This window comes from Salvelinus namaycush, chromosome 3 (assembly GCF_016432855.1).
Source record: "Salvelinus namaycush isolate Seneca chromosome 3, SaNama_1.0, whole genome shotgun sequence".
Taxonomy (NCBI): domain Eukaryota; kingdom Metazoa; phylum Chordata; class Actinopteri; order Salmoniformes; family Salmonidae; genus Salvelinus; species Salvelinus namaycush.
The window spans coordinates 6,762,431-6,834,519 of NC_052309.1; the positions used below are offsets into that span (position 1 = coordinate 6,762,431).

Below are 72,089 nucleotides of genomic sequence, written 5' to 3' on the forward strand. Positions count from 1 at the left end.
TTCCACAGATGTTGGCTACAGCTTACTACTTACTTACTTACAGTCATAGCTAACTATGCTTTCTAGAAACGTTGTTAGCCTATGCTAAAGGAAGAGCAACAAAATGCCACACACAATTCAGTTACTTTCTTTGGCAGTACCATAAATAATTTAGTTCCACAGTTGGTAACTACTTGTTCTTAATGTAAATCAATTCATTACTGATACAACATAACATTTAACCAGAATATTTTCTTGCTTACAGTATATTCTAGTAAAGTTATAGAAAACACAGAACCTGACTTGTTCCATTGGGAAGCCAAAACTAAAAATATTAAAGGCACGCTCTTAAAGGGAAAAGGACAACAACAACAACAAAGACAATCTGAACCGCTGGACTTTAATGGCTAAGGAGAGATACAGTGAAGTAGGCATGGGGAGGCAGGGGGAAGCAGGGAGGAAGCATGGGGAGGCATGGGGAAGCAGGGAGGAAGCATGGGGAGGCAGGGGGAAGCAGGGAGGAAGCAGAGAGAAGCAGGGGGAAGCATGGGGAGGCAGGGGGAAGCAGGGAGGAAGCATGGGGAGGCAGGGGGAAGCAGGGAGGAAGCATGGGGAGGCAGGGGGAAGCAGGGAGGAAGCAGAGAGAAGCAGGGGGAAGCATGGGGAGGCAGGGGGAAGCAGGGAGGAAGCATGGGGAGGCAGGGGGAAGCAGGGAGGAAGCATGGGGAGGCAGGGGGAAGCAGGGAGGAAGCAGAGAGAAGCAGGGGGAAGCATGGGGAGGCAGGGAGGAAGCAGGAGATAGCAGGGGAAAGCAGTCGGAAGCAGAGGAAAGCAGGGAGAAGCATGGGGAGGCAGGGGGAAGCAGGGAGGAAGCAGGGAGGAAGCAGGAAAAAGCAGGGGAAAGCAGTCGGAAGCAGAGGAAAGCAGGGGGAAGCATGGGGAGGCAGGGGGAAGCAGGGAGGAAGCAGGAGAAGGCAGGGGAAAGCAGTCGGAAGCAGAGAAAAGCAGGGGGAAGCATGGGGAGGCAGGGGAAAGCAGGGGAAAGCAGTCAGAAGCAGAGGGAAGCAGGGGGAAGCATGGGGAGGCAGGAGGAAGCAGGGAGGAAGCAGGAGATAGCAGGGGAAAGGATAGGAAAGCAGTCGAAAACAAAGGAAAGCAGGGGGAAGCATGGGGAGGCAAGGGAAAGCAGGGGAAAGCAGTCGGAAGCAGAGGGAAGCAGGGGGAAGCATGGGGAGGCAGGGGGAAGCAGGGAGGAAGCAGGAGATAGCAGGGGAAAGGATAGGAAAGCAGTCGAAAACAAAGGAAAGCAGGGGGAAGCATGGGGAGGCAGGGGGAAGCATGGGGAGGCAGGGGGAAGCAGGGGGAGCAGGGGGAAGCAGGGGGAGCAGGGGAATGCAGGGGGGAGCAGGGGGAAGCAGGGGGAGCAGGTGAAAGCAGGGGGAGCAGGGGGGAGAGGCTACGTGTGTCTGACCACGCTGAAAATAGCCACTTTGACATTTGAATTAGCTTGAAACGAGACAGTTGAAGTCGAAGTTTGGTGCTGCCGATATTTTCCTCAGTGAGAAAACAGCCAGAGGACCGGGGAACTGGACTCAAGGATTTGATTTCAACAGTGGTGAAAAAAGTACCCAATTGTCATACTTGAGTAAAAGTAAAGATACCTTAATAGAAAATTACTCAAGTAAAAGTCAAAGTCAAAATATTACTTGAGAAAAGTCTAAAAGTATTGGTTTGAAATATACTTAAGTATCAACAGTAAAAGTACAAATATTTTCTAATTCCTTATATTAAGCAAACCAGACGGCACCATTTTAGGTTTTTATTTATTTATCGATAGACGGGGACACTCCAACACTCAGACATAATTTACAAACCAAGCATTTGGGTTTAGTGAGTCTGCCAGATCAGAGGCAGTAAGGATGAGTGTGTGAATTTGACCATTTTCCTGTCCTGCTAAGCATTCAAAATCTAACGAGTACTTTTGGGTTTTGAGGTAAAATGTATGGAGTAAAAAGTGAAGTAACAGTAAACGTTGTCAAAAATATAAATAGTATATTAAAGTACAGTTACCACAAAAAAATACTTAAGCTGTATTTTTATTGAAGTACTTTACACCACTGAATTTCAACAATGATTAACATATAGGTGGTCAATCTAGCCTTAAATCAACATAAAACTCTAATCCACATTTTTATATATATTTTTAAAATATCTCAATTGAAATGGCTTGCTTTGGAAAACAAGTTGGAGCTTTCTAAAGTAAAAGTGGGAGAAAGATACAACCCCATGGTCAGGACTCAGGAGTGGACCCCCTGCACCAGCATCGCAAACACTTGTAGAAACAAACCTCAATCGACTGACACAATAAAACGCCAATTAGCATTTATGAAAATAAAAATATAGTCTAGACGGGCTATATTAAATTAAAGGGGTATTTTATGTGTGTATAATTTTCCGTGAAAGCAAAACAATGTCTGCCAGAGAGCGACGGCTTAAAGTATCTTGTTTTCTAAAAGACGTAATAACCCTCTACAGTTAATTGCTGATGCGAGGGGAAAGAACGCTTCTGTTTGATGAAGTCTGGATCAAACTGCCATGTTGGAAAAAGCTCATGGGTTTCATTGTTGAGCTTACTTACATTTTTATATTGTCATTGAAGTGGCTGTTAACATAAGTGAGCCATAATGTAGCTCTACATCTATGGTGTTGAAGATCACAGCCCATTCTCTCTGAGCAATGTTGTTGGGTTTTTCAACACAGTGACTGACTGGCATCATCACTGTCTCTTACTACAAGGCATTAACCCTTGAAGTGTTAGAAATAGGTCAAAGGTCAGCAATTGCAGGATGTCAATGAATGTATTGCCTGAAATTCAATTGTTCATTTGTGAATAATGTACAACTCAGAGTTACTACTACTGAGGCACCACATAGTTCTAGAAACCTGTAAGAATTCTGTGTGGGAATTAAGTTATGTCTCTTTTATAGACTATAGCAGTATATTCTGTCTGTGTAAAGAAACCTTTAGATTGCTGAGTGAACAAAGTCACAAAGTAGCTCGGCTAGCCAGAGTTAATTAGTGGAAACTCCTATAAAGGAAGCAGCAGCCATTATTTCTGTGATAGCAGTGGAAAAGATGTGTACCCATAGCGTGTTCTACAACACAGCGGGTAATATATCACACGTTTATGGGCTCATGATAAACAGAATTAGAGCAAGCAACATTCTCAGATGTGAGTGAGTGATTTATAGAGAAGTTCTTTTAAGTTTCTAACTTTACTTTATGAGCCAATAATTTGTCTGATTTAAAACATAGGCAACTTTACCACAGACTTTAAATTTATATTTTTTGTTTGTTTTTACTTTCAAATAATCTTTTGCTTATTCCTGGTACTTTTGAACCTTCATAGCATAAATACCTGCCATAGTCACGTTGATTTCTTTCTCTCCAGACCAGCTTTCTTCTAATGCGCAATGAAAGGTTTGTTTGATAGAGAGGATAGTCAATATTACAAACAGGATATAGTCCAAAAATAGGACTTGTTTTTTATTTACCGGTGGGTCTTAATAACTCAGTGTCAGTGTCAAACTTACACAAGGTGATGGTAAGCATGAATCTTTAGAGAGACTGGGGTCTACTTTGATAATATGTTACATGCTTTGACACATCTTTGTATGAGTTTATCAACAAATTACATTATTTTAACATAATAATCAATTGACAACATTACTTAATGTTACTCATGACTGTTCAAAAGTATCTTTAAAGAATACCTAACAACTGTTAGGCCTATATCTGAGGTAGTGTCCTCATAGTGTCCTCACGGGGCCTAACTACACGTGGGACAGGGCAGAAATACTATAGACAACCAAGGTCCAAAATAGCTGGTTATAATTTCAACCGAACAAGCAGTTCATTATAGCACACAGAGAAGACGCTGACTGCTGATATTTCTGTTTGTTTAAACTTTTCCTCACAGTGAAATGACATTAATTATGGTTTGTGGGATGTTGGTGGTTTGGGGATTATGGAGTCCGTGTTAAAGGGCCAGTACAGTCAAAAACATGATTTTCCTGGATTTAATATACACTGAGTATACAAAGCATGCTCTTTTCATGACATAGATGGACCAGGTGAATCCAGTGGAAAGCTTTGATCCCTTATTGATGTCCTTTGTGTTAAATCCACTTCAATCAGTGTAGATGAATGGGAGGGGACAGGTTATAGAAGGATTTTTAAGCCTTGAAACAACTGAGAAATTGAGTGTGTATGTGTGCCATTCAGAGGCTGAATGGGCAAGGCAAAAGATTTAAGTGCCTTTGAACAGGTTACGGTAGTAGGTGTTTGTGTCAAGAACTGCAACGCTGCTGGGTTTATCATGCTCAGCAGTTTCCCATGTGTATCAAGAATAGTCCACCACTCAAAGGACATCCAGCCAACTTGACACAACTGTGGGAAGCATTGGAGTCAACATGGGCCAGCATCCATGTGGAACACTTTTGACACCTTGTAGAGTCAGTCAGTATTAGAAAGGTGTACTTCATGTTTTGTACAGTCAGTGTACAATGGTTAGATGTACATATTCAGTGCATTCGTAAAGTATTCACACCCCATGACTGTTTCCACATTTTGTTACGCTACAGCCTGATTCAATTGTTTATTTATCCTCATCAATCTACACACAGTACCCCAAAATGACAAAGCGAATACAGGTTTTCAGACATTTGAGTAAATATATAAAAAAATAAAACAACTGAAATATTACATTTACATAAGTATTCAGACCCTTTACTCAGAACTTTGTTGGAACACCTTTTGCAGTGATTACAGCCTCGAGTCTTTTTGGGTGTGATGCTACAAGCTTGGCACACCTGTATTTGGGGAGTTTCTCCCATTCTTCTCTGCAGATCCTCTCAAGCGCTGTCAGGTTGGATGGGGACCGTTGCTGCACAGCTATTTCCAGGTCTCTCCAGAGATCAGGTTTAAGTCCGGGCTCTGGCTGTTCCACTCAAGGAGATTCAGAGACTTGTCCCGAAGCCACTCCTGCATTGTCTTGGCTGTGTGCTTATGGTCGTTATGGTCTCCCAGTCCTTACCGCTGAAAAACATCCCCACAACATGATGCTGCCACCACCATACTTCACCGTTGGGATGGTGCCAGATTTCCTCCAGATGTGACGCTTGGCACTCAGGCCAAAGATTTCAATCTTGGTTTCATCAGACCAGAGAATCTTTTTTCTCATGGTATGAGAGTACTTTAGGTGCCTTTTGGCAAACTCCAAGCGGGCTGTCATGTGCCTTGTAGTGGTTTCCGCCTGCCTCTCTACCATAAAGGACTGATTGGTGGAGTGCTGCAGAGATGGTTGTCCTTCTGGAAGGTTCTCCCATCTCTACAGAGGAACTCTGGAGCTCTGTCAGAGTGACCATCGGGTTCTTGGTCTCCTCCCTGACCAAGGCCCTTCTCCCCTGATTAGTCAGTTAGGCCGGGCAGCCAGCTTTAGGAAGAGTCTTGGTGGTTCCTAACTTCTTCCATTTAAGAATGGAGTGTTTCTGGGGACCTTCAATGCTGCAGAAATGTTTTGGTATCCTTCTCCAGATCTGTGCCTCGACACAATCCTGCCTCGGAGCTCTGCAAACAATTCCTTCGTCCTCATGGCGGTTTTTGCTATTGCATGCCCTTATGACCTTATATAGACAGGTGTGTGTCTTTCCAAGTCATGTCCAATCAATTGAATTTACCATAGGTGGACTCCAATCAAGTTGTAGAAACATTTCAAGAATGATCAATGGAAACAGGATGCACCTGAGCTCAATTTCGAGTCTCATAGCAAAGGGTCTGAAAACTTATATAAATAAGATATTTCATTTTTTTTATACATTTGCATGTATTTCTAAAAACCTATTTTTTCACTTTGTTATTATGGAGTATTGTGTGTAGATTGATGAGGTTTTATTTAATCCATTTTAGCCTTTTCTAAAATGTTTTATGAGATTGGAGAACACATTTGGAGGGATCTTAGACCATTCCTCCATACAGAATCTTTCCAGATCCATGATATCCTTCATCTGCGCTTATGGAGTGCCCTCTTCAATTAAAACCACAGGTTTTCGATGGAGTTCATGTCCGTAGTATCAGATATGAAGGTAAGAACCAGATGCAGACAACGTTGAATGAACAATGGTTTAATAATCCAACAGGGGCAGGCAATAGACAGGTCAAGGCAGGCAGGGGTCAGTAAACCAGATGTGGGGCAACGGTACCAGACGGCAGGCAGGCTCAGGGTCAGGGTAGGCAGAGTGGTCAGGCAGGCGGGCTCAGAGTCAGGACAAGCAAGAGGTCAAAACCAGGAGGGCGAGAAAAAGAGAGACTGGGAAAAGCAGGAGCTGAGACACAAAAACGCTAGTTCAAATCAAATCAAATGTATTTATATAGCCCTTCTTACATCAGCTGATATCTCAAAGTGCTGTACAGAAACGTAGCCTAAAACCCCAAACAGCAAGCAATGCAGGTGTAGAAGCACGGTGGCTAGGAAAAACTCCCTAGAAAGGCCAAAACATAGGAAGAAACCTAGAGGAACCAGGCTATGAGGGGTGTCCAGTCCTCTTCTGGCTGTGCCGGGTGGAGATTATAACAGAACATGGCCAAGATGTTCAAATGTTCATAAATGACCAGCATGGTCAAACAATAATAATCACAGTAGTTGTCGAGGGTGCAACAAGTCAGCACCTCAGGAGTAAATGTCAGTTGGCTTTTCATAGCCGATCATTAAGAGTATCTCTAACGCTCCTGCTGTCTCTAGAGAGTTGAAAACAGCAGGTCTGGGACAGGTAGCACGTCCGGTGAACAGGTCAGGGTTCCATAGCCGCAGGCAGAACAGTTGAAACTGGAGCAGCAGCACGGCCAGGTGGACTGGGGACAGCAAGGAGTCATCATGCCAGGTCGTCCTGAGGCATGGCCCTAGGGCTCAGGTCCTCCAAGAGAGAGAAAGAAAGAAAGAAAGAGAGAATTAGAGAGAGCATACTTAAATTCACACAGGACACCGGATAAGACAGGAGAAGTACTCCAGATATAACAAACTGACCCTAGCCCCCCGACACATAAACTACTGCAGCATAAATACTGGAGGCTGAGACAGGATGGGTCAGGAGACACTGTGGCCCCATCCAATGATAACCCCGGACAGGGCCAAACAGGAAGGATATAACCCCACCCACTTTGCCAAAGCACAGCCCCCACACCACTAGAGGGATACCTTCAACCACCAACTTACCATCCTGAGACAAGGCCGAGGATAGCCCACAAAGATCTCCGCCACGGCACAACCCAAGGGGGGGCGCCAACCTAGTTGACTTGACAAGCAAGACGAACTGGAACCAGACCAATAGAGAACACATGTATAAATACACAGGGGATAATGGGAAGATGGGCACCACCTGGAGGGGGGGTGGAGACAATCACAAAAACAGGTGAAACAGATCAGGGTGTGACACGGAGACTGAGACGGCCTTTGCAAAATGTTAATTTTGTGGACAATTAACCATTTCTTTGTGGATTTTCATGTGTGCTTGGGGTTATTGTCTTGCTGGAAGATCTACAAAAGCAATTGTATTAGTACAAAATAATAAAATGTAAAAAAAATAAAATAATTAAAAGTACGTACAATATGTTTTGCATTCACTGTTACATACAGTCTTTATTGCTCATCTTCATCAAGGGTGCCAAAAATTTAGGTCGTGACGGTATATAATGGTATGTTGATTTTCAACTTTAAAATGGTAAAATTATAAATTTAGCAAGACAACACAACATCATGTTCCTCGGTAGTCCTTATAAATGAGAATCCTCAAAACATTTATACAAAAGATTCAAAGACTGTTCAGGCTCCTGGTTGAAGAATCATTGAATAGAAGAGCGAATGTGAGAGTCCCATTCTCAGCTAGTATCATGAGGTTTCGTTCCCACTAGTCCCAAAATAGTCCCTGAGGACTTTTCAATTATATGGACCATTCCGTACTATGGAAGGGGGCAATCATAAAACCAGTGTTTACTTACCCTGAATCTTATGTTCCTTTGATGGAGTCGAGGAGAAGAAGAAGAAAGCTTGGATCTGATGCGAGTAGGAAACACTGTACAATGACATCTGTAATTGTCAACCATCTTTGACATGAAGCATAAGAAACAAAGCTTTAGTGCACTACTACTTTAGTTCAAACTATAAACCAGAATTATAGAGTACTCCAAGTTCAGCCGTGATGAAACAGTAGAGATGTGGCTCAGTTGGTAAGACCATGGACCTCTCATCTCCATGGTTGTCGGTACGCTTCCCATGGGGGACCAGTACGAAACAGTAGAGATGTGGCTCAGTTGGTAGACCATGGACCTCTCATCTCCATGGTTGTCGGTACGCTTCCCATGGGGGACCAGTACGAAACAGTAAAGATGTGGCTCAGTTGGTAAGACCATGGACCTCTCATCTCCATGGTTGTCGGTACGCTTCCCATGGGGGACCAGTACGAAACAGTATGAGAATGTATGCATTCACTACAGTAAGTCGCTATGGATAAGAACGTCTACTAAATTACAAAAATGTCAAACGAAAACATACCGAAAAACTTCAATTAATAGCCTGGCTGTTTTTTTGCTTAAATCACAACACAACAGGCGCTTATTAGAGACAGGCTTCTATTTCCTTCATGTACACAGCTTTTGCTATTTTGCATAGTTAATTGCTTAATTCCAGCATTCACTCTCAGTATTTTAATCAATTTCTTCATTTCCTGCACTAATGTGTTATCATGTCACGTTTCCTTTCTCTTAGGATGCCTCTATAAAAATTTTAAAAATCCTTCACAGAATAATTATTCTCCTTTTTTGACTGTGCATTTGTCAGTTCTTACTTTCGTCACTAGAAGGCGATCAGACAACTCCCGAACCTGTTGATTGTTTTTGTGCTTGCCAGTTAGCTAGCAGTTCTAAGCTGTTATTAGCCAATGGCTAGCAGTATCTTACTGCCGATAAAAACGGACAATTGCCATCATTTTTTCAAGTCATTAATGAATTGTTTAATGTAACAAATCAAACACTAAACCTCGTAAACAATGCATGGTAATTCATGGTAATTCATGGTAATTCATGGTAATTCATGGTAAATCATGGTAATTCATGGTAATTCATGGTAACCTCGTAAGCACTTCATTTAAACCTACCGTTTATTTGAAACAGGTGTTTCTTTGCTGAAATGTGTGCCGTTGCACGGCTATTAAAAGGGATTGGCGGCTATTTGAGACTGCGTTTATCATGAGTTTTACAGTAGATAGGTCAAACTAAAGAGGCCTTGCCTTAAGTCTAAAGCATTGTATCTTCAGAAATATGATTAATTTAGCATCATGCTAGCACAAAGATGGTTAAATATGATGATTCAAACATTACTTTAATGTACAACGCTGTAAAATAGTCTTTTGTGATTTGAAGACAAAGCTTCGTCTTAAAGGGTGGTGTCAGAGTATTCCCTCGCTGTCATCATGGAAAATGAAACAGGGCCGCTCTGACTGACACCCAGGTAACACCTGACTGCAAAATTATCACGCAAGGAGTTACGCCGTGTGTGTGTGTGTGTGTGTGTGTGTGTGTGTGTGTGTGTGTGTGTGTGTGTGTGTGTGTGTGTGTGTGTGTGTGTGTGTGTGTGTGTGTGTGTGTGTGTAATGAGTGTGTGTGTATAATGAGTGTGTGTGTGTGTATAATGAGTGTGTGTGTGTATAATGAGTGTGTAATTACACCTTTGACTGTAGTGTAGCGGGGTGGGGCTTTAGAGGTGGAAGGAATTTTGTATACAGTACTAATTTTCCCATGATTCATAGTCATGTTGTGCTGCTAGATACCTGTAGGACCAGATAAGTAAAAGCTCTCTCATTGTCTTAAATCAGGCGGAATCACTCCCATGAGACGCTCGTATCTGTACTAACATAATGCTCTCAACGGCCCACACGGTACGGTAATGGTGATGTGTTGTCGAACTCAGGGTTTCCCAAACTCGGTCCTGGGGCCCCCTCTGGGTACATGTTTAGTTTTTAGCCCTACAGATCTGATTTAAATAATCAAAGCTTGATGATGAGTTGATTATCTGAGCTGTGTAGGGCAAACGTGCACCCAGCGGAGCCCCCAGGACAGAGTTTGAGAAACCCTGGTTTAACTAATTGAATAGTAGTGTGAGCCTTAATATTAGAAGGCAATACCATTTACTATCCATATACTATAACCAAGGGTACTCCAAGTTAAAGTACAACTGACTCTTACGTCCACCGATATTGACAGGTGATGCCAAACTGTAGCCAAGTAGTAAAGAATAAATTAAAATCTTCTAAAAGAAAAGGCTTTGATACGGCATAAATGATTAATGCGCTATTTTAAGGGTAACTTTGATTTGTTGATCTTTTATTCAGCAGGTCAGTGGCAGGATTAACAGCCCTGCAGGTCTATGTCTCATGGCTGAGTGCTATGAGGATTGTATACGTCCCAAATGGCACCCTATTCCCTGTATAGTGCACAACGTTTGACCAAGGCCTATAGGGTTATAGTGTGCTATGTAGGGAATAGGGTGCCATTTGGGATGCAACCTATGTATTTTAACGAGCTCATGGGAGTAATCAAGATAGGTGGTAAATTAATCCTAATGAATATTTTAAAGCCAGGCATATATCAACATTATCAAAGTGGACTAATTGCTGTGTATCCACAACAACAACAAAAAATCAAAATGTGCTTGAACTATGGATCAGAACAGAGCAAATCAGAGACTTAAAGTTGATCTGATTCATAAAAAAACGAATGGTTTCTTTCAATGCATTAGGCCAGTGAACTAGAGTCATACAGTATCTTGATGCTGTTTCTACATTACACTATCAGGTCATCAATGGCAGGCAGTGTTCTTTTTCTTTACTTTGTATGCCGGGTCTTTGGTGTTGTGATTTTTGATGTGTTGCACCGACGGGCCAAATCAGGAAAACAAATCATATTTCTTTCACAACGACGACCATCAAACACTTTTCCCATTTTCCTCAGTCGCTATTGAAACATAAACATTGCAACCAGTGCCCTCTATAAAACAGAATGTGACATCAGGCTTTTGAATTCATTAGTCTGATCAAGCTGATCGTTTCTGTTTGATATTGTGCAGAAAATGCTGACGACCATGAGAAATACTTAGCCGTCAATACCGACTGTGCAGAGGTTTCTGCCGAGTTCAAAATCTAACGTCCTAGGTAAGCAGGACAGATGTCAAATAACGACTATTCATGTTGATCATGACATGACATGATGAAAGCAGCCCTTTATACTGCTGGAATAAGGTATAGGGTTTCACTGTCTTTTTACTGTTGTTTTATTTCTTTACTTACCTATTGTTCACCTAATACCTTTTTTGCACTGTTGGTTAGAGCCTGTAAGTAGGCATTTCACTGTACAACTCACTGTTGTATTCGGTGCACGTGACAAATAAACTTTGATTTGATTTGACATGGGGTTAGTGGGAGAGCTGGGAAGCAGGTATCAAAGGAGGGAGAGGGAGAGTGAGTGTCACATCTACTCCTGCTCCCCCTGTCCGGCGCTCGGCGTCGCCGGTATACTAACCACCGGTCCTGGCAACCCATCATTATGCACACCTGGCAACCCTTCATTAAGCATTATCACTTCCATGATTACTCCCCCAATATATAGCACTCAGCTGTCATTTCCCATCAGGCGTTATTGTCTCTGTTTATGTTCTCATGTCCAGACGCTTCTCTTGTTTTTGTATCATTATGTGTTCATTTATATTAAACTCTCCAACTACACCTGCTTCCTAACGCCCTGCGCCTCCATTACAGTGAGACTCAATCAAGCCGACTACTGTACCGATGCTGATAGAATAGAGTGTGGCATGTGTGAGTCAAATCCCTGAGGCAGCTCGTTAAACACATTAACCTTATCAGTCCCAAGATTACAGCAAAAAAAATGGACTTTTAATAGATCTGACTTTCATTTACAGTAGCTGCATGTGCAGCCCTTACATTAAAGCCTCACAATGAAGTGTTTTACCATTTTCTTTTCAGAACAACCAGGGCGACAAAAAGAACACAAAACAATTTGCCATAAACAGTTTCATTCATGAGTTTTATTAACAAATGTCAATGAAAAATAAGGTCAGCCAAAGCAAAAACCTGATAAAAATTGATTTATATGAATGCTGTAAGTATAGAAATTGTTTACTCGCTGGAAAATTAATATACAAGTAATCAGTGACAACTGTGTGGAGTTTGGAGTTTGTGACAGCAACCGTGTGAGCTTATAACAGTATTATAGACACTATGTCCTGGAATTTACTAGGATCTTCTATGTAGAAGAACCCCTTACTGCCTAACGACTCTTGTATAGCTTGTGAGTCTCAGCTTTTCATAGATAGCTTTTAATAGTTTGTAGCTCAAACTATTCGGACTCTTCAGACGTTTTTGTATAACAGACCCTTAGGTCCCTATAAATTTTTTTTTTTTTTTTGAGCATCCAACTAAATTGGATGCTCTAAGTCCACAACAATGCTTAAACCACATCAGGAGACCACTATTTTTTTAATTTTGGGGTGTAGTTACCCTAGCAAGAGGCTGTTGTTTAGCTGTGTTTTTGTAGCGCACGTGATGGTACAGTTATCAAAACTAATACCCACTGGATTGATGCTAATAATCATGATATCATTATGCCAGGTAAGCATATGCTACTTTGTAGTTAACATTTAATTGAGAAGGTGTTTGGGAAAGCCTTTCCATCTAACAGAAGATGTATTTATTTAGCATCATTGCTAACGGCTACACACGGCGGTAGCTGCACGCACCGCACAGACATAGACGGGGGGGATTCTTGTTGCCTCTTCAGAAAGTTGCTGGAAATACGAATCACTGATGCATTCTGTTCATGTCTTATGATCAACTTGGGCAAATTGGTTACTTTTCAATACATTTAGTTTATTCCCTACAGTTGAATATTGTTGAATTCCGTTTTATCATCTGGATTCCGTGATTCTGTCTGCGTTCTCTGTATCACAGATTTGATAGGGCCTTAGGCCCCTTTGGGATCCGCCCGTCTCACAAACACCGCTCTAGCTCAGCCCCCGTTAATCACATAGATTGACACCAACAGAGACATAAGAAATACACTCTTAGAAAAAAAAGAACCTGTCTCTTTCTCGCTCATAGTAATGTCTGAGATAGTTCAGTGTTACTGCATGGATCAACTCCAGCTTTAAGGGACTGGCTAAAGCTAAGTGAAGATGAGTGACATGAAAATGACACAGGAATCACTCTCATACCAGAAACATGCCAGCGAGAGAGAAGGAGAGAGAATAGGAGAATAAGAAGAAGAAAGAGAGAGAAGGAGAGCGAGAGAAGGAGAGAGAGAGAAGGAGAGAGAGAAGGAGAGAGAGAAGGAGAGGGAGAGAAGGAGAGAGAATAGGAGAATGAGAAGAAGAAAGAGAGAGAAGGAGAGAGAGAGAAGGAGAGAGAGAGAATAGGAGAATGAGAAGAAGAAAGAGAGAGAAGGAGAGAGAGAAGGAGAGAGAGCAGGAGAGAGAGGAGAGGGAGAGAAGAAGAGGGAGAGAAGGAGAGAGAGAGAAGAAGAGAGAGCAGGAGAGAGAGGAGAGAGAGAAGGAGGGAGAGAGAGAAGGAGAGAGAGAGAAGGAGAGGGAGAGAAGGAGAGAGAGAGGAGAGAGAGGAGAGAGAGAGGAGAGAGAGGAGGGAGAGAGAGCAGGAGAGAGAGAAGAGAGAGAGAAGGAGAGAGAGCAGGAGAGAGAGAAGGAGAGAGAGAGAGAGCAAGAGAGAGACTCACTCATCAGAGACAGAGGACTGGCACCCAGTCAGGTATACTGTGAGACGAGCCACATTAGCAGATCCTCATGACAGATTTAACACTCCAAAACATCACAGGGGAAGACTGGAGGTGCGTACCAAATGGCAGCCTCTTGCCTACATAATGCAGTGCTTTTCACCAGAGCCATATGGGTCCCGGTCAAAAGTAGTTCACTATATTGGGAATAGGGTGCCATTTGGGACACAGACTAGTATCCAGAAGACAGCTTCATATTGCTGTAACCAAAGCAAAGAGAGAAACAATGTGTTGATGGGTGTAAAGACTATAATCTACTATATAAAAAAATCGAACTATAATTTGGCAATGACTTTGTATGGAAAGAGAAGAGCAATAATGGTCATAAAAGAATGACATGCGAAGCCACACTGTGAACTATCCTCCAGTTGGACAGGGATATAGACTGTCACTGTAAAACCATCATAGACACAGCACGTCATGATAAAACAACAAGCTGATGATAAACATCAAACTAATCAAAAGCATCATGCTTGTTACCAGGATCAAGTAGTTTGACAAAGATCAATGTCACTGACATGGTCAGCATGTAGTCTACATAGATCACACTGTTGATTAAACGATTTCAGTGATCAGGGGCCTCCCGAGTGGCGCGCCTGCGTTACTACAGTCTGCATTACTACAGATCCTGGTTCGATCCCAGGCTGTGTCGCAGCCGGCCGCGACCGGGAGACCCATGAGGCGGCCCAGCGTAGTCCGGGTTAGGGGAGGGTTTGGCCGGCTGGGTTATCCTTGTCCCATCGTGCTCTAGCGACTCCTGTGGAGGGCCGGGTGCAATGCACGCTGACACGGTCGCCAGTGTTTCCTCTGACACATTGGTACGGCTGGTTTACGGGTTAAGCGAGCATTGTGTCAAGAAACAGCGCGGCTTGGCGGGGGTCGTGTTTCGGAGGACGCATGGCTCTCGACCTTCGCCTCTTCCGAGTCCGTACGGGAGTTGCAGCGATGGGACAAGACTGTAACTACCAATTGGATATCACCGAATTAGGGAGAAAAAGGGAAATGTTTTTTTTTACAAAAATACCATTTCTCAAACTCAAATGTTTTGATAAATAATAAAAACGCAGCATCAGCGATCAACTGTTTGTAGACCGACGGCCCGGGGCCACTTGTACATAAACCTTACTGTCATCACATACTGCCGGTTGGTCTATGATAGGTCAGTGCTATCTGAACACTAACTCTAAACTACCCTAACCTTCACCTTAACTTCAATGGGGTAGGGATGTCCCAGGGATCCCGGATAGCAAGGACCAAATTTCTTTGGACTATAACATCAAATATACTAGGCCTACTTGCCAATTTCTGATCAAAAAGTTTCCCTCATAGAGTACAGTGGTAGGCTACTACATTTTGATCTAACAGGATTGGCTGAGGATGATCAAAGAGTAGGCTGTTTTGACATGTCTTCAGACAGTGACGTGAGAGGAGCAGTTATTCACCTGGCCTCTGTAGTTCTGTCCTCTCCTCCCCTCCCACTGGGTTTGTGAAAACGTTTCTGGGAGCCAGGGAGGATTGGAGGCGGTGAGGATGGGAGGGGAGGTTGGGTGTCTTACTGGAGCTAAGCTGGCTTTGGTCTGTCTGACAGGTAGTTCTTCTGACTACCACAGGTGATGCAGTACAAACTGCTCGTCTGTCATCGTCGATGTGATTAAAACTGTAAATTCAGGCTGAAGGCTTTAGGGCCCTTTAAGCCCTTATTGTATCTGGAGCCTGGGACGATTTTACATCTGTTGCACAAGGTACTGTCAGCTGATACAGTTGAAGTCGGAAGTTTACATACATCTTAGCCAAATACATTTAATCTCCGTTTTTTCACAATTCCTGACATTTAAAAAATGTACTGTTTAAGGTCTGTTAGGATCACCACTTTATTTTAAGAATGTGAAATGTCAGAAAAATTGTGGAGAGAATGATTTATTTCAGCTTCTATTTCTTTCATCACATTTCCAGTGGGTCAACAGTTTACATACACTCAATTAGTATTGGGTAGAATTGCCTTTAAATTGTTTAACTTGGGTCAAATGTTTCGGGAAGCATTGAGTCAGGTTGGTAGGCCTCCTTGCTCGCACATGCTTTTTCTGTTCTTTCCACAAATTTTCTATAGGATTGAGGTCAAGGCTTTGTGATGGCCACTCCAATACCTTGACTTTGTCCTTAAGCAATTTTGCCACAACTTTGGAAGTATGCTTGGGGTCATTGTCCATTTGGAAGACCAATTTGCAAAAAAGCTTTAACTTCCTGACTGATGTCTTGAGATGTTGTTCAATATATCCACATAATTTTCCTGCCTCCTGCCTCTATGTTGTGAAATGCACCAGTCCCTCCTGCAGCAAAGCACCCCCACAACATAATGCTGCCACCCCCGTGCTTCATGGTTGGGATGGTGTTCTTCGGTTTGCAAGCCTCCCCCTTTTCCCTCCAAACATAACGATGGTCATTATGGCCAAACAGTTCTATTTTTGATTCATCAGATCTGGGGACATTTCTCCAAAAGTACAATCTTTGTCCCCATGTGCAGTTGCAAACCGTAGTCTGGCTTTTTTATGGCGGTTTTGGAACAGTGGCTTCTTCCTTGCTGAGCGGCCTTTCAGGTTATGTCGATATAGAGCTTGTTTTACAGTGAATATAGATACTTTTGTACCCGTTTCCTCCAGCATCTTCACAAGGTCCTTTGATGTTGTTCTGGGATTGATTTCCACTTGGAAATTGCTCCCAAGGATGAACCAGACTTGGCAGATTTCTTTGGATTTTTCCATGATGTCAAGCAAACAGGCACTGAGTTTGAAGGTAGGCCTTGAAATACATCCACCTGTACACCTCCAATTGACTCAAATGATGTCAATTAGCCTGTCAGAATTTTCTGGAATTTTTCAAGCTGTTTAAAGGCACAGTCAACTTAGTGTATGTAAACTTCTGACCCACTGGAGTTGTTATACATGGAATTATAAGTGAAATAATCTGTCTGTGAACAATTGTTGGGAAAATTACTTGTGTCATTGTCACGTTCCTGACCTGTTTTTCCTTTCTCTTGTATTATTTTAGTTGGTCAGGGCGTGAGTTGGGGTGGGTTGTCGATGTGTTTGTTCTATGTTGGGATGTTTGTGTTCGGCCGGGTATGATTCTCAATCAGAGACAGCTGTCAATCGTTGTCCCTGATTGAGAATCATACTTAGGCAGCCGGTGATTCACGTGGTTTTGGTGGGTGGTTGTATCGCGTGTCTGTGTTAGTACCACACGGGACTGTTTGCGGTTTGTCACGTTTGTTGTTTTGTATTTTGAAGTGTTCAGTCTATTTTCATTAAATATGAACACTAACCACTCTGCATATTGGTCTGATCCTTCTCGCCTCTCCTCCTCGTCCGAGGAGGAGGATTACGACGATCGTTACAGTCATGCACAAAGTAGATGTCCTAACCGACATGCCAAAACTCTAGTTTGTTAACTTCTACTTGCACACAATCCCGGATCCGGGAGCACCCTCATCAGTAAAAAAGCTGACTAGCATAGCCTAGCATAGCGCCACAAGTAAATACTAGCATCTAAATATCATGAAATCACAAGTCCAAGACACCAGATGAAAGATACACATCTTGTGAATCCAGCCATCATTTCTGATTTTTAAAATGTTGTACAGGGAAAACACAATATGTATTTCTATTAGCTAACCACGATAGCAAAAGACACAACTTTTTTTTTTCACAATTTTTTTTACTGCATAGGTAGCTATCACAAATTCGACCAAATAAAGATATAAATAGTCACTAACCAAGAAACAACTTCATCAGATGACAGTCCTATAACAGATTTATTGTATAGCATATGTTTTGTTAGAAAAATTTGCATATTTCAGGTATAAATCATAGTTTTACATTGCAGCCACCATCACAACTCTCACCAAAGCAGCTAGAATAACTACAGAAACCAACATGAAATACCTAAATACTCATCATAAAACATTTATGAAAAATACACGGTGTACAGCAAATTCAAGACAAACATCTTGTGAATCCAGCCAATATTTCAGATTTTTTTAAGTGTTTTACCACACAACAGCATTGATTCAAGCCAACAGTAGCGATAACGAATAAACCAGCAAAAGATATTAATTTTTTCACTAACCTTCTCAAACTTCTTCAGATGACAGTCCTATAACATCAAATTACACAATACATATATGGTTTGTTCGAAAATGTGCATATTTAGCGGCACAAATCGTGGTTATACAATATGAATAGTAGCCAAAATGCAAACAAAATGTCGGGAGAAATCTTGGGAGAAGCACCTAATCTAATCAATAACTAATCATAAACTTGACTAAAGAATACAGGTTGGACAGCAAATGAAAGATACATTAGTTCTTAATGCAACCGCTGTGTTAGATTTTTTAAATTAACGTTACTACGACATACAGCGTGCGTTAAAGCGAGACCGCACCGAAATTAATGGCGGAATAATAGTTGAACATTTTTCAACAGAAATATGAATTAACATCATAAATAGTTCTTACTATTTGATGAGCTTCCATCAGAATCTTGTGCAAGTTGTCCTTTGTCCAGAATAATCGTTGCTCGGTTGTAGATTGTCGTCTTCAACTTTGGAATTAGCAGCAAACATTAGCCATGTGGCGAAGACGTGTCCAACTCACCATAACGCAGAACAAATAAAATACCGAAAATCGCAATATACTGATATAAACTGATATAACTCGGTTTAAAATAACTACATTATGATGTTTTTAACACCTATATCGAATAAAATCAGAGCCGGATATATCTAACGCCTATAACGAGAGCTTTTCCGAATGCAATCCTGAGGTCTGTCTTGCGCCATGACGAACGTTGAAAAGACTGCACACCCGGTTCCAAGAGCTTTTATACGGCCCCAGATCTACCTAGACACCCCATTCCAATTCTCACTGCTTACTGACATCTAGGGGAAGGCGTATGCAGTGCATGTCGACCCATACATTACGTGCAAATGAATAAACTGACCCTGGAACAGAGTGCCCAATTTCAGATTTCTCACTTCCTAACATGAAGTTTGCTGCAAAATGAGTTCTGTTTTACTCACAGATATAATTCAAACGGTTTTAGAAACTAGAGAGTGTTTTCTATCCAATAGTAATAATAATATGCATATTGTACGAGCAAGAATTGAGTACGAGGCAGTTTAACTTGGGAATGTTTTTTTACAAAGTCGAAATGGCGCCCCCCTATTGAGAAATTAACAAGACATTTGTGGAGTGGTTGAAAAATGAGTTTTAATGACTCCAACCTAAGTGTATGTAAACCTCCGACTTCAACTGTAGATACTGGGGTTTTGACGTGGAGAAAGCCAATGTGAGAGATTTGTCAAAAATGTTGCCACTTCAGGTGATTGTGCAATACATATCATGGTTGCACAATCAGATGCATTTAGCATACAGTAATGCTCGTTTGTTACACCTTCAAATGGGAAAAACCTTTATCATGTAAATAGAGATAGTGTTACATGACGCATGGCTGCACACACACACACACACAGAGAAAAGCTATCTGTGCATCCACCAACACAAGGTGCGGCTTCCGGCTTGTTGGCAGGTTGGTTCTACCTCCATGGCCTTTGTACCGTGACAATCCAAGCGGCAGCGTCAGCAAGACACGGGTCTTCCCTCAGACGGCCTGCCGTCGTCAAGACAACCTCATTCCAGACTCTACAAACATCAGGGCAGACTGGAGCTTAGCATTCCAGAGGAACACCCGGGAGGCAGGGTTCTCTCTCTTGTTGTTGTTATTGTTTGTTGTTGCTAAGGAAGTGCAAAGCTGGCAGGTCTACTACCTCTACCTACTGTACAGAGGCTAGCCCTCCTTTATTAAAGCTGGTATTGCTGCCGTTGACAGTGACGTACATGTACATGCAGAGCTAACCACTATGGGAAAGATGTGTGTTCTTTCTCAGGGTAATCCTTCAGGGAGTATTGCAGAGCGAGGCGTTGTGTGACTTAACAGTTAGTCTTAACAGTTAGTCTTAACAGTTAGTCTTAACAGTTAGTCTTAACAGTGCCATTTAATAAAAGCACAACCCAGAACTCTCTGTGGAGTTAGCTGACTCGACCCAGGGCCAGCTGGAGTAGAATAGTCTGGTGTGTGTGTGTTTCGTCATGATCACTCGGGAGGCGTGAGCATCATAGCCGTTTTGCACAAACACAAACCAGGACCATCTGCAGCTCTGGCTCTGGTCCAAGAGCAATACTAAGACCTGTATACTTTTCCTTCATCTGCTCTCAATAACACACACACACACTGCATGCCTGTGATGTCATGGTTCTGGGTGTACATGTAAATGGCTGCCTGCCTCTCTGTGTTTAAACGTCCATCTAGCTACAATGTCTAAGGTTCAGGAACCAGAACCTTGTAATTATGTAGTCATTTACACTCTGGTGTGAGTTTTATGACTATAGTGACTTATTCAGCTGGTAGAGAGGCCATTTGTAACCATTACGATTATAGTTCTGGTATAGACAAGAAACAACATTCACACAGAGAAGTAAAGTATTAATGATACCTCTCCTCACCAGCTACAGTTGAAGCATTTACCTCCCCAATAGCTTCATTCAGCAAGTCCACCTTGTTGATTATGTAGTGTTAAGGTAATGTTGTTGAGAGGAGCAATGGGAGCATTAAGCACTATCCAGAGAGTTATAACAGTATTTAGCAGCAGCATGCCTGAGTGAAGAATACCACAGTCCCAGCCAGAGTTCCCATCCGGTTCGCATGCTGCAATGTTCTTCACAGAACATTTGAAACTCATACAAACCACAGAGCCAGGGCACAGTTTCTGTCACATACCTCTGGCACTCCACGGTCTGATCTGTACAATGTAGAGCAGGAAACTTTCTGTGTGTGTGTGCCTATCAACACACACTCAAGGGTCTCCAAAAGGGTCATTTGGTTTCAATTGTATCTGGCGTGTTGTGTCGACTTCATAGCTGTTAATGAACATAAGATAAATGACCTACACCAGGTTACCATGACACCTAATGGACTTCTGATGTTCCCACTGTGTCATGTTAAAATTTGGGAGCGGGCCTCGTGGTTGGCAGTTTAACTGGTATGCTGGGATCCAGAGAGGGCTATTGGGCTCAGATTTTAAGAAAAAATTGGCAGGGTTTTTTGTTTTTTCACAATAGAACCTACACATAAAGTCAAATGGAATTTTCATAAGCAAGCTGCTTAAGGGATTTGATAGAGTAAGAAAAATATTTCAGGGATACGTTGTATCTAGGCTGTATTCCCCGATCTCAACTAAAAACTGCCGTTCACAGTCCTTTGCGGACCATAGCCTTCCTTCAGACCGCCTCACCATCCAGCAGTAAGTCTGGGAAAGAGGGGTCCTCCCTGGCTTTGACCTTAGACAATAGAGGTCAAAGGAACTCGACCAAAACAATGGAAATGCCATGGGGAAGGTGCAGTGAGATCCCTAATCTCCTCATTGTCCCCCAGCAGAATTAGGCTATATTTAGGCTATTACTTGTGTGTATTTCACTCTGTGTTGTGGTAAAAATGTGAGCATAATGCTTGTGTGGATGTCAGGCCCTAAACGACTTTGACTACACCAGCGATTTCTGTATGCTAGCTATGCTAACCAGGTTATACCAACAGCAGTCACTTCTTCTAAACCTGAAAAGGAACAACTTCTAAATGTCATGCAGCAACAACAGCCAAATATATCCAAATCAGTCTTCAGTAACCACATTGTGGGCCTGTTACAATACATCAATCATGACGGATCTTTACTAATATCCACGTTGTTAGATCAGACTGGTTGATTGTGCACCAATCCAGCATCCTCCTTCTATCCCCCCACGGTCTCCTTTCCATTGACCTCTTTACCACATCTCTCTCCCTCCTTCTATCCCCCCACGGTCTCCTTTCCATTGACCTCTTTACCACATCTCTCTCCCTCCTTCTATCCCCCCACGGTCTCCTTTCCATTGACCTCTTTACCACATCTCTCTCCCTCCTTCTATCCCCCCACGGTCTCCTTTCCATTGACCTCTTTACCACATCTCTCTCCCTCCTTCTATCCCCCCACGGTCTCCTTTCCATTGACCTCTTTACCACATCTCTCTCCCTCCTTCTATCCCCCCACGGTCTCCTTTCCATTGACCTCTTTACCACATCTCTCTCCCTCCTTCTATCCCCCACGGTCTCCTTTCCATTGACCTCTTTACCACATCTCTCTCCCTCCTTCCCTCTACAGCTGCTTTGAACCCATCAACTTTATAGTCTCTCTTCGACACCAAAACGTCTTTCTGCTCAGGGATAGAGGAAGGAAAACATTTTTTATGGTAATGGTATTTTCCAGTAGTTGCATTCTCTATTCCAGACTTGGCATACTAGAGTGTAACTGGCATCCAGAAGTTAAGATCTGTGGATTATTTGCTATGGTCAATGAGTCAGGCAGACAAGCAGCAGCTTCCTATGGTCAACAGGTTGTTACACTCTCTTGATCTAATGAACAGTGCACTGTTGGGAGACATTTGGGCAAATGGTCTGTTGATGTGGGACCTGACGGTGTAGTACTGTATTTACATCATCATCAGGGGGTGTACTCAGTGGCCAGTTTATTAGGGACATGCATCTATTACCGGGTCAGACCCCCCCCCTCCTTTTGCCTCCAGAACAGCCGGAATTCTTCAGGGTATCACGCAGTTGCTGCAGAGTGGACGGTGGTACATGCCAACAGCATGAATGCATCTCATCCCAAAGACTCTATTGGGTTTGGTGAGCAACAATGCTCAAATACGCTGTGGCGTTCAATCGTTGCTCAAATTGGTATCAAGGGTCCTACCGTGTGCCAGGAAAACATTCCCCACACCAGTACACCACCAGCCTGTACCGTTGACACCATGCAGGATGGGGCCATGGACTCAAGCTTCCTATGTGAAATCCTGACTCTGCCATCAGCATGACGCAACAGGAACCGGGATGCATCGGACCAGGCAATGTTTTTCCACTCCTCATTTGTCCAATGTTGGTGATCGCGTGCCCACCGGAGCCGCTTATTGTTTTTAGCTGATAGGATAGAACCCGGTGTGGTCGTCTGCTGCAATAGCCCATCTGTGACAAGGAGTACCCTGGGTATATAGGTGGGTAAACCCATAATGCAAAAAAAATAATAATAACACAATTATCTTGCTGAACAGACCTAAACCTGTTTTGGGTCAAAATAAACATACCTTTTTGTATACAGATTGCCGTTGTTATTCAGAACCCACTGCCTGCAAGTCGTTAAATTTAACGTGAATGTGTCATTTAATTAGCCATTAATATTTGGCCATCTATTGTTTTTTTGTCAAAATAAATAAAGCCATAATTGCCCAACGAGTCTGTGACTGAAGGCTTCGGGGGATTTTTTTTTTTTGGGGGGGGGGGGGTTGCCTTTTTTTAGTTTGAGCACCTGCTACCAAAAGGTCTGCGCACGGGCCTGTCTAAATCCATTATATTTGGACATTATCATGAATGGGAAATATGTCATGCTTGAGCACTAGAGACAGATGAGTCACCCAGGCAGGTTGATGTACGGGAAGTCGATGTTTAGGTAACAATCATACAGAAACCTGCTGGTACCTGCGCAGAACCGAGGGTATTATTTATTGGTACTACGGAGGGCTAGACATACGCAGGGTTAAGGTGACGTTATCCTTAGACACTAATCCTGGGTCAGTTTTGCATTGCTCCGACTTACAATGCGTGGAGGGCAAGCTGATCCTAGATCTGTATAGGGGCAACTTCCGCAGAACACTTGCGTGTCATGTGTTTTTATAACTATCCTAATGCAATCTCCCTTCTCTGAGTGAAGTCATACACTTGACTTGAATGTTTGCCATTTGACTGACTGATCTTGAAGACGAAGACTTACATTCAAATTATATTTAACCAGGCAAGTCAGTTAATGGCTTAGTACAACGTTTTCTTTTCCTATGTTAGATGATCACACGCTGTTCCGTCAAAACTGGCCTTGTATAAATCAAAATGTCTCCCCAGCTTCATATCATAGTTTGAATTAAAGTAAATCAGAGCCAGCTTGCATTATAGTGGTGAATTTTGATGTCAGACAGTTACAACAAATGTTGACTTGAAAATAACATTTACATTCTGTTTGAGTGGAAACAGAGAAGGCTCATTTAAGGGTCATAAATCACAAAATATCAAACCCGTGAAACAAAACACTAGATATTTAATTGCCAAAGTTCGTTACAGAAATGTCAATAAGCAACACAAATGCACGATGCCGAACTTCACGTTCAAACGGAACACATCTCTAAACTTTACAATAATGTACCAAGCGTAGTTAAGTCAGTCAAAAATGTATTTCATTGAGTGTCAGTGACATATAACATGTGGAACGCCGGTTCTCTCACACACACACCTAGTGGTCTGGATCGAGCATTTCAATGTATGTTGGTCAATACCGCCCCCTTCTGGTCTATGTAGAACAGTCTGCTCGGGGAGGTTTGTTTACATGTGATCGAGTATGGTCGCGTCTCAATACTCTAATGTGGCTTCCTCTCATGTAGGCATTTGCCACTTTACCGATTATCATGGGTTTTCAGATGACAGCATACCAATTAGAGAAGGAATAATACATTTTAAAAAATCATACTTTTCCGAAAGACTGTCGTGTAGAAGACTATGGTGGTACAGACCACGACCAAAATGCATTTTTAAAATAAGAACAATAACCTATTCCTAGTCTTGAGTATTATTCATGGAGTTAACAGTTAAGTCAATAAGAGCCTTTTACCCCCACCAACACAAATTGCGCATTATTCATGTTGAAAAGTTTTATTTTTATGTAAAAATTACAGTAAATCAAGTTGATAGTAACTGTAAATACTAGGCTACTATAAGCAAGGGAAACCATATACATGCCTCAGATGACAAAGAACTAGGTTCAATTTCTATTTTCAAGTTGCATGAAAATACATCAGTACTTCCCATATTTGTACAGTTGCCGTGGCAACTCACTTTAGACGCTGTATTACACTTCTCTAGAAGTTCATGTCGGAAGTTTAATAAAAAATAAAAAAGTAAACAATGTTGCTCGTTTAAAATCCTTCACTGTCATTTCAAACTGCAATTTTGGATTATGTACTAGGAGCCCTATACTGGTAAATTGAGACACAGAAAAAGCAAGAACAATTATGTATAGGAATGAATATACCATAAACTTCCCAATCACATACAATCTCCTCTTTTATAACAACATTGGGAAACACATTCTGCGATCAACCCTTTAAACCAGTATGAGAATCTATCATGTTGGTCTTTGGCTGAATAAAATAACGGTAGTACACCGGTGATCTGATGAACCAACTAGCTGTTACTCAATTCAACCATTAAGGTGATTAGAAAAAGCTTTTATTTCTCACAAAAACTATGATCCACTGTTACCAAGAAGATGTATCATGTATTTGTAGGAAAATTCAGGAAACCGTGAAGACCCATGTTTTTATGCTTTTATCAGATATTGATCAATCACAAAAGTAGAAGGGGGGGGAGGGGAAGGATCAAAATTACTATCATGGCTCCCTTTTTAGTCGTCGTCAAAGTTCTGTTGTAAAAGGAAGTTAGCGGCCAAGTTCTCGTTCTTCTCACAGGCAAAGTAGGCCTGTATAACAAGTCCTTCTGGGAATCCTAGGGCTTTTAGCTGAAGAGGAAACAGACAAAGTCAACATGGAAATTAAATTAACAAAGATCTTGAATACAGAAATGACAGGATTTGCATGACATGTTCAGATAGATATCTATGTAATAGAGTCATTCATATTCAGTTGAAAACAACGCAGTCTGAAATCAACACTTGGCTTTTTGTTATTAGGTTTATTTGACATGGACAATGCAGATTAACTGACATTTCTGTAAATGTTCCAGATTTAGCTAACTAGCTCATTTTCAACTGTAGCCACTTATTAACAGCCATCATGACCTGTGAGATTCCTTCCTTACCCGCTCAATGGCCTCCTTCTCTTGAGGTGTGACCTGGATGTAGTTCATGCCACTTCCAGCCTCCCCACCAACCCCCACTCCACCACCACCCCCGCCACCACCCTGTCCCCCCTCCTGGGCTGGCTCATTCAGCATCTGAATAAACTGCTCTTGGTGGCTGCTGATTTGCTGGGAGGGAAACAAACAAGACATGGTCGTGTTCATTAGGGCACACTGTAGCAAAACATTTCCAACGGAAAAGAACAGCCATTTCTTACAGGGATACTTCGGGATTTTTACAATGAGGCCCTTATGTACTTTTTATTTTAATTTTTTTAAATGTAACCTTTATTTAACTACACAAGTCAGTTAAGAACAAATTCTTATTTACAATGACCGGCCTAGAGTCAGATGAACTTGTGGATATCATTTTTATGCATCTGTGTCCAGATTGAAGGAAGTTAGTTTCGCAAGGTAATGCTAACTAGCGCTAGTGCAATGACTGGAAGTCTATGGGTATCTAGCATGCTAGTAGATACCCATAGACCCTGGTCAAAAGTAGTGCACTGTAAAAGGGACTAGGGTGCAATTTGGGACACATTGTGTTTCAGACAGTCTCCCAGAGGGGGTCTGCTGCGATGCCTTGAGGCTCTGATCTCATCTCTTCACTATGCAGGCCTGAAGAGATGAAGGATACAGAGGGGAATTGATTTGGCAGACAAAACTATCTGGAATTCAGCCTTCAACTAGTCTAATCTACTGCTCATTTCAACCAGTTCAACTACAAGATTGTGGAATAATAGTCTGGATCATCAATTCAGGAGTATGTCGTAAATAGCAGTGCTTGTAAATAGCAGTGTGTGTGTTGTGTCTTTGGTGGCGGTAAGAGTGGCGCAGCAGGCTCCCGAGTGGCGCAGCGGTCTAAGGCACAATATCTCAGTGCTAGAGACGTCACTACAGACCCTGGTTCGATCCCAGGCTGTATCACAACCAGCCGTGATTGGGAGTCCCATAGGGCGGCGCACAATTGGCCCAGCGTCGTCCGGCTTAGGGGAGGGTTTGGCCGGGGGGGTAGGCCATCATTGTAAATAAGAATTTTTTCTTAACCGACTTGCCTAGTTAAAGGTTAAATAAACACAAAAATAAAATAAAAAGAGTAGTGTGCGAGTCATCCATACTTGCAGAAGCTGGGGGTTCTCCCTCCCTATCTGCTGTAGTAAGGCAGGGAGCAGAGAGGGGTTCTGCTGGATGATCCGTCTCATCTGGAGAAACTGAGGCTGGTTAACCAGGAACCCCAGAGGATTGGCTGGATACACAGAGAGGGGAGAAGAGGTGTTCTGTTTCCACAGTTCTACATTCCTTTTCCACAGTTCAACATTCCATGTCCCCACAGGTCCTTGTACTATACTGAAAAATGTAAAATGCAACAACTTCAAATATTTTACTGAGTTACAGTTCACAAGGAAATCAGTCAATTTAAATAAATTCATTAGGTCCTAATCTATGGATTTCACATGGCTGGATCAGAAAACCATCATTTGCCTCATGCAGCGCAACACATCTCCTTTAGAGTTGATCAGGCTGTGGAATGTTGTCCCACTCCTCTTCAATGGCTGTGTGAAGTTGTTGAACATCGCTGTCGAACACGTCAATCCAGAGCATCACAAACATGTCGTCTGGCGAGAATGTACACCATGGGGAACTGGGACATTTTCAGCTTCCAGGAATTGTGTACAGATCAGATCCTTGTGACATGGGGCCGTGCATATCATAACCCGACCGCCACCAAGGGGCACTGTTTGCAACGTTGACATCAGCAAACCACTCACCCACACGACGCTGTCTGACATGTACAGTTGAAGCCGAGATTAATTCGTGAAGAGCACACTTCTCCAGCATGCCAGTGGCGATCAAAGTTGAGTGTTTGCCCATTGAAGTCGCCTTACGACGCCAAACTGCAGTCAGCTCAAGACCCTGGTGTGGACGACTAGCACGCAGATGAGCTTCCCTGATACGGTTTTTGACAGTTTGTGCAGAAATTCTTTGCTTTTGAAAACCCAGTTTCATCAGCTGTCTGGGTGTCTGGTCTCAGACAATTCCACAGGTGAAGAAGCCAGATGTGGAGGTCCTGGGTTGGCGTGGTTACACGTGGTCTGTGGTTGTGAGGCTGGTTGGACGTACTGCCACATTCTAACATTGGAGGTGGCTTATGGTAGAGAAATTAACATTCAATTCTCTGGCAATAGCTGTGGTGGACATACCTACAGTCAGCATGACAATTGCATGCTGCATAAACTTGAGACATCTGTTGCAATTGTGCTGTATGACAAAACATGACATTTTAGAGCAGCCTTATTGTCCCCAGTACAAGGTGCACCTGTGTAACGATCATGCTGTTTAATCAGCTTCTCAATAAGCCACACCTGTCAGGTGGATGGATTATCTTGGCAAAAGAGAAATGTTCATTAACTTCTTATGGCTGCAGCCCGACGTCGGTACACTTATGACAACAGCCAGCTCAAAGTGCAGGGCGCGAAATTCAAAAGATATATTTTTTTAAATATTTAACTTTCACACATTAACAAGTCCAAGACACCAGATGAAAGGTACACATCTTGTGAATCAAGCCAACATGTCCGATTTTTAAAATGTTTTACAGGGAAGACACAATATGTAAATCTATTAGCTAACCACGTTAGCAAAAGACACCATTTTTCATTACTCCACCAGTTATTTACTCCATCAGTAGCTATCACAAATTCGACCAAATAAAGATATAAATAGCCACTAACCAAGAAACAAATTCATCAGATGACAGTCTGATAACATATTTATTGTATAGCATATGTTTTGTTAGAAAAATGTGCATATTTCAGGTATAAAGCATAGTTTACATTGCAGCTACAGTCAGAAATTGCACCGAAAGCAGACAGAAAAATTAGACACCAACGCCAAATAACTAAATACTCATCATAAAACATTTCTGAAAAATACATAGTGTACAGCAATTGAAAGACAGGCATCTTGTGATTCCAGACAATATTTCCGATTTATCAAGTGTTTTACAGCGAAAACAAAATGTAGCGTTATATTAGCTTAGCACAATAGCCAGAAACACTTGGGCGCCGGCGACTACGGCAGATATATGAAATAACATCATAAAATGGGTCTTACTTTTGCTGATCTTTCATCAGAATGTTGGACAAGGTGTCCTTTGTCCAGAACAGTTGTTGTTTGGATTCAGAACGGACACTTTCCCTCTTCATTTAGCAAGCGCGCTAGCCGGGTGCCACGACACTCTCCATGTCAACAAACGGAAGAGAACGGAACACAGCAAAACTCCCGAAAAAATTTCAATAATCTGATGAAACCATATTGAAAAAACATACTTTACGATGATATGGTGACATGTATCAAATAAAATCAAAGCCGGAGATTGTAGTCGCCTATAACGGAAGCTAAACAAAAGGCAATCACACTGTCCAGCTCGCGCTATTCAGAGTACCGAAAATGGTGGACACGAGATTCCAAGATGATGTGTTCCAACTCAGATCGAGATAATCACCTAATTTCTTCTCTCACAGCCTCTTGACAACCAGAGGAAGGTGTATGACGTGTATGTATACTAATAGGTCGTGCCCATTTATAGGCATGAAGAAGAACAGAGCATCGATTTCAGACGTTCCACTTCCTGGTCAGGAAAAGTGCTGCAGAATGAGTTCTGTTTCACTCAGAGAAATAATTCAAACGGTTTTAGAAACTAGAGTGTTTTCTATCCAATAGTAATAATAATATGCATATTGTACGAGCAAGAATTGAGTACGAGGCCGTTTGAAATGGGCACATTTTATCTGGCTACTCAACACGCCCCCTGCAGCCCAAACAGGTTAACAGGGATGTAAACAAATTTGTACACAACATTAGAGAGAAACAAACTGTGTGCATAGAATATTTATGGGATCTTTTATTTCAGCTTATTAAACCAACACCTGTTGGGTTTAACCTCCAGTATGACAAACCGCTTTCGGCATGGAACAATCGATCCAGTGCAACATGGAGGTCATCTCAGAATCTAGCTGATGCTGAGAATGGTCAGTCAATATGTTACCAGTTTCTTATTATTTCAGAGAAAGGAGAATAAAATGCATCAAATGTTTTCTCAGTGTCCACAGCATACATAAGTGTTGTTACCCAGTGTAGAGGCAGGCGCGCACACCCACACTCACCTCCTGTTGCAACGCTGGCGGGGGTCGTCATACTGCCTGTGTTGAGAGCTGGAGTTCCTCCACCCACAGAGGGCACCACTGGGTCAGCAGCCGCATGGCTCTCCTCCCCAGCTGGGATCCCCTGAAGAACACACACAGGACAACGTTCGCTATGGCATTAGCGACCCAAGGTGAGAACTGTCAGACTGTGGAGGAATCTAGCTTGCTTCATTCCAGCTCTAAGTAACATGTGGATGAAAACCATCATAAAATAGAAAACCTGAAGTACTTGAAAAACAAGGGGTATTTTGTTTGTGTTACTATGGAATAACCAGTCAATATCATGTGTGACTCATTTCAGGAAACTCGGCGTATGGCGCACGACTTCACAGGAGAGGTATTTGAACATAACATACATATAAATATATATATTTTTTAATCAAAATGCATTTTTTCCCTCCCCGGAAATGCCTACTGGAACATGTGAACTTTCATGTGCCATAAACTTGTATGCCATCTGTAAATACTAATAAAATTGTTAAAATTACGAGCCTAGTTGAATTAGCCACGGAAAAAAGCCAAGAACCTTCCCGCTAGCCATGATTGGATGGGATAATGGATAAGATAATGGATGGGCTGGACATGCCGAGAGATGAGTTCAGATTGGTCTGCCATGTTTCTGTCAATAACATGAGCTGCTCAGTATGTGTAGATAATCCTTTCCACTGCAGCTTTTTTGAAAGATATCATGAATAACCACAAGTGTTGTTTCTGATGACAGTGATGGGGAAGAAATGGCAATCACAGAAGCTGAGAGTTTTGAAATCAGTAAAATCCCCGGTGGAAGATGAGTATGATAGCTAAGGAGATGGAGATAATTCTGGCATTTTGATTGAAAATATACGGAGGGAGTTGAAAAGAGAACACACAGAAAGCTGTTGTATAAAACACCTGTCTCCGGATTACATCTTTAAACTAAGGGCAACCATGGCATCCGTGACAGAGGAAGAATCGTTCATTCATACGGGTTAGAGTCTAGATAGCTACATTTTCAGATATTATATATTTCGAATTTTGTCAGAAATTCATTTTCATTGCACGTTAAAGCATACAGTTAGCTAGCTTGCGTTGGCTGGCTCGCGTTACGTGTATGATCTGTGCAATAATATTATTTAACATTGAATCTAGTTAGTTAGCTTTAGCTACCTGCAGATTCAAGCTTGGTGGCTAGCTATGACTATCAGTTTTTATTGCTAGTAGTATGGGTTGGAATTATTGCCCCATTCAAAACTGGCAAGTCGGAAATCTCTGACTTCGGTGCGTTCAAGACAACTGGGAACTCTTGGGGGGGGGGGGGAGAAAGAGGCGAATGGGAAAAATTATTTTAAACGGTCATCCTAGAGCCCCGACTTTCCGACCTGAAGATCACTGCAGTCATGTTTTGACCTTGTAATTTTCCAAGTTCCCAGTGGTCTTGAAAGCACCATTGGGTTCATTGTTTAGCTAGCTAGCTACTTGTCTAAACAAAAGACTCCCAATTCTGTAGATGATTACATGACCCATCCGGTTAGCCAGGTGTGTCTGGGGGTTATTACAGCCATCTATTCTATTTAATGAAGATGTGTATATGTCTAGACAATAGTTACCCATCCACTAAGCTAGATGTGGATGGGGGTTGATTATATCATTTCTTTCACATGACCCATGATCATTCACACTGAATAAAAAGACATGTCAGACTAGAGAAGTGTATGGTGTGATGGGGAGATACTTACTGTTAGCAGGTACTCCACAGCTGTCTGGGTTGTTAAAGCTGTGTGTGCTTACTGTAAGCAGGTACTCCACAGCTGTTTGGGTTGTTAAAGCTGTGTGTGTGCTTACTGTAAGCAGGTACTCCACAGCTGTCTGGGTTGTTAAAGATGTGTGTGTGCTTACTGTAAGCAGGTACTCCACAGCTGTTTGGGTTGTTAAAGCTGTGTGTGTGCTTACTGTAAGCAGGTACTCCACAGCTGTCTGGGTTGTTAAAGCTGTGTGTGTGCTTACTGTAAGCAGGTACTCCACAGCTGTCTGGGTTGTTAAAGCTGTGTGTGCTTACTGTAAGCAGGTACTCCACAGCTGTCTGGGTTGTTAAAGCTGTGTGTGCGCTTACTGTAAGCAGGTACTCCACAGCTGTCTGGGTTGTTAAAGCTGTGTGTGCTTACTGTAAGCAGGTACTCCACAGCTGTTTGGGTTGTTAAAGCTGTGTGTGTGCTTACTGTAAGCAGGTACTCCACAGCTGTCTGGGTTGTTAAAGCTGTGTGTGTGCTTACTGTAAGCAGGTACTCCACAGCTGTTTGGGTTGTTAAAGCTGTGTGTGTGCTTACTGTAAGCAGGTACTCCACAGCTGTCTGGGTTGTTAAAGCTGTGTGTGCTTACTGTAAGCAGGTACTCCACAGCTGTTTGGGTTGTTAAAGCTGTGTGTGTGCTTACTGTAAGCAGGTACTCCACAGCTGTCTGGGTTGTTGAAGCACTGTCTGGGTTGTTGAAGCTGTGTGTGTGTGTGTGTGTGTGTGTGCGCGTGTGTGCGCTTACTGTAAGCAGGTACTCCACAGCTCTGTCTGGGTTGTTGAAGCTGGCTCTGAGCGCTGCCACTACCTGCTCCCTCTCGTAGCCCATCAGCATCATCTCTGTCACCATGTTCTCATACGATTGGCCTGTCACTGAGGAGCAGGAAGAACAACCAACCAACCAGACAGCATTTAGATCGGAGAGATTCTGAAAGCTTCAGATGACATGATTCACTAGGATGAACATAGCCTATAACATATGAACATAAAAACAGATTGCGAGGCAGAGCTATGCCTTTCACTTCTTTATCTATATTTATACAGGGAAGACTACCAAGACACATGAGAATATACCCATCTATTACAGGACGAGGTAAAGGATAATCAATCATATATACACTCAATTATGTTAACTTATATAAGGAAGACCATTTACCCAGAGCAGAAGTTGCCTCCTCGAACATGTTCACATTTGTCAATAGACCAGAGGAACTGAAAGAGAAGGAGCGTGACACTGATGAGTACTGTTCTGTAGTATATCACATGGTCTGCCCTGTACTAAAATACAACCACAAAGAGATGCATTCATCCTTCTATAAGCTCAGACACTAGCATCATGTCAACTAGTCTACTGGCCTCGTCTTAGGAGAGAACACACCGCACGTCCATCTGCCGTTCGTTCAGTGTGTTTTAGGGACCACCCACCGGTGGGCGACTGCCAACATTTTTTCACATGATTCTACACGTAGAATCGGTTTGCAGATGACGGCTGGCACTCTGTTCAGAGGTGCTAAGTAGTCTCAGCTGGCAAACGCTACCGGTGTGTATGTGCCTTTGCATGAGGCTACCGTTGAAATGGGCCGGTAAAAACAGCTTCCTATTAATGGCTGCCAGCTGGGCTGTGGTCTTCAGGCCGAGGTAACATTGACAGCATCCCAAATGGCACCTTACTCCCTATGTAGTGCACTAAATAAAAGAAAGAGTAGTGCACTATATAGGCAACAGGGCTCTGGTCAAAGGTAGTGAACAATATAGAGAATAAGATGTCATTTGTGACACAGCAGTGACTGCCAAACCATATCTACCTGGTGGGGGTTGATGCTGGGGCTGAAGTGCTGCAGGGCCTCTCCTCGGCTGGTTTGGACGCCTCTGGTGGGTTATCTGAGCCTGGCGAGGCAGCAGTGGGTACTGTGGGGGCTGTAGTGCTGGAGGAGGTGGTGGCGGCAGAACCGGAAGGCTGGGCAGCTGCCGGGGCTGTTTTAGGCTACAGAGAGAAAGGGGACGCCCACAGCGCTCGGTTTTTGTTGCTTTCCAAGGCATTTTTTAAAGAACACTTATGCCTATAAGTGATACAGTAACAATGATTTAACCAATATGGATTGTGTCGTGTAAGAAGCCTGTGATCTGCTTTAGGCTACATACATGGACACATTGGGAATTACTGTGAAGCGGTATTCATTTTAGGTCACTTTCACTTTGTGAGGTAGCAATAGTTATTTTTATACTAAGCAAAAACACAGCAAGAAAACAGGCTTGCTAGCCTCGTAGGCTACTCATCTTGCGAAGTTAGATTTTTCCATCAATATAGAATCAGTTCCAAGACTCAAAGTAAAGCAAATAAACAGCAATCTTTACCATTCAATCTCTCAAGGACAGTACCTGCTGCCAATTATCAGACACTCAAACTGTGCAGAAGTGACATATTGTAGCTCAGTGTGGTAGAATATTCAATCATTGCATGAACTGTTGCTGCACCTGTATGCATGGGAAGGGGGGCTGTAACAACTGACTCCAATCGACTGCACAGTGGGATGCACTCTGCCTTGCATATTGCAGTGTGATATTGAGGTGTGTGTGTGTCAGATAATTTTGGCACTTATTTTTTTTGATTTAGTCATTGACTAAAATATCATTAAGTCTTATTCAAAATGACAAAAATAATTTAGTCTAGTGGCGAGAAAAAAAATATGCGAACCCTTTGGAAATGCCTGGATTTTTGCATAAATTGGTCATAAGATTTCATCTGATCTTCATCTAGGTCACAAGAACAGACACAGTCTGCTTAAACTAATAAACAATTATACGTTTCCATGTCTTTACTGAACACACCGTGTAAACATTCACAGTGCAGGGTGGGAAAAGTATGTGAACCCTTGGATTTAATAACTGGTTGACCCTCATTTGGCAGCAATAACCTCAACCAAACGTTTTCTGTAGTTGCGGATCAGACCTGCACAACGGTCAGGAGGAATTTTGGACCATTCCTCTTTACAAAACTGTTTCAGTTCAGCAATATTCTTGGGATGTCTGTTGTGAACTGCTCTCGAGATCATGCCACAGCATCTCAAATCAGGTTGAGTTCAGGACTCTGACTGGGCCACTCCAGGTGGATTTTCTTCTGTTGATTTACTTCTGCGTTTTGGGTCGTTGTCCTGTTGCATCACTCAACTTCTGTTCAGCTTCAATTGGTGGACAGAGTCTTACATTCTCCTGCAAAATGCCTTGATCGACAGAAAAATACATTTTTAAGTTTATGATAGCAAGCTGTCCAGGCCCTGTGGCAACCCCCAACCACGACGCTCCCTTCACCATACTTTACAGTTGGATGAGGTTTGGATGTTGTTGTGCTGTGCCTTTTTTCTCTCCACACAGTGTTGTGTTCCTTCCAAACAACTCAACTGTAGTTTCATCTGTCCACAGAATATTTTGGAACATCCAGGTGCATTTTTACAAACTTTAGATGCGCAGGAATGTTTTTTTCCGGACAGTAGTGGCTTCTTCCGTGGTGTCCTCCCATGAACACCATTCTTGTTTAGTGTTTTACGTATCGTAGACTCGTCAACAGAGATGTTAGCGTGTTCCAGAGATTTCTGTAAGTCTTTAGCTTACAGAAATCAGGATTCTAGGACTGCTCTTGCAGTCATCTTTGCAGGACGGCCACTCCTAGGGAGAGTAGCAACAGCGCTGAACTTTCTACAATTATAAACAATTTGTCTTACTGTGGACTGATGAACATCAAGGCTTTTAGAGATACTTTTGTAACCCTTTCCAGATTTATGCAAGTCAACAATTCTTAATCTTAGGTCTTCTGAGATCTTTTGTTCGAGGCATGGCTCACATCAGGCAATGCTTCTTGTGTTTTTTATAGGGCAAGGCAGCTCTAACCAACATCTCCAATCTCATCTCAATGATTGTTCTCCAGGTTAGCTGACTCCAATTAGCTTTTGGATAAGTCATTAGCCTAGGGGTTCACATACTTTTTCCAACCTACACTGTGAATGTTTAAATTGTATTTTTTTTGTCTATATTGAATACAATAATTTGTGCGTTCGTTTAAGCACACCATGTTTGTCTATTGTTGTGACTTAGATGAAGTTCAGATCAAATTTTATGACCAATTTATGCAGAAATCCAGGTAATTCCAAAGGGTTCACATACTTTTTCTTGTCACTGTAGTTGTCAAAATTACAAAAACACTGGGCCATTTTAATCAACTAAATGACCTATCATTAACCTATCGTAAACAAATCAGTGTTTCCCCTATATTAATCTAGTAGCGTTGGGCCACCGTTGCTAAATCATGGCTACCACTCCAAAAAAATACATTTAAAATACTTTAAGTGTAAATTTAAACTAATAATATGACAGTCGGGAGAATGTCAAATGTCATGGCATCCCCATTGATTTTGTTATGTTTGAGTCACTCTGCATAAGAACCCGACAAACCATGGCAAAGTGTAGAATTGCAGGAAATGTGCTTTAAATCTAAAATTGTCTCCGCACCATGCCAAACTGTGTAGGATTGCAGGAAATGAATAAATAGCCAACAAAATGGCTACAGGGACTGAGTTGACCATTGTATTTAATATTATACTGACTCCACACACAGTCTTTCTTGTGCTCTTCTATTTATCATGAGTTTTAGTTCCACCTTGCTATTTTTAGTATTACATTCTTAACTGCATTGTTGGGTTTAGAGGTGGCAAGAAAGGCATTTCACTGACAAGAGTCTCTCTCTCGACACGTCTTCAAAGTATTTGCAAAGTAGTATGGGTTGCACCTCAGTCACATTGTCATCGTTATCAACGGTCCAAAGTCATTTACTCAATAAATTGTTTGCTATGCATTCGTTTCTGTGCCACAAATGTTTGCATGCAGGCTACAGGGCCACGTTCAGTTGCAAAAACAGAGCTGACGTTATTCCTTATTCAACATGTCAGACAGCCAAGTTTGTTCTACATAGCTGAAAGTTACCAAAAGTTCCACCCTGCTGAACGCACCCCAGGTTGTTAGCAATAGCTAGCTAATGAGATAACATGACTGAACAAGGCGTAGCCTAAAACAAATGGCTAACAATCCGGGCCGCAAATAACCTGGTTTTAGAACGGCCCGCAATATGCTTTATGAATGGAAAATGCGGCCTGCCAATGTAGCGGAGGTATTATGGGTCATACGTTTTGAACAGTAATGGCTAGAATCAAGCCGCTTTCTCTTCAGAAAAGAGGTAGACTTAGCTAGTACATTGGCTACAGAACCTGGCTAAGAAACGAAGTGAGGAAAGTGTGAGGGATGCAGTGAGGAAAGTGTGAGGGATGCAGTGAGGAAAGTGTGAGGGATGCAGTGAGGAAAGTGTGAGGGATGCAGTGAGGAAAGTGTGAGGGATGCAGTGAGGGATGAAGTGAGGAAAGTAGTTAGGGATGAAGTGAGGAAAGTGTGAGGGATGCAGTGAGGAAAGTGTGAGGGATGCAGTGAGGAAAGTGTGAGGGATGCAGTGAGGGAAGTGTGAGGGATGCAGTGAGGGAAGTGTGAGGGATGCAGTGAGGGAAGTGTGAGGGATGAAGTGAGGAAAGTGTGAGGTGCAGTGAGGAAAGTGTGAGGGTTGCGCGAGACTAAAAATGTAAATACTTTTCTACACTCAAGGGAGGGAAAAACAGATAGTACCTTCAGAATTAATTCACACCCCTCGACTTTCTCCACATTTTGTTGTGTTAAAGACAATTTAAAATGAGTTCAACATGGACCCCTCCCCCCCTCCCACTGGCCTACACACAATACCCCATAATGTCAAAGTGGAATTATGTTTAGAAATGAATTAAAAATGAAACGCTGAAATGTTGAGTCAATAAGTATTCAACCCCTTTGTTATGGCAACCCTACAGTTCAGGAGTAAAAATGTGTTTAACAAGTCACCTAATAAGTTGCATGGGCTCACTGTGTGCAATAAGTGTCGACCTCATCTCTGCAGCCCACACATACAGATAATTGTAAGGTCCCTCAGCCGAGCAGTGAATTACAAACAAAGACCAAGGAGGTTTTCCAATGCCTCGCAAAGGGCACTTATTGGTAGATGGGGCAAGATTATTATTATAATTTTTTAAAGCAGACATCAAATATCCGTTTGAGCATGGGGAAGATACTACACTTTGGATGGTGTATCTATACACCCAGTCACTACAAAGAGAGACAGGTGTCCTTCCTAACTATGTTGCCGGAGAGGAAGGAAACCACTCCGGGATTTCAACATGAGGCCAATTTGACTTCAAATCGAAATGCATTTGTCACATGCGCTGAATACGACAGGTGTAGACCGTAATGGAATACTTACTTACAGCCCTTAACCAACAATGCAGTTAAGAAAAATATGTGTGAAGTAAAAATAGATAAGTAAAAAATTAAATAATTGAAGAGCAGCAGTAAAATAACAGTAGCGAGGCTATATACAGGGGGTACCGGTACAGAGTCAATGTGTGGGGGCACCGGTTAGTCGAGGAAATATGTATATGTAGGCAGAGTTATTAAAGTGACTATGCGTCGATGAACAAACAGAGTAGCAGCAGAGTAAAAGAGGGGGTGGGGGGGACAACGCAAATAGTCTGGGTAGCCATTTGATTAGCTGTTCAGGAGTCTTATGGCTTGAGGGTAGAAGCTGTTAACTTCTTGCGACTACAGGGGGTGCTGTTCCGAATTAGCATTTTGTCGTCTCCAAATTAAACTGCCTAGTACTCAATTCTTGCTCGTACAATATGCATATTATTAATTCTATTGGATAGAAAACACTTTCTAGTTTCATACAAAGTTGGAATGATGTCTGTGGGTGACCCAGAACTCTTTCTACAGCGAAATCCATGACAGACAGTGAAAGGTCTGAGAGCGAAGCTCTGATTTCAGATCAGTTTTAAAAGTCTGTGTCTATCCTATGGAACGACACGAACTGCACCCGCCTTCCCCTGGATGTCAGTAACCAATGAGAAGTGGAATGGGCCTTCTGCGTAGCTCTCAGAGGTTATAAAGGACCAAGGAGTGAGGGTAGCCCCCCTTTCGACGCTCGCCTTTACGCAGGAAGACACCTCCGGATGCCATTTTCAAAGGCTCGGTTATCAACGTAAAATGTATCCGTCTGTAATTTAATTCGATATAGGACTTAGAAACATCATAAGGTAGTTAATTTAAACCGTTTTATAGCAATTTATATCCGTTTAGTGCGATTTTGATGCATTTCTATGTGAAGCACCGGGCACATTTCGGGGTCCCGGTCGAACGTTAGCGGGCATTTAGACGGACAAAGGACATCTTTCGACCAAAAGAAGATTAAACCCAAGAAAGAATACATTGCCCAAGAATCTGATGGAAGAACAGCTCAAAGTAAGCAATATTTAATATGATAAATCGTTGTTCTGTCGAAATATTTTAAACGCATATTTCGCCATTTTGTTTGGTATCGCGTCACTTGGCGAACCCTGTATTGAAAAGTAAGGATAATTTTAAAAATGTAAGTCAGCGGTTGCATTAAGAACTAATTTGTCTTTCGATTCCTGTCAACCCTGTATTTTTTAGTCAAGTATATGATTAGCTTTCAATTAAACTAGATCACTCTGATAGATGACGTCAGACATATTGAGGCTTGATTTCCTAGTATTTTTATTGTGTAACCACGGTTTTGTATGGCTAAATATGCACCTTTTCGAACAAACTGTATATGTATGTTGTAAAATGATGTTACAGGAGTGTCATCGGAAGAATTCTGAGAAGGTTAGTGAAAAAATTAATATATTTTGGCGATGATAACGTTATAGCTCCCTTTGCCTTGAATTCATGCTCTACTAACGTTTGTACATGTGGTATGCTAACTTATCGATTTATTGTGTTTTCGCTGAAAAACGCTTAGAAAATCTGAAATATGGTCTGAAATCACAAGAACTGTGTCTTTCCATTGCTATGCTTTGTCTATTTTTATGAAATGTTTTATGATGAGTAAATTGGTCATACACGTTGCTCTATCTAGTAATTCTAGTCGATTTGTGATGGTCGGTGCAATTGTAAACTGTGATTTCTACCTGAAATATGCACTTTTTTCTAACAACACCTATCCTATACCATAAATATGTTATCAGACTGTCATCTGATGAGTTTTTTTCTTGGTTTGTTGCTATCAATATCTTAGTTTAGCCGAATTGGTGATAGCTAGTGGTGGAGAGAGAAAATGGTGGACAAAGAAAGATGGTGTATTTTGCTAACGTGGTTAGCTAATAGATTTACATATTGTGTCTTCCCTGTAAAACATTTTAAAAAACAGAAATGATGGGTTTATTCACAAGATCTGTATCTTTCATCTGGTGTCTTGGACTTGTGATTTAATGATATTTAGATGCTACTATTTACTTGTGAAGCTATGCTAGCGATGCTAATCAGTGTGGGGGGGGTGGGGGGTGATCCCGGATACGGGGTTGATACTCGTGAAAGGTTAAGAAGCCTTTTGGACCTATATTGGTACTCCGGTACCGCTTGCCGTGCGGTAGCAGAGAGAACAGTCTGACTAGGGTGGCTGGAGTCTGACAGTTTTTAGGGCCTTCCTCTGACACCGCCTGGTATAGAGGTCCTGGATGGCAGGAAGCTTGGCCCCAGTGATGTACTGCGCCGTACGCACTACCCTCTGTAGTGCCTTGTGGTCGGAGGCAGAGCAGTTGCCATACCAGGCAGTGATGCAACCAGTCAGGATGCTCTCAATGGTGCAGCTGTAGAACTTTGCGTATCTGAGCACCTATGCCAAATATTTTCAGTCACCTGGGAGGGAATAGGATTTGTCGTGCCCTCTCCACGGCTGTCTTGTTGTGTTTGGATCATGATAGTTTGTTGGTGATGTGGACACCAAGGAACTTGAGGCTCTCAACCTGCTCCACCACAGCCCCGGCAATGAGAATGAAGGCATGCTCGGTACCCCTTTTCCTGCAGTCCACAATCATTTCTTTTGCCTTCATCACTTTGAGGGAGAGGTTGTAGTCCTGGCACCACGCGGCTAGGTCTCGGACTTCCTCCCTATTGGCTTTCTCATCGTTGTCGGTGATCAGGCCTACCAGTGTTGTGTCATCGGCAAACTTAATGATGGTGCCTGGCCATGCAGTCAAGACTGAACAGGCAGTACAGGAGGGGACTGAGCACACACCCCTGAGGAGCCCCTGTGTTGAGGATCAGCGTGGCGGATGTGTTGTTACCTACCCTTACCACCTGGGGGCGGCACGCCAGGAAGTCCTGGATCCAGTTGCAGAGGGAGGTGTTTACTCCCAGGGTCCTTAGCTTAGTGATGAGCTTTGAGGGCACTATGGTGTTGAATGCTGAGCTGTAGTCAATTAATAGCATTCTCACATAGGTCTTCCTTTTGTCCAGGTGGGAAAGGGCAGTGTGGAGTGCAATAGAGATTGCGTCATCTGTGGATCTGTTTGGGCAGTATGCAAATTGGAGTGGATCTAGGGTTTCTGGGATAATGGTGTTGTGAGCCATGACCAGCGTATCAAAGCACTTCATGGCTACAGATGTGAGTGCTACGGGTCGGTAGTCATTTAGACAGGTTACCTTAGTGTTCATGGGCACAGGGATTATCAGACCTGCCAACCCTGTCCAACTTTTTAGAGTACCAGATGCATGCAGCAAATTGTAGATTCAACTCGCTCGCGTAGCACGTGCCGAATTGGGGTTCTTTCCCCCCGCATGCTCGTGCTGTTTGTGAGTCTGATCGCTTTTAAAACACGGCTCCTAATGAACACTAAAAGCAAAATCATTTTTGAATACATAAAAACAAATGATCGCGTTGACGCAGACCGCAAACTAGCTAGACAAAGCTTAAGTAGGCTACCGCAAAGGGAATCTGACCGCTGTTCAGTAGGCTACCGCAAAGGGAATCTGAACGCTGTTCAGTAGGCTACCGCAAAGGGAATCTGACCGCTGTTCAGTAGGCTACCGCAAAGGGAATCTGACCGCTGTTCAGTAGGCTACCGCAAAGGGAGTCTGACCGCTGTTCAGTAGGCTACCGCAAAGGGAATCTGACCGCTAGAAGAGTCCGGTGTTTCAGCCGATGTAAAAGGTGCCTATAGTATTTTCATTTCTTTGCAGCGTATACATAACTACAGATTTTCTAAATTGATAAAACCTCAAATCTAGTGCAAAGGCCTTTTAGAAGCATTGCCTCTATAGCTAATACCGGACACTCATTCATTAACTGCTCAGTCTTCTAAACTCCCGACTCCATTTAATGCCAAGATGTTTACATTTATTTTTGATTATACTTTTGTAATGCTTTTTGTGACGTGGATCATAATTAGTTACAATATATCAGGTTGCGTGATCCTCGTAATGTTACGTGGAAAATACAACTAATGGGACGCAGAATTAAATATATATCACACTCGCACAAATGCGACCAGTTATTTTTCGTATTTGCATTTAATTTCTTTCACTAGCGAGTGAACTGCTGGCACGGAGTCGAAAGGGATTTGTCCATGTGTTTACGTACAGCTGACAGTCGGCAAACTCAGCATCACAACAAACAGGAGGGGCAAACACGGGGTAGCTACGTCCAATAATGATGTATTAATCTCCATGTCCGTTGACACAAACTCCGTACATGTCGGTGTGTTGCAGCTCGAGAATCGGGATGTTAGATTTACTCTGAACATATTTTTTATTCAAATGTAAAATAAATAAAATTTCTGCGTACTATTAAAATCGGATCTCGTACCTGCGTTCATGGACAGAGAAGAGCGCAGTTGGTACGCAAAATGTGTGCATGTTGGCAGGTTTGGACTATAGTGGTCTGCTTGAAACATGTTGGTATTACAGACTCAATCAGGGGCAGGTTGAAAATGTCAGTGAAGACACTTTCCAGTTGGTCAGCGCATGCTCGGTGTACACGTCCTGGTAATCCGGTCTGGCCCTGCAGCCTTGTGAATGTTTACCTGTTTAAAGGCCATACTCACATTGGCTACTGAGAGCGTGATCACAGTCGTCCAGAACAGCAGATGCTCTCATGCATGCTTCAGTGCTGCTTGCCTCGAAGCGAGCATAAAAAGCATTTAGCTCATCTGGTATGCTCGTGACACTGGACAGCTTGCGGCTGTGCTTCCCTTTGTAGTCCAATAGTTTGCTAGCCCTGCCACATCTGACGCGCGTCGGCGCCGGTGTATTACAATTCAATCTTAGTCCTGTATTGATGCTTTGCCTGTTTGATGGTTTGTCGGAGGGCATAGTGGGATTTCTTAAGCGTCCAGATTAGAGTCCCGCTCCTTGAAAGTGGCAGCTCTAACCTTTTGCTCAGTGCGGATGTTGCCTGTAATCCAAGGCTTCTGGTTGGGGTATGTACGTACAGTCACTGTGGGGACGATGTCATCGATGCATTTATTGATGAAGCCAGTGGCTGATGTGGTTTACTCAATGCAATCGGAAGAGTCGCGAAACATATTCCAGTCTGTGCTAACAAAACCGTCCTATAGTTTAGCATCTGTGTCATCTGACGACTTCTTTACTGACCGAGTCACTGGTGCTTCCTGCTATATTTTTTGCTTGTAAGTGGGAATCTGGAGGATAGAATTATGGTCAGATTTGCCAAATGGAGGGCGAGGGAGAGCTTTGTACGTGTCTGTGGAGTAAAGGTGGAATCAAGTTTTTTTTCTCTCCTCTGATTGAACATTTAACATGCTAGTAGAAATTAGGAAAAACAGATTTAAGTTTCCCTGCATTAAAGTCCCCGGCCAAATCACATCTTCAAATCAAATGTTATTTGTCACATGCTCCAAATACAACAGGTGTAGACCTTACAGTGAAATGCGTACTTACAAGCCCTTAACCAACAATGCAGTTCAAGAAATAGAGTTAAGAAAATATTTACTAAATAAACTAAAGTAAAAAGAATGTCAGCAAAAGTAACAAAGTAAAATAACAACGAGGCTATATACAGGGGGTACCAGTAGCGAGTCAATGTGCAGGGGTACAGGTGAGTCGAGGTAATTTGTACATGTAGGTAGGGTAAAGTGACTATGCATAGATAATAAATAGTGACTAACAGCAGTGTAAAAACAAAGGGGGGGTGCCAATGTAAATAGTCCAGGTGGCCATTTGATTAATTGTTCAGCAATCTTATGGCTTGGGGGTAGAAGCTGTTATGGAGCCTTTTGGACCTAGACTAGGCGCTCCGGTACCGCTTGCCGTGCGGTAGCAGAGAGAACAGTCTAAGACTGGAGTCTGACAATGTTTTGGCCCTTCCTCTGACACCACCTAGTATACAGGTCCTGGATGGCAGGAAGCTTGGCCCCAGTGGTGTACTGGTACGTACTACCCTCTGTAACTTTAAAACAGTAACAGCGTTTAATGGCTGTGATAGGCAAAAACAACATTGTAGTTACTCCACAATATTAACCTAATTGACAGAGGGAAAAGGAGGGAGCATGTACCGTATAAAAAATATTCAAATGATGCATCCTGTTTGCAACAAAGCACTAAAGTAATACTGCAAAAAATGTGGCAAGGCAATTAACCTTTTGTCGTGAATACAAAGTTATGTTTGGGGCAAATGCAATACAACATATTACAGAGGATCACTCCATATTTTTAAGCACAGTGGTGCCTGCATCATGTTATGGGTATGCTTGCAATCATTAAGGACTGGGAAGTTTTTCAATATATATATTTTTAACTTAATGGCACTAAGGACAGGCAAAATGCTAGAGGAAAATCTGGATCAGTCTGCTTTCTACCAAACACTAGGAGATGAATTCCCCTTTCAGCAGGACAATAACCTAAAACACAAGGCCAAATCTACACTGGAGTTGCTTACCAGGAAGAAAATAAAAGTTCCTGAGTGGCCGAGTTACAGTTTGACTTAAATCTGCTTGAAAATCTATGACAAGAACTGATGTAGGCTAGGCTGTGTGTGACGGGTGTGGCGTGTCCTTCCCAATGCTGAACAGAACTGAGCATCTGTGCTGCTAATATTAATTGTGCTCGTCACTGAAAAGCGCTCAATCTCTCCAAAAACTATTGTTCAGTCCACTTAGTGAGATTTTAGTCACAGGGATAATAGTCTCGTTTCAGTCAACTGAAATTAAAATTAATTTGTTTAGTAATTTTTTCCTGGGTCTCTTTAGTCAGTTATAATCTCGTTAATTGCCACTGAAAAGAAATTGGTGTTCGATTAATACTCGTCACAATTTTTGTTGACTAAATTAACACCGGTGTGACAGGCCTAGGAAATCTACATCATACACACAGACACGTACATCCAATGACATGGAAAGTTAATTAAGTCCATCTGCCAATATCAGTGGGTTGCCACAGTATGTGTGTTATGGTCTGGTGTGTGTGTGTGAAAATTGTTTTACGATGCAAAAACAGTTCTGTGCCATCTACTCTTAAATTCTCCACCACAACAGAATAAAGGCCAGATCTCAACCCCTCTAATACCTTACCTTTGCCACCATGACAACCACAAAGTTCTTCTCATCAATCTTATAGTCCTTGATAGCAGTGTCATCATTTAGGATTTTCCCTGCAAGAAACAAACATGAAGATAGTCAGTTATCAGCCAACAATGCTTCAAGAACCCTGACATTCTATGCCAATGAAATTCACAGAAGCCTATCCCTGGGGAGAACCCTGCTATCCTGTCACCTATAAGTTAAGTCATAGTGGTGAAGAAACATTAATGATGCTGAAATCACTCCACCATTTCCAAGTTACTAAAATTCTAATAGTTCGCCTAAGTTCAGTTTATTTACAAAACAACCAACTATAGTGTAGATGATCATTACACCATCTAAACCGCTGTGAAATATTTTCCATAACCAAAAATATTGTACTTGAAGCTGGTGTAGAAAACCGAAAGTAAAATACAAAAACTAAACTTAAGACCAGGAAGCGGAAGCATATAAATAGTGTACATAGAACAGCTCTACCACAGACTACTTCAATAAGAATGACAGATCTATAACTTACATCTCCATGTGAATTTGTTCAAGTCTCCCAAAAAGTCACATATTGCACCTTTAAAATGTCACATACACGGATTGAACACTATCGCTGCATTCCCATAACATAGTTATACTGATCAAAAATGCAACAATTTCAATGATTTTACTGAGATAGTTCATAAGGAAATCAGTCAATTGAAATAAATAAATTAAGCCCTAAACTATGGAATTCACATGACTGGGCAGGGGCACAGCCATGGGTGGGCCATGTAGCGCATAGGCTAACCTACTGGCGATCCAGGCCTAGCCAATCAAAATGAGTTTTTCCTGCACAAAGGGTTTTATTACAGAAATAAATCCTCCTCAGTTTCATCAACTGTCTGGGTGGTTGGTCTCAGGTGAAGCTGGGTGTGGAGGCCCTGGGCTGTTGTGGTTACACGTGGTCTGCAGTTGAGGCTGGTTTGACGTACTGCCTAATTCTCTAAAATGACATTGGAGGCAGCTTATGGTAGATAAATTAACATCTCTGGCAACAGGTCTGGTGGACATTCCTGCAGTCAGCATGCCAATTGCACACTCCCTCAAAACTTGAGACATGTGTGGCATTGTGTTGTGTAACAACTGCACATTTTAGAGTGGCCTTTTATTGTCCCCGGCACAAGGTGCACCTGTGTAATGATCATGCTGTTTAACCAGCTTCTTATCTACACTGTCTCGTGGATAGATTATCTTGGCAAAGTAGAAATGCTCACAACATTTTTGATAAATAAGCTTTTTGTGCAAATGGAACATTTCTGGGATCTTTTGTTTCAGCTCATGAAACATGGGACTAACACTTTACACGTTGTGTTTATATTTTTGTTCAGTATACATGAAAACATTGAGATGATCATCTGTGTACTGACATACTTATGCAGCTCTCTTATCAGTGCGCCACATGGCAAGCCAACAGAGACATGTAATTATATTATGACAGCACAACGGTTTATTATGCATTTTTTATCCAAGTCCTTATACTGCCAGACGAAATGTAGAGTAGTGTAATAAAATACAAACTGTACCTGCATATATCAATTTCTGCCCTGCAACCGGAAAACCATCGTTTCCCTTCTCATTCTCAATTCTTTCCTTTAAAGTTTTTACCTGTAAAGAAAAAGAGAAGTAGACAAAGTATAAAGGGATCGAAGTCCATTGTGAGAAATATATGTTGTCAAACCTAGAGCTGTCGTTAGATATCTAGCTATATGGATCAATGATCTGAATCATTAATTAGCCAAATAGCTAACAAACTATTCAACTGCTTCATAATTATCTAGCTGCCTAACTAAGTGTGACTAACGTTAACAAATTAACGTTAGCTAGCTATAATAGATAGCTAATGTTACTTAACAGTAGTTAGCTAGCGAACGTTTGCTAGCTAACTAGCTATAACAAACCCAAAAGTTGCCATTTTGAATAAATATCTATTGTAAACATAAATTACAACTATGCATGAAAAAAGTGATTTAATTAGACAACGTTGGCTAATGAGCTAGCTAGTTGAGATTGATAAAGTTGAGCTAATTAGGTAGCTAACGATACTAGCATAAATCAGCCAACCTTAGTTACTATTTCCTCAAGTTTCAGATTTGTTTTGCATCATAAAATCGCAATAAGTGTATATGAAGCAACTTACTACTTTATGTTATGATTACTAATTCACTACTTGAGTGGGGACTTGAACATGTTTAAATTGCTTCGCTACCTACAGTAGTTATCTAGCTATCCATGTCAAACTAGCTAGAATGTGTGCTAGCTAACGTTAGCCAACGGTAACTTAGCCGAAGCCATCCACCCCCTTCAACAAATGCATGGTGGTTTCAACTCACCGTCTCCTCTTCGTCTATGTCGATTTTAAATGTCTGCTGCTGGAGGGTTTTCAAAGTAATCTGCATTTTCGCGATGAGCAATTTAGCTTAGGTTTCTTTACTTATTTCACCACGTACTCTTTCCGAGGGTGTAGGTAGATTCGTTACTATTCCCGCTAGCTCATCACAACCTGTCCGGCGCCATTACGCTTTTGGCTTTTCAGTGCATAAACAAACCTGACTTTGCACAAAAAGACGAGTAGGCATGTGCAACTGGTGACGCGAGTGCGACATTGCAAGAAACATGGGAAATTGAGTATTCATTTGAATTAATCCGTCCATTCATACATGCATTCATTGGTAGCAGCGCATCACAGATAAAAAAATAAAAATAAACTTGTTTTGAGTGCATCATCATCAACACCAGCATCATCGGCGCATCCATGATCATTCCCGGTCGAGGGAATACTTTTTTGTTTCTTCGCGACTTTGATTTTAAGCTAAATTAACGCACTCGGGTTTAATTTTCTCTCAAATTAAATAGTTACTCACTCACTAGCTTTTAGGCAGGTGTGTGTATTTAACAACATTAGCGTCAGCAACAATAGTGGAATCGGCGGTTCGCCTTCAAAATAAGTCACCCATTGAAACATGCAAAAGGATAAACGTTGTGAAAACATGCCACAATTGGATTAGATAATGATAAAAAAAAGGTTGGAATGTTGTTATATAAATTCAACAAAGAACAATTATTAATGAATTTGACCCCCAAAAAGTACAAATCTGTTGAAAATGCAATGTGGATGCATTTAAATTCAGAAATGCATTGGGCGCATGCTTATACGCATTGTACAGCCTAGCCTATGGATTGAGCATCCATGAAATGGGGTATAAGCCTACACAGTGACACCAACAGAACACAACAATACGGAATATCCATTTAGATCTTCTTGTAATTGAATGATTGTTTCATTTGCAAATTTGAGCAGATGGTGTTAACAAACTACAGTATATATCCTTCCTGTATTTCCTGCACCTTCTGTTTAGTAGCTTACATTCGAGCACTGTTTCGTTTTGGCCTCGTGCGATTTTTTTGTTGTTGGACTATTTACCTAACCACCCTAGAACTGTTTTATTTACTTAACCTTTATTTAACTAGGCAAGTCAGTTAAGAACACATTCTTATTTACAATTTACAAAAATCTCATAAGAAATTAGGTGTTGTTTTTGGTGTAACAGTAACGTTATAGTATGCTATTATATATGTTTCTCTTATGCAGAATACTAATTAATCATTATGTGATCTTCCAAGACATTGATTCAGCTTTGATTTTAACTTTACTAAACGAGCACCACTGTGAGAAGTGGCGAAGTGACGCTCCGGTGCGCTCTGGCAGCACTACAGTATACCCCCTGCAGTTCGCTGCACAGAACGAGCTAATTTAAGCGCACCAGCCACACCTAGTCTATTATTTTGCCTCGTTCAAACTTTGGTGATGCAAAAACGAGAGACCACAAGTGTGGCTGTTTAATGACAATCTGGGAATATGTGGCCCAGGAAACATTCTGGTTGGTCTCAGGGAATGTAAAATTAAACGGTATTGAGTGAAGTAGTGGCAAATGTGTTGAATGAGCAACTAATGAGCATTGAGACTGGAGAGCCTGACAAGTTTGATTAAATTATCTTATATCTTTCAGTCTAATTCGGCTATTTACTTACTTTTGTTGCTCTTCAGCAGAAGCACGCATTTTGTGAGTAGTGAGAACTAACTGTCCTCTCCAAGGCTAGCTGGAATGTAGCCCAAAGGATTTCAAAAATGTGATTGGTTGACTATAGGCCTGTGACATTGGCCTACTACTCGTCTTGCGCTCCGCATAATATTTGATCTCAACAATAATTGGACAAGTGTTAAACATCACCAGTACCACATCCTTATGATATGCTATATATATGTTCATACACGCAACATGAACGCAAGAGACAGGTTGGAATGTCTGCCTGAAATACGGGACAATTTACCTTTTTTTCTAAATTTGTGGTGGATGAACTTGTTGATAAAATGCGGGACATTATTGTTTGGTTGCGGGACGTGGAATAAAGGGCCAAAATGGTGGACTGTCTCGCACAATCCGCGTCACCCTACTGTGGGTCTCAACAAGTAGGTTGATACCCTATTTCATTGGTGCACAATCTATATGTCAGTCTGTACAGTGCAAAATTAATGTTCATTACACACAATAGACTAACTGGGGAGGTGATTGTCCACAGTCAAAGTCCCGAAATAAGATATACACTGCTCAAAAAAATAAAGGGAACACTTAAACAACACAATGTAACTCCAAGTCAATTACACTTCTGTGAAATCAAACTGTCCACTTAGGAAGCAACACTGATTGACAATAAATTTCACATGCTGTTGTGCAAATGGATTAGACAAAAGGTGGAAATTATAGGCAATTAGCAAGACACCCCCAATAAAGGAGTGGTTCTGCAGGTGGTGACCACAGACCACTTCTCAGTTCCTATGCTTCCTGGCTGATGTTTTGGTCACATTTGAATGCTGGCGGTGCTTTCACTCTAGTGGTAGCATGAGACGGAGTCTACAACCCACACAAGTGGCTCAGGTAGTGCAGCTCATCCAGGATGGCACATCAATGCGAGCTGTGGCAAGAAGGTTTGCTGTGTCTGTCAGCGTAGTGTCCAGAGCATGGAGGCGCTACCAGGAGACAGGCCAGTACATCAGGAGACGTGGAGGAGGCCGTAGGAGGGCAACAACCCAGCAGCAGGACCGCTACCTCCGCCTTTGTGCAAGGAGGAGCACTGCCAGAGCCCTGCAAAATGACCTCCAGCAGGCCACAAATGTGCATGTGTCAGCATATGGTCTCACAAGGGGTCTGAGGATCTAATCTCGGTACCTAATGGCAGTCAGGCTACCTCTGGCGAGCACATGGAGGGCTGTGCGGCCCCACAAAGAAATGCCACCCCACACCATGACTGACCCACCGCCAAACCGGTCATGCTGGAGGATGTTGCAGGCAGCAGAACGTTCTCCACGGCGTCTCCAGACTCTGTCACGTCTGTCACATGTGCTCATGTGCTCAGTGTGAACCTGCTTTCATCTGTGAAGAGCACAGGGCGCCAGTGGCGAATATGCCAATCTTGGTGTTCTCTGGCAAATTCCAAACGTCCTGCACGGTGTTGGGCTGTAAGCACAACCCCCACCTGTGGACGTCGGGCCCTCATACCACCCTCATGGAGTCTGTTTCTGACCGTTTGAGCAGACACATGCACTGAAGGCCCCTCGCCAGACGCCTTGAGTCCATGATGGCTCGCACAGTATACGCCGGGGCCCCCTCGATGTCCAGAGGGGGCGGAGGAACCTCCCGCACCTCAGACTGCTGGAGCGGACCAACCACCACCGGCCTGAGGAGAGACACATGGAACGAGGGGTTAATACGGTAATCAGGGGGAAGCTGTAACCTATAACAAACCTCGTTCAGTCTCCTCAGGACTTTAAATGGCCCCACAAACCACGGACCCAGCTTCCAGCAGGGCAGGCGAAGGGGTAGGTTTCGGGTCGAGAGCCAGACCCGGTCCCCCGGTGCATACACCGGGGCCTCACTGCGGTGGCGGTCGGTGCTCGCCTTCTGCCGCCTGATGGCCCGTTGCAGGCGCACATGGGCAGTGTCCCATGTCTCCTCCGAGCGCCGAAACCATTCATTCACCGCAGGTGCCTCGATCTGGCTCTGATGCCAAGGTGCCAGGACTGGCTGATAACCTAGTACACACTGAAAAGGAGATAGGTTAGTGGAGGAGTGGCGGAGTGGCGGAGGGAGTTTTGGGCCATCTCTGCCCAGGGGATAAAAGCCGCTCACTCCCCCGGCCTATCCTGGCAATAGGACTGCAGAAACCTACCCACATCCTGGTTAACTCTCTCCACCTGCCTGTTACTCTCGGGGTGAAAACCTGAGGTGAGGCTGACCGAGACCCCCAGGCGTTCCATAAACGCCCTCCAGACGTGAACTGGGGACCCCGATCAGAAACTATATCCTCAGGCACCCCGAAGTGCCGGAAGATGTGGGTGAACAGGGCCTCTGCAGTCTGTAGAGCCCTAGGGAGACCGGGCAAAGGAAGGAGACGGCAGGACTTAGAAAACCGATCCACAACGACCAGGATCGTGGTGTTTCCTTGTGACGGAGGAAGATCCGTCACAAAATCCACCGATAGGTGTGACCACGGCCGTTGTGGAACCGGTAGGGGTTGTAATTTCCCTCTGGGCAGGTGTCTAGGTGCCTTGCACTGGGCGCACACCGAGCAGGAGGAAACATAAACCCTCATGTCCTTAGCTAAAGTGGGCCACCAATACTTCCCACTAAGACAGCGCACTGTCCGACCGATGCCAGGATGACCAGAAGAGGGTGACGTGTGGGCCCAACAGATCAAATGATTGCGGACATCAGACGGAACGTACAGACGCCCGCTCGATGTCCGCGTCCCCCTCCCATACCACCGGTGCCACCAGGAAAGAAGCCGGAAGTATGGGAGTGGGATCCGTGGACCGCTCCTCTGTGTCATACATCCGGGACAGTGCGTCTGCCTTAGCGTTCTGGGAACCTGGTCTGTAAGAAAGGGTGAAAACAAAACGGGTGAAAAACATGGCCCACCTTGCCTGGCGAGGGTTCAGTCTCCTCGCCGCCCAGATGTACTCCAGATTGCGGTGGTCAGTCCAAATGAGGAAAGGGTGTTTAGCACCCTCAAGCCAATGCCTCCACGCCTTCAGAGCCTTGACAACAGCCAACAGCTCCCGGTCACCCACATCATAGTTTCGCTCCGCCGGGCTGAGCTTCTTCGAAAAGAAAGCACAGTGGAGCTTTGGTGGCGTACCCAAGCGCTGAGACAGCACAGCTCCTATCCCAACCTCGGACGCGTCCACCTCTACTATAAATGCCATGGAGGGATCAGGATGAGCTAGCACAGGAGCCGAGGTAAACAGAGCCTTCAGGTGACCAAAAGACCTGTCCGCCCTAGCTGACCACTGCAGTCGCACCGGTCCCCCGTACAGCAAGGGGGTAATGGGAGCCGCTACCTGACCAAAGCCCCGGATAAACCTCCGGTAGTAGTTGGCAAACCCTAAGAACCGCTGCAACTCCTTTACCGTGGTTGGAGTCGGCCAATTACGCACGGCTGAAATGCGGTCATTTTCCATCTCCACCCCTGACGCTGACAGGCGGTACCCTAGGAAGGAGACGGACTGTTGGAAGAACAAACATTTTTCAGCCTTGACGTACAGGTCATGCTCCAACAGTCGACCAAGCACCTTGAGCACCAGGGACACATGCTCGGCGCGTGTAGCGGAGTATATTAGAATGTCATCTATATACACTTGAATGTGTACTGCAAAGTGATGAAGCCTTTGGTCTCAGCTTTGAACATTCTACAGTCTGAGACCAACACGGAGTGTGGTGTCAGGAAAATAACCTCACACTCAATGTCAACAAACAAAGGAGATGATCGTGGACTTCAGGAAACAGCAGAGGGAGCACCCCCCTATCCACATCGACGGGACAGTAGTGGAGAAGGTGGAAAGTTTTAAGTTCCTCAGCGTACACATCACGGACAAACTGAAATGGTCCACCCACACAGATAGCAACAGCGCCTCTTCAACCTCAGGAGGCTGAAGAAATTTGGCTTGTCACCAAAAACACTCACAAACTTTTACAGATGCACAATCGAGAGCATCCTGTCGGGCTGTATCGCCGCCTGGTACGGCAACTGCTCCGCCCACAACCGTGAGGCTCTCCAGAGGGTAGTGCGGTCTGCACAATGCATCACCGGGAACAAACTACCTGCCCTCCAGGACACCTACACCACCCGATGTCACAGAAAGGCCAAAAAGATCATCAAGGACAACAACCACCTGAGCCACTGTCTGTTCACCCTGCTATCATCCAGAAGGCGAGGTCAGTATGGGTTTATCAAAGCTGGGACCGAGAGACTGAAAAACAGCTTCTATCTCAAGGCCATCAGACTGTTAAACAGCCATCACTAACATTGAGTGGCTGCTGCCAACATACAGCCTCATCTTTAGCCACTTTAATAATTAATAATTGGATGTAATAAATGTATCACTAGTCACTTAAACAATGCCACTTTATATAATGTTTACACTACACATCTCATATGTATATACTGTACTCTATACCATCTACTGCATCTTGCCTATGCTGTTCAGCAATCGCTCATCCATATATTTATATGTACATATTCTTAATCATTCCTTTACACTTGTGTGTATAAGGTTGTTGTTGTGAAATGATTAGTTTACTTGTTAGATATAACTGCACGGTCGGAACTAGAAGCACAAGCATTTCGCTACACTCGCATTAACATCTGCTAACCATGTGTATGTGACCAATAAGATTTGATTTGATTTGACACGCATATGGGGTGGCTGCTGCCAGTGATCTTCTTACTAAAAACAAAACTTCAAAGGCTGGAAGCATCTTGCCAAATGTGCCTACCACTTATCAGATCCGTTCAGAACGGTCTCCAAAAGCGCTTTGTTGGAAATGATGGAGGAGCCACAGCTTATTGCTGCTGCAATCCTTCTGCCGAAGTTCAAGACGTCTTGTACTGACAAAGCTGATCTCATCACAGCTGGTATGATTTCTTTACTCCAAAAGGTTTTAACCTCATTGTCCATATGATGATATATTTTGATCTTTGAGTCTTTTCTTTAAGAGTTTTTTGTTATATTTTTCTTTTTTTCATTATTTAAGTTGCTTTACAGATGCTGGGCAATAACCTTTGTATATACAGTAACTAAACTCAGCAAAAAAAAGAAACGTCTTCTCACTGCCAACGGCGCTTATTTTCAGCAAACTTAACATGTGTAAATATTTGTATGAACATAACAAGATTCAACAACTGAGACATAAACTGAACAAGTTCCAGAGACATGTGACTAACAGAAATGGAATAATGTGTCCCTGAACAAAGGGGGGGTCAAAATCAAAAATAAGTCGGTATCTGGTGTGGCCACCAGCTGCATTAAGTACTGCAGTGCATCTCCTCCTCATGGACTGCACCAGATTTGCCAGTTCTTGCTGTGAGATGTTACCCCACTCTTCCACCAAGGCACCTGCAAGTTCCTGGACATTTCTGGGGGGAATGGCCCTAGCCCTCACCCTCCGATCCAACAGGTCCCAGACGTGCTCAATGGGATTGAGATCCGGGCTCTTCGCTGGCCATGGCAGAACACTGACATTCTTGTCAGAACGAGCAGTAAGGCTGGTGGCATTGTCATGCTTGATGGTCATGTCAGGATGAGCCTGCAGGAAGGGTGCCACATGAGGGAGGAGGATGTCTTCCCTGTAACGCACAGTGTTGAGATTGCCTGCAATGACAACAACCTCAGTCTGATGATGCTGTTACACACCACCCCAGTCCATGACGGAACATCCACCTCCAAATCGATCCCGCTCCAGAGTACAGGCCTCGGTGTAACGCTCATTCCTTCGACGATAAACACAATTCCGACCATCACCCCTGGTGAGACAAAACCATGACTCGTCAGTGAAGAGCACTTTTTGCCAGTCCTGTCTGGTCCTGCGAAGGTGGGTTTGTGCCCATAGGCGACGTTGTTGCCGGTGATGTCTGGTGAGGACCTGCCTTACAACAGGCCTGCAAGCTCTCACTGCAGCCTCTCTGCCTATTGCGGACAGTCTGAGCACTGATGGAGGGATTGTGCGTCCCTGTTGTAACTCGGGCAGTTGTTGCCATCCTGTACCTGTCCCGCAGGTGTGATGTTCGGATGTACAGATCCTGTGCAGGTGTTGTTACACGTGGTCTGTCACTGCGAGGACGTTCAGCTCTCCATCCTGTCTCCCTGTAGCTCTGTCTTAGGCGTCTCACAGTACGGACATTGCAATTTATTTCCCAGGCCACATCTGCAGTCCTCATGCCTCCTTGCAGCATGCCTAAGGCGCATTCACACAGATGAGCAGGGACCCTGGGAATCTTTCTTTTTGTGTTTTTCAGAGTCAGTGGAAAGGCCTCTTTAGTGTCCTAAGTTTTCATAACTGACCTTATTTGCCTGCCGTCTGTAAGCTGTTAGTGTCTTTTTGACATTTCCTCAGGTGCATGTTCATTAATTGTTTATGGTTCATTGAACAAGCATGGGAAACAGTGTTTAAACCCTTTACAGTGAAGATCTGTGAAGTTATTTGGATTTTTACGAATTATCTTTGAAAGACAGGGTCCTAAAAAAGGGACGTTACTTTTTTCCCCTTAGTTTATGTTTGGGTACAGCCAGACATGGACTCACCTCAACATTAGATCATTTGTTAGGTATGAATGTATTTGAACATCTCAAATCAATCTCAGTATATGAGAATAACAAGTGTGGAAGTCTGTGTTAGAGCTATTGCAATGTCAATAATATGATTGTGTTGCCAGCCACATACAGAGTTTGCTGCAACACTGAATATGTGAATGTTGTGTTGTTTCCAATGTACATTTATGGCGTACCTGAAGAACTATCTTGACACAATCACACAGGACGAGACTGAGCATCTAAGGCAGCATTCATCTGATGAAGAGGATCAGATTGGTATCCATTTTGTCTATCGGACAAAATGGATTTACTTCATTTGTTTCTGTACATACAGAAATTGTCCCTCAAACTCAACACAGGCCTGCGTCTGCTGCCCGTGGCGACTTTTTATCTGTGCTGGACTAAAATTGTAGACCTTCACAAGTCTGGTTCGTCCTTGGGAGCAATTTCCAAACGCCTGAATGTACCATGTTCATCTGTACAAACAATAGTACGAAAGCCGTCATACCGCTCAGGAAGGATACGCATTCTGTCTCCTATAGATGAATGTACTTTGGTGCGAAAAGTGCAAATCAATCCCAGAACAACAGCAAAAGACCTTGTGAAAATGCTGGAGGAAACAGGTACAAAAGTATCTATATCCACAGTAAAACGAGTCCTATATCGAAATAACCTGAAAGGCTGCTCAGCAAGGAAGAAGCCACTGCTCCAAAATCACCATAAAAAAGCCAGACTACGGTTTGCAACTGCACATGGGGACAAATATCGTATTTTTTGGAGAAATGTCCCCAGATCTGATGAATCAAAAATAGAAATGTTTGGCCATAATGACCATCGTTATGTTTCGAGGAAAAAGGGGGAGGCTTGCAAGACGAAGAACACCATCCCAACTGTGAAGCATGGGGGTGGCAGCATCGTGTTGTGGGGGTGCTTGTTGCAGGAGGGACTGGTGCACTTCACAAATATATAGCATCATGAGGTAGGAAAATTATGTTGATATATTGAAGCAACAGCTCAAGACATCAGTCAGGAAGTTAAAGCTTGGTCGCAAATAGGTCTTCCAAATGGACAATGACCCCAAGCATAATTCCAAAGTTGTGGCAAAATGGCTTAAGGACAACAAAGTCAAGGTATTGGAGTGGCCATCACAAAGCCCTGTCCTCAATCCCATAGAAAATGTGTGGGCAGAACTGAAAAAGCGTGTGCGAGCAAGGAGGCCTACAAATCTGACTCAGCTCTGTCAGGAGGAATGGGCCAAAATACACCCAACTTATTGTGGGAAGCTTGTGGATGGGTACCCAAAACGTTTGACCCAAGTTAAACAATTTAAAGGCAATACTACCAAATACTAATTGAGTGTATGTAAACTTCTGACCCACTGGGAATGTGATAAATAATTCTGTCTACTATTATTCTGACATTTCACTTTCTTAAAATAAAGTGGTATTCCTAACTGACCTAAGACAAGGAGTTTTTACTAGGATTAAATGTCAGGACTTGTGAAAAACTGAGTTTAAATGTATTTGGCTAAGGTGTACGTAAACTTCCGACTTCAACTGTATATACAAATGCTATTCAGTGGGAATAAGGGACAGGTGTGCGTGATAAAAGTTCCGGAGGGATCCGTGACATTAACTTAGAAAATCAGCTCATACTGAAACTGAATGGCAAATTCAGAGAGAAGTGAAGTGAGTTAAGTGTTCGATAGGTAGTTCCACAAAAAATATGCCTTTTGAACATTCCTTTGAATATTTGTGTATGTGAAGTTGAAGATTTAATATTAAAATCAGCTGTGCTGGATCTTATCTTGTTGGTTATTTACTGGTGTTTTATGGAACATTTGCCACACCCTTTTCACATGAACTTCCATTCTTGTAAAAGGAGAATAAAAATAACCATCAAAATTGAAATAGCTAATTATTTTAGAAGTTACTTTGTAACTTTTACTCTGAGTACTTTATAAATGTGGTACTTTTTACTTTTATTTGAGTCGTTTTTACACAGGAACTTTTGCTTCTACTTGATTACAATTTCATTTAAGTAACAGTACTTCTACTTGAGTAGGATTTTACAGTACTCTTTCTACCCCTGCTGATACCCCGTTTCATGGGTGCACAATCCAGGCTGTGCATATACAGTAAGTATGCCCCCAATGCAATTCAGATATCTTATACATCCACTGTTCGATTTCAACATATTTGTAATGTTTTGTGTGTGAAATTAACCAATAATTGTTCTTTGTTGAATTTGTATATCAACATTCCAACCTTATTTAGCATTATCTAGTCCAATTGTGCCATAATTCCATTATTTTTAACCATTTGCATCAGTTTCAATGGGGGACTTTTATTTCAAAGGCAAACTGCCCCCTTCCGCTATTGTTGCTCTCGCTAATGTTGTTCACGACACACTGGTCTTATTTTAGGCTATGCTACTCTTCTTCAGCCCAACTGTCCACCTGATGGCACTACCTGAGATCTAACTGTAATATGCTCAGCCGGTGATACACTAGGGTTCCCTTTCAACCGGCTCGGTAAATAAAACATCCTTAATTTAGGCTGCAGATTAGCGTATGTTTCCTCTGTTATAATGGCCTGCTGGCCTAAAAATACTGGGAAAATATGCATACTATAATTTTCTACGCCCATACTAGTTGCTAGTACTACTTCCTGATGTTGTCTACAGTGTTCAGCCAATCAGGCTGCAGCAGTCTGTCGTTTACCCCTGGTCTAGCCAACTGAGGTATAATAAGAACTAGAGAGTGCATCCAAAATGTCCCACCGTTGTTTTCTAAATAATCTACTCACGTTCACCTGCATTGATTCATGGACCGTCTATATCCAGGTTGCATCCGGTTTATACGGACCAACGTCACATGCACACTAGCACTTAGTGAGGACACAGCCGCACGATCAGTGACAACATCATCACGTCATCCAACCACGGGGCAGACTAATTCATATAAAAGGTTAATATCTTCGGCTGTGAGTGATGGGAAAAAGTTCTGGTCTGGAAGCACGGTTTTGTCTCTTCCTACAGTTTTGATTCAATACTGCAGTTTATCTGACGCTCGGCCCAGAAAGACAATTATCATAGACAGCCTCAAACGACGCCATCTGGCGGACAGTTGGACTGTTCCTGTGTCCTGATCTACCTGCTTCCTGTGAAGCAGAAAGCAGGTAGATTATGCTAATCCATGAAGTGCTAGATCATGCTAATCCATGAAGTGTCTGAGGGTGTAAAGTCAGGACTTCAGGTCAGACCCACAGAGGAGTTACAGAGTTGAGGAGAAGGTAGGCCTCTGACCCTCTGCAGCCACCCAGTGAACGCCATAAGAATGGATCTGTGCCCTGGAAGACCAGAGGGCAATTTGGCTTGAACCGGTTTGACTTTTCAACATCGAGACCACACCAATGGGAAAGGTAAGTCTGGCTCTTCATACCCAATCAGTCATTGCTTTGCTTTATGAAGATTCATACAATGTACACCTGATAATGAATTTGAGCACTGCACTAGATTGACTTTAACGGAATTTAGTATTACCTAAGTATAAGTCAACTCAAGCCAAGGTAATGTGGTCTGATTTATTTGTTATCCATTTACTTGTATCTCACCAGATCAGTTGATTTAGAACACATTCACTACAAATAGTATTGCCACTTTCTATATGCTGTTCATTTCATAGTGAAACCTTAAATAAGGGTTTCAAATTTGGGGAAATGACACTCTTTAATTGTTTTATATTTTTGACATTTTGTCAGGAAATGCAGCTTTGTCTCGGGTTCTGCTGTGGTGCGGCAGTTGCACAGGCTTTCTTCTACAGGTCAAATAGTTCTCTCTCTCTCTCTAATTCAATTCAAAGGGTTTTATTGGCATGGGAAACATATGTTTACATTACCAAAGCAAGTGAAATAGATAAACAAAAGTGAAATAAACAATAACAAATTAACAGTAAACATACTTCCAAAAGTTTCAAATGAATAGAGACATTTAAAATGTCATATTATGGCTATATACAGTGTTATAATGATCTGCAAATAGTTAAAGTATGAAAGAGAAAATAAACATAAATATTGGTATGTCACGTTCGTTCTCCTCCTCGTCTGAGGAGGTGCATGGATCGGACCAATACGCAGAGTGATATGAATACATCTTCTTTTATTAGATACGAAGACGAAACGAACAATATACAAACTAATACAAAAAACAATAAACCACGAACGTGAAGCTACAAACGAAAGTGCACACACAGCTACTAACGTTAGACATAGACAATTACCCACAATCACCTAAAGCCTATGGCTGCCTTAAATATGGCTCCCAATCAGAGACAACAATAAACAGCTGTCTCTGATTGAGAACCAAACCAGGCAACCATAGACTTTCCTAAACCTCTCTACTGAACACAACCCCATACACTATACAAAACCCCCTAAACAATACACACACCCTAAACTAGACAAAACACACAAACATCCCATGTCACACCCTGACCTAACTAAACTAATAAAGAAAATCAATATAACAGAGGCCAGGGTGTGACAGTACCCCCCCCCCAAAGGTGCGGACTCCGGCCGCAAAACCTGACACAGAAGGGGAGGGTCCGGGTGGGCCTTCCTATGGCGGCGGCTCGGGTGCGGGACGTGGACCCCCCTCCACCTTAGTCACTACCCGCTCTGGCGGATCCTGGCTGGCTGGCGGCTCTGGCGGATCCTGGCTGGCTGGCGGCTCTGGCGGATCCTGGCTGGCTGGCGGCTCTGGCGGATCCTGGCTGGCTGGCGGCTCTGGCGGATCCTGGCTGGCTGGCGACTCTGGCTGCTCATGGCTGGCTGGCGACCCTGGCTGCTCATGGCTGGCTGGCGACCCTGGCTGCTCATGGCTGGCTGGCGACCCTGGCTGCTCATGGCTGGCTGGCGACCCTGGCTGCTCATGGCTGGCTGGCGACCCTGGCTGCTCATGGCTGGCTGGCGACCCTGGCTGCTCATGGCTGGCTGGCGACCCTGGCTGCTCATGGCTGGCTGGCGACCCTGGCTGCTCATGGCTGGCTGGCGACCCTGGCTGCTCATGGCTGGCTGGCGACCCTGGCTGCTCATGGCTGGCTGGCGACCCTGGCTGCTCATGGCTGGCTGACGGCTCTGGCTGCTCATGGCTGGCTGGCGGCTCTGGCTGCTCATGGCTGGCTGGCGGCTCTGGCAGATCCTGGCTGACTGGCGGCTCTGGCAGATCCTGGCTGACTGGCGGCTCTGGCGGATCCTGGCTGACTGGCGGCTCTGGCGGATCCTGGCTGATTGGCGGCTCTGGTGGATCCTGGCTGGTTGGCGGCTCTGGCGGATCCTGGCTGACTGGTGGCTCTGGCGGCTCCTGGCTGACTGGTGGCTCTGGCGGCTCCTGGCTGACTGGTGGCTCTAGCGGCTCCTGGCTGACTGGTGGCTCTAGCGGCTCCTGACTGACGAGACGGATGGCTCAGATGGCGCTGGGCAGACGGATGGCTCAGATGGCGCTGGGCAGACGGATGGCTCAAATGGCGCTGGGGAGACGGATGGCTCAGATGGCGCTGGGCAGACGGATGGCTCAGATGGCGCTGGGCAGGCAGGCGGCTCAGATGGCGCTGGGCAGGCAGGCGGCTCAGACGGCGCTGGGCAGACGAGCAGTGCAGGCGGCGTTGGGCAGACGGCCGACTCTGACCTGCTTAGGTGCACCGTAGGCCTGGTGCGTGGTGCCGGAACTGGTGGTACCGGACTGGAGACACGCACCTCAAGGCTAGTGCGGGGAGAAGGAACAGGGCATACTGGACCCTGGAGACGCACATTAGGCCTAGTGCGTGGTGCCGGAACTGGTGGTACCGGGCTGGGGACACGCATCTCAGGGCTAGTGCGGGGAGCAGCAACAGGATGCACAGGACTCTGGAGACGCACAGGAGGCTTGGTGCGTGGTGTAGGCACTGGTGGTAATAGGCTGGAGACACGCACCACAGGGCTAGTGCGTGGAGGAGAAACAGGGCTCTGGAGACGCACAGGAAGCCTGGTGCGTGGTGTAGGCACTGGTGGTACTGGGCTGGGGAGGTGGCGCCGGAAATACCGGACCGTGCAGGCGTACTGGCTCCCTTGAGCACTGAGCCTGCCCAACCTTACCTGGTTGTATGCTCCCCGTAGCCCGACCAGTGCGGGGAGGTGGAATAACCCGCACTGGGCTGTGTAGGCGAACCGGGGACACCATGCGTAAGATTGGTGCCATGTATGCCGGCCCGAGGAGACGCTCTGGAGACCAGACGCGTTGAGCCGGCTTCATGGCACCTGGCTCAATGCCCAATCTAACCCTGCCAGTGCGGGGAGGTGGAATAACCCGCACCGGGCTATGCACACGTACAGGAGACACCGTGCGCTCTACCGCATAACATGGTGTCTGCCCGTACTTTCGCGCTCCACGGTAAGCTCGGGGAGTTGGCGCAGGTCTCCTACCTGACTTCGCCACACCCCCTTGTAGCCCCCTCCCAATAAATTTTTTGGGCTGACTCACAGGCTTCCTACCGCGTCGTCGTGCTGCCTCCATTCGCCGGTATCCCTCCTCGCACTGTTCCAGAGAATCCCAGGCGGGCTCCGGCATTCGCCCTGGGTCGATCGCCCACCTGTCGATCTCCTCCCACGTAGTATAGTCCAGATCCTGCTCCCATTGCCATAAATCCTGTGTATGTTCCTGCTGCCGCTTGACACGCTGCTTGGTCCCGTTCTGGTGGGTAATTCTATCACGTTCGTTCTCCTCCTCGTGGTAGTATTTACAATGGCATTTGTTCCTCACTGGTTCACTTTTCTTGTGGCAACAGGTCACAAATCTTGCTGCTGTGATGGAACACTGTGGTATTTCATCCAGTAGATATGGGAGTTTATCAAAATTCTTTGTGGATCTGTGTAACCTGAGGGAAATATGCATCTCTAGTATGGTCATACATTTGGCAGGAGGTTAGGAAGTGCAGCTCAGTTTCCACCTCATTTTGTGGGCAGTGGGCACATAGCCTGTCTTCTCTTGAGAACCAGGTCTGCCTACGGCGGCCTCTCTCAATAGCAAGGCTATGCTCACTGAGTCTGTACATAGTCAGTTCTCGTAACGTGACTATCATTAAATGTGAAGACTGTTATATTATCAATTCTCTGTGTAATTATTCATTACATGATTAAATTAATCATGTACATTTAATTAACTAGGAAGTCCAGGCACCACGGGAAAATGTTTAAAGAGTCTCTATTTCCCGAATTAACTCCTCAGATATTTTCATATCTTATCAATTACAGTCACTTATTAATGTATTATTACCACCTCAGTCATATTCTGAATGTCGCAAACCCTTGGATATCTGCACGAACCCTAGCATAAATCATGAATCAGCGATATACAAATTGGCTTAATTATTTCTTTATTTACCTACTAACTAATCAATCACAGAATTACATAAACACACACAATAGTTATACATTGGTTACTCACATGATACACTGAAAAGTCCCTAGTGGGCTAAACTGATATGACTGCTTGGTAGACAAAGGAAAGGGGCGGGGACAGTTCAAGAGCGGGAAACTCAGAGTGGACTCACGTACATACAGTTGACTACACTCATAGAAATGCTAATACTTTGAGCATGCACATCTGCTCATTCGAAAATAAATTGCAATTTACATATTTACAAGTGTATGCCTTTGTTGTTCCTCTCTGTGATCGCCGGTCCGTCTGCTGGATAGTCAGTCGACAGAAAGTCTCTTGTCCACCAGAGATCAAAGTTTTTCATAGTTGTAGCTTGATATAATGGGTACGTCAGGTGTACCATTCGGTCGTTCGATCGGTTGTGTTTACCAGACTAAAGTACTTAAACAGCTGCAGACTGAATAATTGGTCTTTAGTTTGTAGGTTTCTTAACCATTTCAGCATGGGGATGATCCCCACGTTCTCTGGTCTTGTCCTTCAGTAGAGTTGTAGGTTAAACCATTTTGCAACATCCGGCTCACGCCTTAGTCTGCTTGGTCTGTAGAGTGGTAGCCATTTCAACGTGGGGACCCCGTCCCTGCGCTCTCCTGACTAAATTAACATTTTGTCACAAGTCCTTTTATTAACTCTGTGGAAAGGGGTGTTCCATGACGTTTGTGTATAATGTCTGTGCTCACGGTGGCGTAGCCACTGACTGAGCATAAATTACTATGAAAAACAATTCTCATTTAGAAGACTAAGATCACATTGTCTTGCCAAAAGTATTCTTATACTCAATCATTCATTTTATACAGCATTCAGATGCAAACCCTATAATTGAGAAGTGTATACAAACAAAGATACAGTAATGTGTCTCCTGTCCTTCATGAGGTCACCAAATGAGGTCACCAAACTCGACATGACTGTTCCTTAAGTGTCCACGGACCACTCCAACTTTTTGAAATACAGACATACTGTTCAATTATTCAACCTTTTGATGTCCAAGTGTCTCTCTGTGTTCCACAGTCACATTCCAATCTCAATACTACAGAGCCCAGAAGCAGAGTATTTTACGAGAACTATAAAGCGGCCTACTCCAACTCTCCCCCTCTGTGGTAGAGAGAGGGCTGTGTAGAGCGGACCCACTGTAACCTGATCCTTCAGATCTTCACAGGAGAGTCATGACACAGTCACAGTGGTCAGGTATTCTGCCACTGTATACTCTCTGTTTAGGGCTAATTAGCATTCCAATTTGCTCAGTTTTTTTGGTAAATCCTTTCCAATGTGTCAAGTAATTATTTTTTTGTTTTCTTATGATTTGGTTGGGTCTAATTGTGTTGCTCTCCTGGGGCTCTGTGGGGTCTGTTTGTGTTTGTGAACAGAGCCCCAGTACCAGCTTGCTTAGCGGAATCTTCTCTAGGTTAATATCTCTGTAGGTGATGGCTTTGTTATGGAAGTTTTTGGAATCGCTTCCTTTTAAGTGGTTTTAGAATTTAAAGTCTATTTTCTGGATTTTGATCATTAGCGGGTATTGGCCTAATTCTGCTCTGCAATGCATTATTTGGTATTTTACGTTGTACGGTGAACAGGTCATGGTTCCATAGCCAAAGGCAGAACAGTTGAAACTGGAGCAGCAGCACGGCCAGGTGGACTGGGGACAGCAAGGAGTCATCATGCCAGGTAGTCCTGAGGCATGGTCCTAGGGCTCAGGTCCTCCGAGAGAGAGAAAGAAAGAGAGAAAGAGAGAATTAGAGAGAGCATACTTAAATTCACACAGGACCCCGGATAAGACAGGAGAAATACTCCAGATATAACAGACTGACCCTAGCTCCCCGACACAAACTACTGAGGGTGAGGCTGAGACAGGAGGGGTCAGGAGACACTGTGGCCCCATCCGATGATACCCCCGGACAGGGCCAAACAGGCAGGATATAACCCCACCCACTTTGCCAAAGCACAGCCCCCACACCACTAGAGGGATATCTTCAACCACCAATTTACCATCCTGAGACAAGGCCGAGTATAGCCCACAAAGATCTCTGCCACGGCACAACCCAAGGAGGGGCGCCAACCCAGACAGGAAGACCATGTCAGTGACTCAACCCACTAAAGTGACGCACCCCTCCTAGGGACGGCATGGAAGAGCACCAGTAAGCCAGTGACTCAGCCCCTGTAATAGGGTTAGAGGCAGAGAATCCCAGTGGAGAGAGGGGAACTGGCCAGGCAGAGACAGCAAGGGCGGTTCGTTGCTCCAGAGCCTTTCCGTTCACCTTCACACTCCTGGGCCAGACTACAATCAATCATATGACCTACTGAAGAGATGAGTCTTAAAGGTTGAAGGTTGAGACCGAGTCTGCGTCTCTCACATGGGTAGGCAGACCATTCCATAAAAATGGAGCTCTATAGGAGAAAGCCCTGCCTCCAGCTGTTTGCTTAGAAATTCTAGGGACAATTAGGAGGCCTGCGTCTTGTGACCGTAGCGTACGTGTAGGTATGTATGGCAGGACCAAATCAGAAAGATAGGTAGGAGCAAGCCCATGTAATGCTTTGTAGGTTAGCAGTAAAACCTTGAAATCAGCCCTTGCCTTAACAGGAAGCCAGTGTAGGGAGGCTAGCACTGGAGTAATATGATCAAATTTTGGGGTTCTAGTCAGGATTCTAGCAGCCGTATTTAGCACTAACTGAAGTTTAATTAGTGCTTTATCCGGGTAGCCGGAAAGTAGAGCATTGCAGTAGTCTAACCTAGAAGTAACAAAAGCATGGATTAATTTTTCTGCATCATTTTTGGACAGAAAGTTTCAGATTTTTGCAATGTTACGTAGATGGAAAAAAGCTGTCCTTGAAACAGTCTTGATATGTTCGTCAAAAGAGAGATCAGGGTCCAGAGTTTTAGGTCCTTCACAGTTTTATTTGAGACAACTGTACAACCATCAAGATTAATTGTCAGATTCAACAGAAGATCTCATTGTTTCTTGGGACCTAGAAGAAGCATCTCTGTTTTGTTCGAGTTTAAAAGTAGAAAGTTTGCAGCCATCCACTTCCTTATGTCTGAAACACAGGCTTCTTGCGAGGGCAATTTTGGGGCTTCACCATGTTTCATAGAAATGTACAGCTGTGTGTCATCCGCATAGCAGTGAAAGTTAACATTATGTTTTCGAATGACATCCCCAAGAGGTAAAATATATAGTGAAAACAATAGTGGTCCTAAAATGGAACCTTGAGGAACACCGAAATTTACAGTTGATTTGTCAGAGGACAAACCATTCACAGAGACAAACTGATATCTTTCTAACAGAGAAGATCTAAACCAGGCCAGAACTTGTCCGTGTAGACCAATTAGGGTTTCCAATCTCTCCCAAAAAAATGTGGTGATCGATGGTATCAAAAGCAGCACTAAGGTCTAGGAGCACGAGGACAGATGCAAAGCCTCGGTCTGATGCCATTAAAAGGTAATTTACCACCTTCACAAGTGCAGTCTGAGTGCTATGATGGGGTCTAAAAACCCGACTGAAGCGTTTCATATACATTGTTTGTCTTCAGGAAGGCAGTGAGTTGCTGCGCAACAGCTTTTTCCCAAAAAATTGAGACAAATGGAAGATTCGATATAGGCCGATAGTTTTTTATATTTTCTGCGTCAAGGTTTGGCTTTTCCAAGAGAGGCTTTATTACTGCCACTTTTAGTGAGTTTGGTACACATCCGGTGGATAGAGAGCCGTTTATTATGTTCAACATAGGAGGGCCAAGCACAGGAAGCAGCTCTTTCAATAGTTTAGTTGGAATAGGGTCCAGTATGCAGCTTGAAGGTTTAGAGGCCATGATTATTTTCATCATTGTGTCAAGAGATATAGTACTAAAACACTTGAGTTTCTCTCTTGATCCTAGGTCCTGGCAGAGTTGTGCAGACTCAGTACAACTGAGCTTTGGAGGAATAAGCAGATTTAAAGAGGAGTCTGTAATTTGCTTTCTAATGATCATGATCTTTTCCTCAAAGAAGTTCATGAATTTATTACTGCTGAAGTGAAAGCCATCCTCTCTTGGGGAATGCTGCTTTTTAGTTAGCTTTGCGACAGTATCAAAAAGAAATTTCGGATTGTTAAGTTGGAAAAATAGGATGATCGAGCAGCAGTGAGGGCTCTTTGATACTGCACGGTACTGTCTTTCCAAGCTAGTCGGAAGACTTCCAGTTTGGTGTGGCGCCATTTCCGTTCCAATTTTCTGGAAGCTTGCTTCTGAGCTCGGGTATTTTCTGTATACCAGGGAGCTAGTTTCTTATGACAAATGTTAAATTGAGTTCCTCAGTTAGGTGGTTAACTGATTTTTGTCCTCTGACGTCCTTGGGTAGGCAGAGGGAGTCTGGAAGGGCATCAAGTAATCTTTGGGTTGTCTGAGAATTTATAGCACAACTTTTGATGCTCCTGGGTTGGGGTCTGAGCAGATTATTTGTTACGATTGCAAACGTAATAGAATGGTGGTCCGATAGTCCAGGATTATGAGGAAAAACATTAAGATCCACAACATTTATTCCATGGGACAAAACTAGGTCCAGAGTATGACTGTGGCAGTGAGTAGGTCCAGAGACATGTTGGACAAAACCAACTGAGTCGATGATGGCTCCGAAAGCCTTTTGGAGTGGGTCTGTAGACTTTTCCATGTGAATATTAAAGTCACCAAAAATTAGAATATTATCTGCTATGACTACAAGGTCCGATAGGATTTCAGGGAACTCAGTGAGGAACACTGTATATGGCCCAGGAGGCCTGTAAACAGTAGCTATAAAAATATGATTGAGTAGGCTGCATAGATTTCATGACTAGAAGCTCAAAATACGAAAATACGTAGGTTTTTTTGTAAATTGAAATTTGCTATCGTAAATGTTAGCAACACCTCCGCCTTTGCGGGATGCACGGGGATATGGTCACTGGTGTAACCAGGAGGTGAGGCCTCATTTAACACAGTAAATTCATCAGGCTTAAGCCATGTTTCAGTCAGGCCAATCACATCAAGATTATGATCAGTGATTAGTTCATTGACTATAACTGCCTTTGAAGTGAGGGATCTAACATTAAGTAGCCCTATTTTGAGATGTGAGGTATCACGATCTCTTTCAATAATGGCAGGAATGGAGGAGGTCTTTATTCTAGTGAGATTGCTAAGGCGAACACCACCATGTTGAGTTTTGCACTACCTAGGTCGAGGCACAGACACGGTCTCAATGGGGATAGCTGAGCTGACTACACTGACTGTGCTAGTGGCAGACTCCACAGTATAGAACTACTAGAGAAACAGTATAAACCTGCTAGAGACACAGTATAGACCTGCTAGAGACAGAGTATAGACCTACTAGAGTCACAGTATAGACCCACTAGAGAGACAGTATAGACCCACTAGAGACACAGTATAGACCTACTAGAGAGACAGTATAGGCCCACTAGAGACACAGAATAGACCTACTAGAGTCACAGTATAGACCTACTAGAGTCACAGTATAGACCTACTAGAGTCACAGTATAGACCTACTAGAGTCACAGTATAGACCTACTAGAGTCACAGTATAGACCCACTAGAGTCACAGTATAGACCCACTAGAGTCACAGTATAGACCCACTAGAGTCACAGTATAGACCTACTAGAGTCACAGTATAGACCTACTAGAGTCACAGTATAGACCTACTAGAGTCACAGTATAGACCTACTAGAGTCACAGTATAGACCTACTAGAGTCACAGTATAGACCTACTAGAGTCACAGTATAGACCTACTAGAGTCACAGTATAGACCTACTAGAGACACAGTATATTTCTACTAGAGAGTATAGACCTACTAGAGAGACAGTATAGACCCACTAGAGACACAGTATAGACCTACCAGAGACACAGTATAGACCCACTAGAGACACAGTATAGACCCGCTAGAGACACAGTATAGACCCGCTAGAGACACAGTATAGACCCACTCGAGACACAGTATAGACCTACTAGAGACACAGTATAGACTCAGTAGAGACACATTATATTTCTACTAGAGAGACAGTATAGACCCACTAGAGACACAGTATAGATCTACTAGAGACACAGTATAGACCTACTAGAGACACACCGAAAAATCAACCCCCTTTTTCTCCCCAATTTCGTGATTGCGATCTTGTCTCATCGCTGCAACAGCACAATTGGCTCAGGAGAGGCGAAGGTCGAGTCATGCATCCTCTGAAACATGACTCGCCAAACTGTGCTCCTCAACACCCGCCCACTTAACCCGGAAGCCAGCTGCACCAATGTGTCGGAGGAAACACCTTTCAACTGACGACCAAAGTCATGCTGCATGTGCCCAGCCCGCCAGAAGGCATCGCTAGAGCGTGATGAGCCAAGTAAAGCCCTCCCGGCCACACCCTCCCCTAAACCGGACGATGCTGGGTCAATTGTGCACCGGGCTATGGGACTCCTGGTCACGGCCGATTGTGACACAGCCTGGGTTCGATCCCAGACTGTTGTGACACCACAACACTGCGATGCAGTGCCTTAGGCATCCTGAGGGGTGCAGCGCTCTATCGTAACCCTAACCTTAAACCAATTCTAACCCTAATTGTAACAGGGGAAATGTCCCCACGAGGGAGAATTTTCCTTGTTTAACTATCCTTGGATAGAAGAACCCCCCCCACACACTCTCTCTCTTACTTCCTCTCTCTGTTTCTCTCCCCCCCCCCCCCCCCCCCCCACTCCCCTGTTTCATTCTGGTCCAGTCATTGGATAGCGGTGCCTTAAAGCATCAGGATTCCTTCTATCCCTCTCTGTCTGTCTCTAGGGCTCGTTAGTCTGCTGTCGGCCCCTCAGAAGTGGTGAGCTTCAGAGATTACTACTCCTGATCCCCCATGTCTTGGAGATATTTTTAAAGATGATGTTAGACCTGTGAAATACTAAGCTGAGGGTAAGACTTTGATTTGGATGTAGTAAGAAAAGAAACCCAACGCTTAAACGAGGTGGTGTGACGAGCGACTCATTGACGAATAACAGCTGTCTTTTAACACTACAAGTATATCATATTCTAAAATGCTAAAGGCTACTTTTTAATTAGTAATTTACAATTTATTATTATATATATATATTTTTTTACATAGGCCTACATTTCCCCACTGTTTCTGTGTCCCAAATGTATCTGCTGTCGTTTATCATGTACACGACTAGAAGTCTTGCGTTCCTCTGGGATTGTGGTTTGGATCAGTGGAACTCAGTTCCACAGAGTTGATGAGCGAGATGTGAGAGAGAGAGAGAAGCCATGATCATGTAATGGGTGGAAGGGTGGAACACAGAGCTGCAGACCACTGGGATGTCGCCTCACTCCAGAGCTATTTCCTGTGGACAAGCTGTTTTGACAAATATGGGCTGCTCTGAGTGAAGACTCTCCATGGCAACCATCCAAGAGGACAGCCTACATAGAGGATGGTAAAATCAAATGCATTTTGAGTAAAACTATGATAGATATTGACATCAACAAGAGGCAGAGCAGAAGTTGTCAACATGGGTAGAGACTGGCATATGTAGTATTGGTATTTGGTTCATCAAAATATTAGAAGGGTTCAATGAAAATCCTGTATTTACAGTTGATATATACTTCAAAGTGCACACGACTTCACTCTCATATCTGTTACTATCACTTCGATAAGGTCATGTCAGTTGATGTGATCAGGTTGCAGTAAAAAAATGTGACAGTGGTGTTTTCACCAAAGAAGAGTAGTAAACAATGGCTGTTTAATACAGATAGTTCTAAGAACTCTCGCCTGCCCTAGAACAGCTCATCTTTCTGGTAGCTACAGTACTGGCTGTTGTCTTTGTCCTTTCTCTCTTCTCTGGCCACTCTCTCAGACAGATAAAGAGGGAGCCCCAGCCTGGCTTTGTCTGTTCGTTTCAAAGCCTAAACGACTGTCTGTCACATTCTTTTATCTGAGACTGAGGTGAAGGATTCAGGCTTACGTCCCAAAATGGCACTTTATTCCCTACATAGTGCACTACTTTTGACCAGAGCACCTATGTACCCTGGCCAAAAGTAGGGCACTATATAGGGAATAGGGTGCCATTTTAGATGCATCCTCACTATGGCTTCTCCTGTCAACCTTCTCTTTGTCCTCTGCTGCCCAGGGGTGGCTGCATCCCTCCACTAACAGAAGATTGAAGATGCATAAAGACATTTGATCTAACAAAAGATTGCCACCGTCTCTGACAGACACATTCAAACAAACCACATGTACTACCACAACTACAGCAAATAAAAGGTATTTGGTATTATTATCCATGTCTCGGCAATCATCCAAAAACAATAATTACTCTCAAAAATGAGGGTTGGGATGAGTAAATACTATGTAAATAATGAATGATCAGTGCAAGGAATTAAAATGTAATGGCTGGCATAGCCGTGATTGTGAAACACTTAAGTATTATTTTATCTCACTGAATCGCATCTGTTCTGCCCTTGAAAGCCAAGCATTCATGTTTGCAAATTGCTTTCCTTTATTTGACTAGGCAAGTCAGTTAAGAACAAATTCTTATTTACAATGACGGCATACCCCAGCCAAACCCTAACCCGGACAACGCTGGGGACACCCTATGGGACTTCCAATCATG

General features: G+C 43.5%; 1 protein-coding gene across 1 annotated transcript; it reads right to left on the minus strand.

The window, feature by feature from the left end:
* Window positions 1–24,697: 24,697 nt before the first annotated feature.
* On the minus strand, window positions 24,698–47,927 carry LOC120044884 (UV excision repair protein RAD23 homolog B-like). Its single transcript, XM_038989604.1, has 10 exons — window positions 47,711–47,927; window positions 46,904–46,985; window positions 45,342–45,421; window positions 33,696–33,874; window positions 33,047–33,102; window positions 32,636–32,763; window positions 30,086–30,206; window positions 27,038–27,165; window positions 25,881–26,048; window positions 24,698–25,581 (listed from the first exon to the last, which is right to left on the minus strand). The coding sequence occupies exons 1-10, from the start codon at window positions 47,774–47,776 to the stop codon at window positions 25,468–25,470; spliced, it is 1,122 nt and encodes a 373-aa protein (XP_038845532.1). The 5' UTR covers window positions 47,777–47,927; the 3' UTR covers window positions 24,698–25,467.
* Between the last annotated feature and the right edge of the window lie 24,162 nt (window positions 47,928–72,089).

Coding starts and splice junctions, on each gene's coding strand:
- LOC120044884 (XM_038989604.1), bottom strand. CDS start 47,776: ATGCAGATTACTTTGAAAACCCTCCAGCAGCAGACATTTAAAATCGAC. Junction 27,166..30,085: donor CGCCAGCGTTGCAACAGGAG/GTGAGTGTGGGT, acceptor CTGTGTATCCAG/CCAATCCTCTGGGGTTCCTG. Junction 26,049..27,037: donor AGAACCCCCAGCTTCTGCAA/GTATGGATGACT, acceptor TTTCCCTCCCAG/CAAATCAGCAGCCACCAAGA.